Source organism: Danaus plexippus, chromosome 14 (genome assembly GCF_018135715.1).
Source record: "Danaus plexippus chromosome 14, MEX_DaPlex, whole genome shotgun sequence".
Taxonomy (NCBI): domain Eukaryota; kingdom Metazoa; phylum Arthropoda; class Insecta; order Lepidoptera; family Nymphalidae; genus Danaus; species Danaus plexippus.
Genome location: NC_083546.1, coordinates 4,660,874 through 4,732,962, shown reverse-complemented (window position 1 = coordinate 4,732,962; position 72,089 = coordinate 4,660,874). Strand labels below are relative to the sequence as shown.

Below are 72,089 nucleotides of genomic sequence, written 5' to 3'. Positions count from 1 at the left end.
ATGAATGGTTTTGAGTACCACAGACTTCGCTTGCATCAGTCTGCAAGGTACTATCATTATCACATAAAGAGAATGGAGCGAAATTAAATTATTTAATCTAACACTATGGAACTATCGAAAACAAATTACACACTAACTTAAATAGTTTCACTTATACAATTTTAAGAAAATCTAATATTTTTACTTTTCATAAAATTAATTTTGTTATTTCAATATATTTAGCGACATAAATAATAGTTACAATAAAGAAGCATTAAATTGAACGTCGGATTAATATTTCATGTGTTTAAAAAAAAACAAATTTCAATGATCTGTTTGAAGTTATCTTTAGAACTTATGAGCTTTGATAAAACTCTGTTTAAATGGTCCCAAAAAGTATTAAAACTGAGCGAATCCGTTAATCTAATTAAGAAAAATTGGCAACCGTTTCATTCTAACGTAACAAACTTTGAGATATCCAACTGACCGGGCTAACTCGATCTGACTCTATAATATTGAATAAGTTTTAATTAAAAAGCCCTCGTTGCCTAAAAGTTTGGACAAAATTAACGCGATTTACTTTGAATAACGAAATTTTGTTGCAATTGACGCTCATACGTACTACAATTTACATGTCTCTTTGCTTCAAAATGACTACAGGAGATCTAAGTTAGGATAACTATTGATATTATATGCAGGAGTTTATTTACTTGGTTAAAATAATATTTATTGGATTGTGGCTTACCTCTGAAAAAATATAAAAATACAAAAAACGATAATTTCCTTAAAAATTACGTAAATATTATATATACATTAAAAATTATAGGTATACGATAAAAAAAATATCCCAGTAAGATTTTAACATACAAATTTTGTGTATTCAAGTTGTTGTATCAAAAATATAATATCTATCCTGATTAGGATTCATTAAAACATTAAAAGAGTGTAGAATAATATGCAACTGAATTATGTAATAACTTTAAAATTAAGTCAGTAACAAGGCTTACCTAACTCACAAATATTTCACCTGTTTTGTGTGAAATAAAATATTTAAAAAATATATCATTGCGATAATGCTTAAGATTGTTGGGATTGAAATGTCTTTGAGCCGTAGAAAAGTTTACCATTTCTCTTGAGAAGTCAAGCTTCAATACTATAAAGATATATTACTCTCTTAAAATTATTGCAGTAAAAAGAGGGATCTCATATATACATCTAAGATTTCGTTCTCCGGTGATAGCGGTGGCTGAAAAGTAATCGAGACGTAGTAAAATAATAAAATACGGAAGTAAAATCCTAACACCATAGGTTTATAATTTACGATTTAATATAAATATAAATAATGGTAAACTTTTTTCATAGTAGTATAATATTAACCACAACTCATAAATAATAGATTTAATATAATTATCATAAACATATATTTCATAAAGAATAAAGGTATCATAAAAGGTCATTATAAAAGTCCTCTAAGATAGCATGCCGCGCACGCACGCGACAAAATAACTATTAAAGTACGTGATGGCTGAACACTTCGGCTGGCGCCAGAACCTTACCTTTTATGAGATTTTTCGATATACTCAGAAAACAAATAGCTTCTTATAATCTGTACCTTAATTAAATACTTACTCTTAGATATTTCACATCCATATTATTTCTATCCAATAAATTCAAGAAACATAAAACACAACAAAATGCTTTTTGAAGCTTATATCGTTGATTATAAATTATGTATAATGTCTTACAAAAAATAATGTATAATGCGCAGCTTGGATACTTTTAAATTCGAAATCAAGCTTTTAACCCTAAAGCTAAGGTTCGTACATGTTATTATTTAACTTAAAACCAAAGTTTTGCACTTCATGGCTGGAGGGAGGATCGTGACTCATTAGTAGACAGGCTAAAATTACAGAAACACTGTGCGTCGAAATCACCATAATGGGGTTCCGTACGATTAACTGGTTGTTTATGAAAGTAAAAAAAATATGTATTACATCAATGTTTGTATTTTTTTTTTTGAAAAATCTAAGCACATTTTAAAGAATATATTCATTCATTATATGTGTAATAAAAATTATACTGAGGCATTAAATACGATAGAGTTTGCAAGGCTATTACTAAACTTGTATACAATTTACTTCCAAAATATTTTCGGTTTTACGTACTTTATATTTGGATGTACATATATACTCTGAATAATACCGATTAATATTTATTATATATATATTTGATAATAGCACGAACTAGTTAACACGAAACGCGGCTTGTTAATACAATATTAATTAATTAAGCCCATAAATGGGGCTAGGTAACACGAGGTGTTAACTTTTGTTACACGCCCCCTACATCCTAACTAGCAGTTTGCATCGCTTTCATATTATAATTAACTACAGTTTAAGTATCCATTTATATCATGTAAATATGTTTAAATAGATATAAATTTAACTATTAATACAATCCTGTTATAAAATCCTGAGATTTATCCCAAAATGTTGATCCATAAACGTTATTTTAAATAAAGGCGAAATTTGTAAAAATACCAAACAAAAAACGACTATTTTATAGTATGTTCTATAAATAGAGGTGTTATTTCATTTTAAAATTGAATTAAAATGTTCATTTTGCATGAAGTAAACGAAACCAAGCACGTCTATATTAAGGCTTTGAAAATTTAGATCACCGCTAATTACTGCTTTCAAGTTATTTAAATACTGACATGCTTCACCTGTGTGTCTGAGAATGCAAAAATACACTTGTCAGATATAAAATAGATTACATGGTATATAATAATATTATTTTTTTGTATTTTTAATATAACATTTATGAATATATTATTTTAACTCATAACTGTTCAAATGTTAATTTCATATATATAATACAGAAATACGTAATTCATATTTATAAAATACGTTATGAATTAAATTATTCTTTATGACATAAATGAATTTAAAGCTTAAAATTATTACTGGATTTTTCTTTACAACATAAAAGATTTAAGCGCACGAACATAATTAACCATTCAATTCTGAAATAAAATATCGGTATTTGCCTTAATATTTCAATATATTAAATTTATGGTTAAAAATCGCTTACCATCTATCATAAAGGTTCATAATTAACTTAGTTCCTATGTTTTTTTGTACATCCGATAATAAATTACTATTCTTGCACTACAATACGTCATTTAGTTTTGCATTCCGAAGTTATATGGGATGTATGTTAGTTCGTTTTTCGTAATCACGAAGGTCTGTAATTGATCACCTTTAGCTAATGACGAGAATCGTTTGTTCACGTCGTAGGGTTTTGAAATTAACTCAAAAACATTATTTATTGTTAGGACGATTCCTACAATATCATATGTTATTGTATAAAACATTTTACTTTAATAGAATTTGAATTAATTTTTATTAGAGTAAATCATATAAAATAAAAATATTTTATTAATATAAAATAAAGAGCATATAAATTATTTAATGAAAACAAGAAGTAAGAAACAAAGTTCCATTTGAAAATTAATAAAACATCAATCTTTCACCTTGTTTTTTAAACATCTTATTGTTTTGTAGAATAAATTAGACCCAATCAACTCCGGTGGGATGTTTAATTTTTCTTCCGAACAACCAACTTTTAATTGGAACTTAATACAATTATGAATTTTTCTTTCTTCGGCAACAGAAACGGAACTTTTTCTCAACCCGTGGAATAAGTGTAAAAACTTAAACACTATATTTAAAGTTATTATTTCTCGCTTAACTTTTTCTCTCGAGAGTCTAAGTTGAAAATGAAATTTATTAAAATTTATATATAACAGTACTCAAAAGTTGTTAAAATAGTAAAAAGCATACAATTTAATTGCCATATAATAAAATAACGGATAATATCCAGTATTCATGATTATAAATGTTCTTATTATATAATAAATACTAAAATGGTTTATATGTAGCATCTCTAATATATTTCGCACATCTATGCTTGCAAGAGCGCATTGCATACCAGGTATAGAGATCGAGCCGACGTAGACGAAAGTCGACGGTGTGGAAACCCATAAACCACAATAGTACGTTGATGAAGACGCTCAAGTCAAATTGGGTAACAAGGGGAAATTAATAAATGCTTTGAGGTTACAATATAAGCATGGTGATTATTCTATCTTTTGAAGTAGCATCATTTTGTATTTTAATTAAGAGTTAAGAATGATTTAATATATATCTGATTTTTTTTATGTTATACCACCCAACCGCAATACTGTATACAAAATACATTTCATTCTTGTATTTTGTTTAAATTATTTTTCAATTTGTCACATGTAAAATATATTTTAGCTCTATTGTCAACGAAGCTATAACAGAAAAAAATAATTATTTAAAATATTGTTTTTTTTATTTCATATGAATTAGAAATATAATCTAAAGTTAATAATAAAAACATCATACTTCACGTAAATAATGGCTTCAACCAGTTGGTCAACAAATCATGCAATTTAATCAACGAATGTTCATCGTAGGACGGTTATCACGGACAAAGTGATACTTTCAAATCACGTGCAGGGCGTCTCTCTAATGAAACAATTAGGTACCCCGCCTTGTTTATGGCACAAAGATGGCTACAGATTACATAATGAGACGAGCACGGTGTAAACACAATATTTTCACTTTTTTAATTTAGAAATAATTGATACGGAAACATAGGGAATTTCTTATTCCTTTTTTAAAGCCAAAATATGCAAATATGTTATATGCCCTCTATTAAGTCTGTGAAGAATTTTATTTCGTGAAGATTGATAAAACAAAATACTATTTGTACGACCAAAAGGACTGTCATCTTTTTTTAATAAATTTCATTAATATTTATTAACAAACTAACTAATTATACAGTTAAGCAAAAAAAAATTATGGTCAAAAGAATTCAAGATTATTTATGAAATCACTGCGGGCCATTACCCTATCAAGAATGGTTTCTTTAAACTAAACCTATTTTGTGGTTTCTTTGTGACTTATCCGGAAAATTTCTTGCAAGCACAAAGGCTTTTGAAGCAATATGCATTATAAATGCAATTTCTAGAGTAATACAAAGCCTAGAATTTCTCGTGCAGCCACAAAATTTTAGTATGGCGTAGTCGACATTCTGGTCAAGGACTTTATTTGATTTTAAGGTTTTAAGCGTTCAAACATCTTTTATTATTTATTACAGCTTTTGGACACTTTAGTCGGTTGACGAATTATATTTTGACGAAAAACATTTTGTACACGAAAAGTAAATTTTAAAAAAATTCTCGTTCAATAAGCTCATCCAAACATTTTCCATTTGTGTATAGTGTACAACTAAACTAGTTAAACCCAAGTTATTAGGGTACATGAAAATTGCATTTTAATAGCACCCTTACCGTGTGGCGCACTTCGCGGGTCATGACTGGAAAGACTATGCGGTAAGCATATACAGAGGGTTATTAGAGATTAGATATACTTTTTAATATTAGATTAAATACTAAGTTAAGGAAAAAATATACTGAAATTAATAAATAAAGTTTCCTCTAGTATCTTTTCATATTTTGTAGATTGATATAGCTATCTGCATACACATATCATACATGATAAACAATCTTTAGTTTGATTATATATATGAAATTTACCTGGATGTTATTTAAAAATCGTTTGATATTTTTAAAAATAATATATTAAAAATCAATAACCATTCGGTATGAAAAATGTCGATAATGACTGTTATGTTACATATGAGATACACTTCTATCGATTATTAGATCTATAAATGGGGTAATAATGAAATGTCTGTAAGGAAGGTGTCTTATGAATACTGACTACCACCCCATGTAGCGATTTAACTTGTCAGAGGAGTAACAAATGAAGAGACCGAGTTTCAAGATAATCCTTCCTTCAACATTTAATTATGATATTCGTCAATTTGAGGGATGATTTGCAGATCAAAATAATAACAAGCATAATATTTATCCCTACAGGATTAATGTTATTAATAATGAAGACAATGTTATACAAATAAGAAGGAACTTACCTTGCAAGAAACATTTTACCGTTAAGAATTGTTTTAATATTTTAATTTATATATGTATCACACAAATTAAATCCTAAACAATATTACTTCTGTTGGTTCTTTAAATAAGTTTTTTATTACAAGAAACTATAGTGTAATAAAAACACTAATAGCAGAAAAAAATTATTTTAATCATTCTTGATTCAAATTAACTCAGAAACAATTTAGTATTCTTTCAGCCAATAAAATAAATATTTAAGAAGTTATTTCAGAAAATTAAAATAAACACTAAACACATTCAGTTTATCACTTCTGCATACCCTTTTGCATGAACGAGAGACCGTTTTAACAAATTGTCATGTTAATTTGTTGAATTTCAATTCAGTGCGCAATTTATCCAGGATTAAACCCCAGTCTAGTGCTTAATTAAGTCCCGGACTAATTTCGACATTGCTATCATTTTGTTTAGTGCTAATACTATTCGTACGACCTAGAATAGGAAGTTAAAATACACATAAATAAGATAAAAAAATGTATGAATATTTATTATGTTTTGAAACAAACTTTTTTCCAATTAAATGTTATATTAAACGAATGTTTTTTGTTTATTACAATAAAAACAGATAAACAAAACCGAGAAATACCATGACAAAAACATCAACAGCAAACATTGTCTGAAAAACGTTAAAAATGGAAGACTTCAAAGAGATGCAATCTAACCTTTTTTTTAGATTTAAAAAATACAGCACTATGCCATGAGCTATACACACTTCGCAAATTTACAACAAAAAATCTAGCTGCAATTTTTTAATTTTCAATAGCCTGGAGGCGCAAACAGTAGCTGTTGAGATGTACACGATTTAAACTTTTTAAATTCTTGTAAAAGAGGTATAGAGTCTATAGAGATTTTTTCATATTGTTATTAAGATTATAGAGTTCATTATATTCAAATATTCATATCCCATAAAATTTATAAGGATCAATTCCAAAAGCCTTAACCGTATTGTTTGTATGAATTGCCACTATGATTGTCACACAGACCATAGTCTGTCTCTAAACGAATAAACGAATTTTATGAAATTATACCATAAGTGACTATAACTCTTATTATAATAAAAAAGTAATGTTTTTTTTATTGAAGCATATCTGAGGCAACATTTTTTTTTAAAACGGTATCACTTTATATTCTTTTTACAAACAGACATTAAATTTAATGCAAATTGTTCTAGCTCCATGGTTTGAGCCTTAGGGCCTGAAATAAGCTTCCCATGTCGCGTCTTCCTATCAATTAAGCCGAACGTAAAGAATAAAACAAAATTCGTAACAATATTTTACCATCCAAAACCGCTGACTTTATTTGAACATTTTTTAAGATTTCTTCTTTTTATAAGCTGGGCACCTGATCGCCGTGGGCAATAGCCTTTGTGTTACGCTAGGTGAAGTGGCAAATCAGGGTTTACCGAAGCATCATAACGTACATTGGGGTAGTAATTTTTAATTATAGCTTTTATGCCCATATTTTTATAGAAAATATTTATTATATTTAAAGACAAAACAATACAATTCCTTATTGGTTTGCAATTTTTAATAAATCGTGGCTTAAACATAACGGTTACCCGTTATAACTAAATGTTATAATATAAAAACGTCTTTAATAATAATGTCTGTGTTCTATTGATGGATAATATTATTACAATGACAACAATCAAATGTGAAGATAAAAAAAAATATATAGGGTGTGGATATTAGATAAAACGTTCTTTCCTAACTGATAATAACATCTACAGTTTTTATACGAACATTTAATTATTTTATTTAAAAATGTATTTTTCTACATTTACTTATAAAAATTTATTTACTTATTATATTTAAAAATGAAAAAAGTAAAAAAAGTAACCTTAATTGATTTTGTTCTTGATGCTTACTTTTTTTTTTGCTAAATTACACATGAAACTTTTTAGAACATTAGTTTTTCTATTGTCTAACATACTCTTTCTTAAATCTACAATTTCAATAATTCTTTTTTTGATTTTAATTTCTAAACCTCCATAGTATTTCCCCGAATACTAACTAATTACTTTTAACGTTTCGGGATATGAAGTGCGGGATTAATTTTTAATAAAAACAGCTGAACCTTCTGATTTAATTAAAAAGAAAATATACACCTGTTTGTTGTACACAAAAATTGCCATTAAAACCTATGATAAAATTATTCTAATACATTTTTGCTGTATTAATAATAAAAATCAACATTGTACATATTTATAGACTTGTTAGTTAAAATAAAACGATTGTTGTAATAATATTTGCCAAAGTACAATTTGTCTCACATTTCAAACATAGTTTATCACTAGTACAAATTTCAATTTATTTTATTAAATTCTTCATATTCATTACATTTCCTTAAGTAAGCACTCGTAAGTAAAGAGGCCATTATTGGCATTTCTATTGTTCACTCGCGAAATTTAATAACCCGGGTAGTTTTTTAAAATATTTTGATTTTATAAATCTTGATTTTTGATGCCGTATAAAAGACCATTTAATAATATTATCCCTTTTATCACAAGTGATATTTTATTGTGATCATATTGAGTAGTTTCCCACTAACCGTTTGTATAAAATCGCATTTTCCCTTTAACAGCGATTGCATGTGAGTTGGCAATTCATAACGTTGCCGAGAGCCCTTAATAGACCGACGACAGTCAAATGTCACCAGGCCTTTATTTACCTACATTTGTGGTGTTCTTACGTTACTTTTTTATTCATGTTTATTGTTTTTGTTTTTTAACGTACAGGAGGAAAAATCTAGAACATTTATTAACATTTTAATTAAGTGACTAAGTTATAAGTTTTGATTTAACTACATCGAAAATCCAAAACAAATTAAAATCGCACTCCTCTGAATTTATAAACTTTTAGTTGACTAAAGAATTTTCCAACAATAAGTTTCTAGTGGCACGTCAAAAGTTACGGAGGAACTAGTATCGTTACAAGCATTCGCTTAGTATTTTATAGGCAAGTGAAAAGTATGAAGACCCGATTCAACTATATATAAGGTAACTCGTAAAGTCGCGTGCTAATATTTAATCCAGTTTAACCTATAAAATATACCAACCCGCTCTTTGTTAAGCCAATTAAGGTGATCTACGAGCCGGGTTGATATTAAGTATTTATAGCCCATTGTTTAATAAAACCCAAGTGTTTGATAATGAAGTGTACTACATAATCAAATTATTTCAATTCTGATTATTAAAAGTTTTAGCTGTTATTTATAATAATAAATTTAATTTTATTTCAACAAAATTAGTAAACTATTGACTACAAAATTCAAATTTAAATATAAACTACATAATAACACCTATTTTTACTGATTTCAGAAATGCGTTTATAATAATTACATTACTATTGAGTAATACATCCACGTTCAACTCAACTATCTAAATCCTAATACTCTAATAGATTTTGGTTATATCGGAATAAATAAACAAAGCTATAAATTTTATCTCATAATAAAGCGCGTTAAACCTAGTAAGTATTAAGATTTTATTGATTCAGTAAGTATCAAGATTTCCGGTCAATGTTGTTTCTGTAGGCGCCAGGCAGCCAAGTATGCTTTCATAGTAAAATATACATTCACTAATACTACAGTGTTATTTCGATGAAATCGGTTAAGCCATTATCACCCTAAGTCCTTTGATGTTAGAATTAATGTGGCATGTATAATTTTAGACAAATGCAGTAATCCAAATGACATGTCCTCTGCTTTCTGTTTGGCGTAAGTTACTAACGGAAGTCATTTGTCTAGGAAAAAATAAATTTTTACAAACCATTTTAATAAAGATGGAGCACATTTTATACAGACATTTGTTGTATGTATAATTTTTGAAGGTCATTTAATCTAGACATTCTCCTCTAAAATATCAAATGTCAGTAGAAAACTTAAAATAAGAAAACGTTTACAGGATTTGTAGGGACAAAAACATTTAATTGTCAATTAATACACTTTATCGTTATTTATTCGTTCAATAATATAATCTTTTGGTTTAAAACTTTCTTTTTGCCAGAAAAAAGTAAAAATAATCCTAAAAAATATGATTTTTATATAACGAAGAACTCCAAAGAGGGGTAGGTTTTTATCCGACCTATGAAAACGCTTAAAGTTTTTTGTTTGAGCCAAAAAAATGTTGTCCCCAAATTAATGTCAATCACGTCTATTGGCGGATACGAAAAACAGTGGCAAGTTGGGACACGTCAAACTATAAATTAACTCTTAAAACTGATTGTGATCAAAATCTGACCCCAAGATAGCTTTCAATGTATCGAAGTATTTTTGGCTTAATTAAAATATTTCTAAACATTCCTAGTTCGTTTGAGATATTTGAGGAAGTTATTAATTTCTTTAATTATGCTTTAGTCTTCGTGAAGTTTCTTTAATGTTGAGTTATTGGATCACTTTCTAATATTGTTACTTCAAACAAGGAACGTCACATCCATATAAAAAGCCTTTCTTATGGAATTTAAACGTTTAAAGTTACTTTTTATTTTAAATTGAAAACAAATGTTATTTGAAACAATAAAGGCATATATTGAAAGGATTGAATTCCTTGCACCTTTTCTAACATCTTCTATAATAAGACCCGACAAATTTCATATGTGGATCGTAAATAATTTAAAATCGTATCTGGGCAAGGACAAGACGTTACCATCGCGTAAATCAAGATTAAGTACGAACATACGGGTCGTACCTCAGAATGTGTCGACTATAAATCACTGGTAAATAAGAAATTCGCCTCAACTAATTCAATATGACTTCAAAGTGATATTAAGGGGAAAGCTTTTTAAATTTTTACTTCAGTATTTACTTTCCTGATGCTAGTTATATTTTTTACCGCATTGTTTTTCACAGGGGATTTTATTGAGATCAAAATGTTTGCGGAACGTCTCACTATAAAAATCATAAGACTATAAAATATTTTTTTTATTTGCACAGAGGAATGAATTATTAAAAGGTAAGTAATATTTGCCGGAGCGAGTTTAAAGTTTCTTTATCAAATAGAAACTTTGTGAGTATTAAAGTTGGAGATAGTGGTATTCATGAAACAAGTCTGAGGATAGAGCAGTTTTCTTACTTCCAGTCAGCTTTAATGTGGAATTTGTTTCTTTTCCAGTTGAGTTGGTGACTGTATTTAGTTATTCAATGATAGCAACAACTGAAGTTAAAACGATTCTTATATCAAGATTTTTAAGTATTTGTAAACGTTTATCTGGTTTAAGCGAGTATTTACATTTAAGCTGTTCTAGCTTCAGCAGTTTAACTATTGAGTTCTAAAAGTAAATTGCTTTAGTTTTCAAGCTGCTATACTCTTTTATTCTATAACATAAAGATGGATATTTATTATAATTTTAATTTTTATAAGACAATAAGAGACTATATTACACTGTAGATAATAAGAGACTGTAAATTTTAACATCTAATACAAACAAATTCACCTATGAACGTTTTATATTATCCTTATTTCCAGCTCCCGCGAGAATTTCAAAAATTATTTTCCTGCCCGTCCTTTGGTTGGAATTGTTCTGCATTGATCGTCTAAAAAAAGAAACTTTAAATCTCTGTTTCAACCGTATACCAAAGTTGGTTGTGAAAAACTGAAAAATAAAGTTCTTCCTACAAAAGTATGGATTGGTGTAAACTGTTTTATAACAATAAATGTTGAAATTTTCATTTCTTGTTGTTCTCTCATTGTTTGGTTTGTAAGATTAAAGTAAATAGAATCATACATTTATATATAATATAATATACGAACGTTCAAAAATCAGTTAAAGTATTACTGTTCAGAAAAATAATATAATGTTACATTTTATGCCTTCATTATAATTATGAAATTCTAATGCAATGAAACAACTTAAAATAAATTAATAGAATTAAAAGTTGCAAAAAGCAACACCATTGGCAAGCTAAAGAGGTTTTTATTATAGTCAAATAAAATAATAATTTGGTGATTTGATCAAGATTAACTATGACCCCGTTTGGCAAAAAGACTAGAATGCCATATATCCGATCACCAGTTCGAAGCCTGTAAGTATGTGAATGTTTTTAATTTCGATATCTATTTATATATTAACGTAAATCAGTATTTTATATAACATAAAAAATGTTCAAGAGATAAATATACACGAAGATTTTTAAGAAGCAATATCGAAAAGTAAAAAAAATAACGGTATTAATATTTCTAAATTTCATAAACTCGAAAACAAAATAGGGGAATATTTTTTGTTAATTATTTACATAACTTAACCCCTAAGATACGCTTCGCATAAGTTTAAGCCATTATTTTAATAGGCAATCAATATATTCCCCGTAGTTCCCCAATATTTCGCATTGAAGATAAACTAATTAAGTCAGTACGAATATTTGCTTTGTAAATTGTTAACATGGATCATTAAGGCGGCTTACTGAAATTTTCCCACATACTCGTGACGAATATTCATTTAGTAAATTTACTTGAAAATATCTAAATAAATAAGTAATCAACTTCAGTTTATTATATTTTGTATAGTTATATTTTAATATTATTACACAAATATATAATTGGTTCAACTGTAACAATACTTTATATGATTTCATATTATATGATATAACGATTTTGTAAATAGAAAGTATGCTTATTTGTTAAATACCTAAAGTTACGATGTATTAGAAAATAATTTTCTTAAGTTAAAATGAAACTCTTAAAACAATAGAAAAAATATTAAATTTATCTTATTCATATTATAGAAGCAAAAAAAAAAAAAAATAAGCCAAATCGGTATCATTTCTATCCACCGAGACACAGATGTCCTAAACATTTTAAGTTTTCTAATAACACAAATGGACTTTCCCACTCAAACGCCCCAGTGATAATATTATTTTATCCTCCCTGAATTGAATCATCTCTCTGTCAACTAGCAGAAGTTTGACGTGAAACATTTTATACCTTTTTTTTCCGCTATGATAATAAATGGTCTCAAAAACTCACAGCATTTATGTATCTATAAAACAATACCATCTTATTCATATCCACAGTATGCAGTACATGCAACGTATAAAATATCTTTGATATAAATAATTAAGACGTAAACTTAAATAATGGCCAATAAATATGAATTAGATAACCTAAAATCAAAGATCATTCGTATCACATAACTTTAAAATATTTGTTTTAAATAACAACCGAAAATTTGTATGTATAATACATACATTAAGTCTTTGACCAGTATGAATGCTAAGAATTGGGTAGAATTTTATCTTTGAAATCGTACATCACTGCATGTGCATACATTGCGTTACGCTCTACTAAAACTCTAGTACACGTAATTTTAAAACACAGTTCAGATTAAGTTAACAACAAAGAACTTTAAACATAGGAAAGTAAGAGCTGTATTTCAATAAACAAAGCAATTGAGCTACCAATGTCCAGCATATGAGAGAAAAAAATAAGATTCCACCATGTCTGACCATTTCCGACGGCTATTATTCTGTCTCCCTCTATATCCGTTTCCGCCTGTCGCAAAAACAAAATACTGCAACGAAAAAGAAGAACTTTTGCGCAATTTAAGGTACCTACGGATTCATTAAAAACAGCATCCCACAGCTGAACAATAAGAAGATTATGGTTTTTTAAGTGGCTATTGAATTTTTTCTTCATCTTGCACGAAATGATTTTATAATAAAATATTTTTGTTTTCGTCTGGACTTAGTCATTTTTGACAATAAAGCCAATGAGGAAATGAATACTTTATTTATGCCCTTACGAGCTCTTTTAAAAATCTGAATATTATTTAATACTGCTCATTTATGGTTGTTCACAAAACAAAATATAATTTGGGTTGCAGTTTCATAGAACTAAGAGTTTTTTGAAATATATATATTCGTTTCAATTACAACATTGTTTTGTTTGCTTAAGTAAGTAGTAATTAAAATGGTCGCATCTTATTTTCTAAAAGACTTTTAATGGAAGTTAATAAAATTACTTCAAGTACCATATATTCCAAGATAAAATCGAGCCCAACAGAAAATTTCCAATTTATATATGGCAGCAAAAAAGCTAAGTGAAAAGTTCGAGTTTTTAACAGTTTAGGTAAAAAGCAGAAAGTGTTTACATATAATTTCATTTATTTTGTGTACGATGTTGAAAGGTTGCTTGTTGAAAATTAGGAGTGTTGCCGTAAATCACTTATTATTTAATAAATACGAGACAATTTATTGCTGTTACTTATTGTCAAGATTCCCCCTCTGTATTTAAAATACGCACATTGTATATTGGCTCTGAAAATGTGTGCTAAGTGCTTAAATTTTGAATAATTTAAAATGTTTTTATATAAAATACACATAAGTGAATATATAAAAAATGACTATAACTATTTAAAAATGCCACATTAATTTTAAACTTAATGTGTATGAAATACTTAATAATATTCCACATTTTCCTCGTTTTCATCATAGTAACGAAAAGTCAAAGGAACAGAACTCCTTAATTGCCACATAAAACAGTCCTCACCCTTTTAATCATATCGAAAGAGCAATCTTCCGGCCGAGTGAACGACGAACGACAGTCCAAAACTAGTTTTCTATCTCAAAGCTTCTGTTACAACGGAATAAAGGCGATTATTCATTGCTAAAAAGTCAATCTGTTATCGGAGAGCAATTCAAAACTCCGAGAATAACGACGCTCTATCATATTACAAATTCGTTTTTGATTTGTGAAAATCTAATTTGGAGGTTTAAATTTATCATGTTTACTTTACTGTCGTTTTGGGTTTCTCCTGTTAATGAACTTTGATGTTCATCAAAAATAAAGTAAATTATATTTTTGGTTCCATTGTTATTTATTTCAAGTACTTTTTATTATTATGATACTTATCTTTATTTCCTGAACCATTGATGAAAATGTATATATACACTCACAAAACCACATCATGAACAAAATATTGTAAATGTACTGACGCGGATAAGCAGTAAAATGTATTACCTCCTATAAGTTGTATTATATCAATATTATTATTGTTTTTTCAAATTACAAATTCAAAAATATTGATCCTTAAAAAAATTTGTTACAATTAATGTCTTTAACTTAATTTACGTAACTTCTGACTAAAGTAGGTAATTATGAAAACTGCTGTTATGAATACTCCATAATGTTGAAGTTAAAATATATAATTAATATGTTTTTCAATATTTACTGACTATTTGTAGTGTTTTGACACAATGAGGTGATGAGTGGTTTAGACAATGGTAATAAATTTAAAACGAAGGATATATTGATAAAACTGTGAGAAAAGTTGAAACATTTCTGAAATAATTTACGCTTTATTCATAATCAGAACATAATCAGAGTATATCTAAGTACAGAAGGCTAACACGGTTTAATATATTCTACGATGAAGACAGACTTTTATCTTCTTCACTAAATAAAAGATCATTAAATTTCAAAATAAAACTTCATACGCAAAGAACTTAATGTTTGTTTATGGCATCACAAAGTTAACTTAAAATTCTATCTTGGAGCTACTACAATGTACCACGAGACATTCATATATTAATAAACATTAATTTTATGAGGTCTAAAAGGTGGAAACAAACAGGAGGCGAGTGAATATTTATTGCCTGACGTGCTTCCGAAGTATAATGTAGGCAATGATGAATGTCTAGGAATATAATAATTTTATACTGTATACAATCTTTTGTGACACTTCTAATTTAGTGAGGCACCATATTGAATTTTTTAATTAACTGTTATGGGAAGTGAAAATAAGTTGCTTTTTGTTTTTATTTTGCTATATTCTAATGGATGTCATAATAAAAACAATATATTTGTTTCGTTCATCTGCTTATTAAAAAAATATTTAAGTATCTAATCTACTCTATAAAGATCTTTGGACTAATTATTTATGAATTTTTTTTTCAGGCCCGTCATATAGGAAACTGTTTAAGGTTCGGGGATAAAAAAAAATCAATTGCAGAAAATAAAAATTTCATAATAAAACATAAAATGGGAACATAAAAATCAAAGTTTAGAACTTCCTGTAAAATTGAAGAATATCCTTGAATCATCAAAGAACAAAAGCTAACACAAGAAAGGTTACAGTTTATTTTCAAAGAACTTTTCGTACAATTATGGTAATAGAAATTAAAAGACGGATAACAATATTGTTTTGTAAAATAAAAATTATACAACTCCAAAGTATGCAAGCCTTGTAAAAATTTAATTTTATATTTTATTACCTGTTGATATAACATTTTTTGTGAGTTTTAATAGAGGCAAATAGGTCTTAATGAATGCATCCATAAATGCAATTATTTAACCATTAGCGAAATATAAAGTTTTTTAGTTTATTATGAAAAAAAAAAATCCTTTCAAAGATTATATTGCGTTATCAAATACTGAATAATAATTATTTCCTCATTAATTTTATAAATGTTTAAAAGGAATCACCTCTTTTAACGTGGATTGTGCCAAATTAATACTAATTTATTTCAACAGATTTACTTAGAATTTTCTGTAACTATTAATTTTACAATCCTTAACAATACTAAAATTTTTACTTTTATTATTCATTTATTTAATTTTCTAAAAAGGAAATGACCCTTAACAGTGATTTAAAATGTGTTTATGTAATAAACAACAGCAATACTAACTGTAAGAAAATTAACATTTCAAGCTTTTACAATAAAGCCGTCTTCAAGCGAACAAAAAGATGTTAAATTGTACATTTAATGTTCGTCAACGTGACAAGTTATAGCGTGAAAGCGTCAAAAGATATGCAGATGTATCTTGTAATTTTACTTTTATTTTTCTTTAAGGCAAATTTTGCCCAGAGTGCTGACGTTTTTATGCTAAAATATGGAGATAGAGTCATTAGCAATTTTTACTTTAATGAGAAGATGTCGCTTGGATTCAAATGGGCGCCCTTTGCCCCGGGCCATGGTCAGCAAATTATTATCATACAAATTTCTTCATTTACTATTTAAGAATTTGACTCTTCCTAGGGGCCATTACTTAACTGTTATTGTGATAAACAAATTATTTAAACTGATATAAAAAATATAAAATTGTTACCTACTCTTAGTAAGAACGGTATATAGGTATACCTACATATTATAAGTATGTTCGATATGTGGTTTTTTTTATGAAATAGTAATTAAATACAAAATTAGAAAAAAATAATTACATAGTCTATATAGTTTGAATTTAATTTTTTTTTATATTTTCTTGAGTTTGCTTTCTACGAATATTACACTTTTTTGTAAAATAGAAGTTAAAAACAGATGTGAAGTGGTCCTATAACCACCGACAGTGTGTAAAAGATCGAGATAGCATTAAAAATCCGAGATTTCAAGACCAAATTTCTTCTGTCTTTGTCTATATGTTGCGTCAAACTGAGAAAACACTCATCGAATTAGAACTATAATGAACTAGATTAGTTAAATATAATCATATTGAAAATAGTGAAATTATTATATATTTCATACCTACCGTCAAAGATTACAGTGGCTTAAGTAAATCAGTGCATGATAGCCACATGTTTCTCTAAAAAGCAAGGGACGTATTTAGTACTACTGATTTCTCACACGCCACAGCGACAATTCATATTATTTTTGTTTCTGTCACTTATCTCTGTAGTATTTTTGGCCGCTCATTGTTATTGTAGTATCCTCGACGGATGACAGCGTCCTCTTAATTTCAAGTAATCGAGGTACTCTTCAGCGATGGCCTGCAACTGAATAAACATTGATGGCGGTATTATTAAGGACACGTGAAGCAACGCGACAGATATATAAGAAATTGTGATAAATTAACAGTTTTATTGTTGTAAAGTAATCATCATAGAGATTTATATTTCGATATTATAAAAACTTCAATTCTTATATGAAATAGTTCAGTAAAATATTTGAGTAGAGATTGGAATTGGTTTATTGTAATATCGTTTAATCTTCAACAATCAACATTGACTCACATTTATATATTATACTAAAGTCTAAAATTCTATCGGACACCTCATTGAACAATCCCTTTGATATATCAGAAGTATTTGCTCGCCTAATGTGATATGGAGTGAAGATGATGGTTTATATTAAATCTATATTACAATTTATGAGCAAGCTATAATTAAGGCAAAATGTTTAAAGTAAACATAGTTAAAAAGCAATTATATAAATATCTTATCTGTTTAATAACCAGTATTAATAATTTTGATTGGATATCGATATTTTTTTTTATAAAATTATTTGTCATAATTAGATGTAAGAATCCGTTCATTCATTTGTGATGCTGCTACTAAATAAAAAGATACAGTTTTGTCTATTGAATTGTATATACATTCTGGGAAAAGAAATATAACTGATATCTAATCTTTGACCATTAGGATGGAATTGTTAGTGTTATTTGATAGAATAACGACAGAATACATTATTGTAAACAACGTCTTAATCTAAATTACACATTTGCCTTCCATTGTTATGAGTCAACTATTTGTTCTGATTACTGATTGAACTTGGGTTGCCCATTACAAAAATAAATCATTGTAGTATAGGCAATATTTTTAATATGTTATACAGTGAAAGAAATGGGGCGTAGTGCAATTCATCTTATATGAGATGAAGCCCGACTTTATTATTAATTAAGCCCGATTATAAAAAACCACAGCCAACTAAAGCCACTTTCTCGCAGTATCATGATCCTGTGGTGAGTAAGATATCCGATGGTTCACCCGGGTATGCTGATAGCTGGGGGACTAGCTTTAATAGTACCATGGCCATTGGTAGGTGTAGACGAGAAGTGTGACCGTGACGATCGGGGAGACCTGAAGAATCGCTAGCTGTGCACCTAATAGTTGGGTTTCTGAAGCAAAAAAAAACATAATCTCCACCCTGGGGACCTCATCCTCACCTGGCGCATAATCCTTAGAGTTGTAGTTGTGCCAAAGTTGGAGTTTAGTTATGACACGACTGCTACAACAAAAGAGGACCGAGGGCCCGTCTGTACCCGACGCCGACATGCCTTAGAACCTTTTTTTTTTTTTTTTTTTTTTTTTTTTTTTTTTTTTTTTTTTTTTTTTTTTTTTTTTTTTGATGACGCAGGGAAACTCTTTTTACGAGCCGTCTAACCGGCCTTGGTGGGACCGGAGAGGATGTGTGAGAGTCGGCCTGGGCAGGCCCCTACTCACTAAAACCACTGCGAAAGCCATCGGCCGCTATGTTGGTGCACCCCGGATTTGTCAGCAACAGGGCACACCAGCGACTGGCCGGTCCTGGCAAAGACCGGACTTACTCCCTCGGACAAAGGGAGCGATCTCGGCAATTAGGATCGCCCCGACGACGCCGGGCTTTCACAGGGGCCGGGTTACCAGCCCGACCCCAGCCCGGAGTGCAGGGGCGCTATTGGAGGCGTTGCAAATATCGCCTCCGGCGCACCCCCGTCCGTCGTCTGCGGAGGGAGGGTGCATCAGCCGCATCCTCCCTTTCCCGCTCAGATGCCTCCTTCGTGGACATGACCGTCTCACAGAAGGAGGACACCGCCAGCCAGGACCTGTCACTCTCGAGCATCTTCTCCGCGATACTCGAAAGCGACAAGTCCACTCCGCTGAGAGCCGCCACAAGATCTTGGCGCTGCGCAGCCCATCTCGGGCACACCTCGAGGGTGTGCTGGGCCGAGTCCACCGCAGCGCCGCACTCATGACAGCCTCTTCCCGGCTCTCTCCTGGCCGTCCGACACAAGTAATCACCAAAGCACCCGTGCCCGGTGAAGACCTGCGTCAGACGGAAAGTGAGAGGTTTGCGTTTCCGCCTCATCCAACGCTCTAGGACCGGACGGAGCGCTGCCGTTGTACGTTTACCGTACGGCTGCCCCGCCAGGTCCTCCTCCCACTCCCGCATAAGACGTGACTCCCCCTGCCGGCGAACCGCCCGGATCTCTTCTGATGAAGGGTTCTCTCCGAGAGCCCTCCTACCCGAGACGTAGGAGAACACCTCGGCGAGAACCGACGCCACAAGATCCCAAGGCGGATCGCCGGCAAGAGTCGTCGCTGCGGCCCAGGAGACCGTACGATACCCCCTAACCACCCTCACCGCGGGTGCCCTTTGCGCCGAGCGCAGTAGGGCCTTGACCCCGCGGCTCATCGGGCGATCAGCCCAAACGGGAGCACCGTACGTGGCTATACTCCGACAGACCCCAGAGTATAGCCGCCTGCAAGCTGCGCTGGGTCCTCCGAGGTTCGGGAGGAATTTTCCCAGAGCACCTGCCATCCTCATGACCTTCGGCCCCAACTCCCTGAAATGGGGCACGAAGGTCCACCCTCCGTCAAGGGTGAGCCCCAGGTATTTCATGGTCGGGCTCACCCTGACCCTCCCTCCTCCTATGAGGAGGGTGGCACCCGGCAGGGGTCCTTTCCGCCCAGTCCCGCGGAAGAGGAGGGCTTCGGTTTTGTCGATTCTGACCCGAAGCCCCAACCTCTCTATGCGGCTGATCACGAGGTCAGTTCCGACCTCGGCCAGCCGCGCCGCCTCCTTGTAGCTCCGGCCCCGGGATAAGACGAGGGTGTCATCTGCATAGCAAATGACACCCATCCCGGGGAGGAGGCGACTCCGCAGGACCCAGTCGTATCCAACATTCCACAGGACAGGTCCCAAGACCGAACCCTGTGGAACGCCGTTTTCGACTGTCCACCACTCTATGAACCCCCTCCGGTTCTCGACTGCCACCCTCCTCTGGGAGAGGTAGTCGCCTATCAGCCTCCTCAGATACAGGGGCACTCCGAAGTACTCGAGTGCCACCTGTATCGCGCTGTGTGGGAGGCTGTTGAAGGCGTTGGCGATGTCCAACGACACCGCCAACACTACCTCTCCTCTGCGTTCCGCCTGTTCCGTCACCACCTTCAGGCGTTTGAGGGCATCCACGGTCGACCGGCGGGCTCGGAACCCGAACTGGGACTCTGACAGTCCCGGGCCCGAGCCTTCCTCCAGATGCCGAACGAGACGGGTGGCCATTATCTTCTCCAGGGCCTTCCCCGCCTCGTTCAGCACAACCACCGGTCGCACCGCCGAAGCCGAGTCCGGTGGCCGGCTGCCTTTTGGGAGTAGGCAAAGCCGGCCTTCCTTCCAGGCCCTCGGGAACTGCCCGGACCTCAGACAGAGGTCGAACAGCTCCCTGAGGGCTCCCCCGAGGTGCACCAGGGAGAGAGCGAGAACTCTCCCGTGCACCCCGTCCGGACCCGGTGCGCTCTTCTTACTCTGGAGGCGAGCCAGAATCGCCTCCATTTCAGACTCCGTGACGGGCGGTGGAACGCGGTCGCCCTCTTCCAGCGTCGGCCGGGCCATTCTGGGGGGAGTGAATCCCGCAGGAGCGTCGGGGAAGAGTTCCCCGACGATCCCCCTCAGAGCAGCCGGCTGGAGCACCTCCGTGATGGGGGCCAACTGGGCGCAGATTTTATTCCGCGCCCGCTTGTATGGTCGGCCCCAAGGGTCTCGGTCGAGACCCTCCACCAGCTCCAGCCAGGCTGCCTCCTTGGCCCGGCAGATGGCCTGCTGCAGGATCAACTTTTTCGCCACGTAGATCCTGTACAGCCGGCCATCTCGCTCCTCGTCCTGGGGGCGGCGACGCCTGCTCCGGGTGTATGCCCTCCTGGCCCCGTTGCAGGCGACCCGGAGGTCGGAGATGTTGTCCGACCACCAGTACACCGCTCCCCGAGGGGGGGGACGCCCTACGGGGGGCATCGCCGCTCTGCAGACGTTTTGGAGAACGTCTCCAAAGCGACTAGCCCCTTCATCCACCCCCAACTCCGCACTCTCCGGGAGGCTTCAGCGGCCGACAACGGCCGCTTCTTCAGCAAGTTCCCGGTTGAGCTTTGACAGCGCCCAACGCGGGAACCTACTTCTCTCCCGGGGCGACGAGGAATTCGACGCTGGACTCCGGCGACCGGCAGGAGAAGTAGACACTTCGAACCGTATGTAGCGGTGGTCCGAAAGCGTCTCCACTCCTGCCTCAACCCTCCATCCCTCCACTCTGCGTGCGAAGGTCGGAGTGGCGAACGAGACGTCCACCACTGAACCTCCCAACCGTCGCACGCACGTCTGGACTGTCCCCGTGTTGAGTAGGGACAGCCCGGCAGTTAGCGCCCATTCCTCCAGTTCCCTTCCTCTGGGTGTTGTGAGGGGGTTTCCCCACGCCGTGGACTTGGCGTTGAGGTCCTCCATCACAACCACCTGGAGAGGCGCTAACTGCCCTACTACCGGCCCGAGAGAGTCGAGAAATCTCTCGAAGGCCGGCAGGTCGCGGTTCGGGGAGAAATATACCCCGACTATGGCAATCTCCCCGCGAACCGCAGCCACATACCCGTGGCCCCTCGCTTTGACTGCGAGGGGGGGCACCGCGCCCGGCCGCGTGACGATCACGACGGAACCGTCCATGTCTCCCGCCCAATGAGGTTGGGCAGGGACACAGTACGGCTCCGACATGACCGCCACGTCAACGGCCCACTCCACCATGGACTGCAGGAAGAGATCCTGAGCCCCGGCGGAGTGGTTGCCGTTGGCCTGCAGGAACCTGAGATGTCCGGCCATTACTCGGACATCTCAGCTCCTGACGCCTGCCTCCAGGAATGCCTCTCTGTGTGTTCTACTGCCTGTAAAAAGTTATTTGATATATATGATATAACTAAAATTTTTATTATATATTTCCTAATTCAAAATTTAAATATTATCTCAGATTCCTTAAAAGTTAAAAACATAGTAATTGCAGGAAAATTAAGGAATATGACTAATAATTCGGGACAATATTGTAAGAATGAGCTCCAGATCTACATAGGTTAAGAATATTAAATCTCATGAAAAATTATTGCTATTAGAAGCTAAAGACTTTGATATCTTGACGAATTATATTTTATTAGCAGATGACAATTTAGTAATAATTTTGAAATTTTTTAGTAGACAGTAATTTGAAAACAAACATTTTGTCTAAGTTTTAAATTTATATATTTACCCTAACAGGAATTTATGTCTTTTCTGTTTAGTTGGGATAATTAAGTTCCCGGTGTTGTGGTTTTCTCTTCAAACTTTGCCCGCAGCTTCGCTTGCCTTATTTTAGGAAACGTGTCTCGAATTTAATGAAGAATAGCCTATGTCTATATAATTTCTTGGGCTTGCAGCTTACAAAGACTTCGCAAGATTCCAAATCGATATAAAATGAGATTGACGCTTTTTATTTTAGGGACCACAATGATAATTCTTCTTATTTACTATAGTGTTAGGGTTTAAAATGAAGAATTATTTGCCATAGAATTTTTGAGACAACCCTGTCAGATAGAACAAGGACATTATCAAAGAGCACCAACAATTAAAGTAATGACTGGTTTCATTTATTTAAAAACCCGCTTTAATATTCTACAAAAATATTAAAAATTCCAATTTTTGTTGCTATTTAGTTAATTGGAAGTCAGATTATATGATCCTTTATTTTAGTACAAAACGCTAGAATTAACACTCATTAAAAATTGTTACTAAAAGTTAAAGAATTTATATTAAAGATAAATAATTTTATTCCAATATTACAACTGAATCACATCCATCTATAATTTTATATGATATATTGTTTTTTTAACCTTATGCTTAGCAAACATAGTTACTTGGGAAATATGTAACTATAACTACATATTTAATTAAACGCAACAAATCAGTAGAGTAAGGAATGGAATAGATTTTTCCTTTCAGACGTTAATTGAATGAGGAACAATTAGAAATAAGATATATATATGTAACTGTAAATTCTGCAATATTGATGTTTAAATGACAGCTGTAGAATATCAGTGACTGACCATTGTTTACTTTCATATTAAACCGAAATTTAAATTTGCGTTACATAAGGTACACATTTTTATACTTTCCATTATTGAAATAGAAACAAAGGAACTTAATAAAAATCTCCAAGCGGACGTATCAAATCTCCTAAAGCTATATTGGCATTAATATCCGGTACAGGTTTAAACAAAGGGATTTAAATAAACCAGTTAATTCTCGGTAGAACAAACTCATAAGAGCTTCATCGCTGTGTTGTACGAAACATAAATATTTTAACATTTATTGGTACGATACAATTAAGCTAAATTGCAAATTTTATGAGAGTAAACAAATTTTATGATATTTTTAAATCAGGTCAGTATGTTAGGAACTTATATATCTTAAGGTTACTATTTTCTATACTAAATATTTTATGTAGCATTTTTAAATCAATATTGAGTATAAAATAGGCATTTTTACTTGTAACTTCCAAAAACAATTAATTATAGAACTAATATATCCATTTCCCTTAAAAAATAATAGGTTAAAATTTATATTACTTGTTTGATCTATTCTTTTTTTTTATTATTTATGGTTACGGATTAATATGTTAGAGCATTTTATCCCCTGGAGCCTTAACAAGGGAATTATGGGTCATTTCGTATAAAGTTCAAGAGCCCACCTACGGGAATGATGAATCAAATTGCCGGCCACCCGTGATTTTAAAGTTCAAATAGAATCAAAGGCTTTTTGGTACGATCGGCTCTTAAAATTTTACAGTAATGTACTTAGTGTACTTACACTTATTATTATAAGTTGAAACTTCAGTTGTTAATGATTAGACTGCATTAACTACGTCTTAAAAATATTTGTAAATATTTTTTACACTTTATCATAATGACTTCATAAAACGCTTTACCTGTTATCTTATTAATTTTTCAAAAAATTTATGATTATTTAATGGCGAGATTATACTTTATGATTTATAAATGTTATATTTCTTTATTACTGAAAGTCACGCTCGTATGAAGCAATAAAAATGTAATGAATTTATGGTCAGAAATATTCTATAAAACATTCATCGTTAATGACTTGCTTTAAAAGGCTGTTCGATGAAATATAGAAAACGAGTTCAACATGATCTAAAGCCTGTTTAAAAGCTTTGTGAGTTGAAAGTATAGTTTTCAGGCTTTAGCTATTTTTATAAAGTTAGCACTGAACTAGATTATAAATTATAATCAATGACCTAAAGATCATTTTTATAATGATAATTGAAAATCCCAACGATCTGATCAGGATTTGAACCTGGAAATCTTGAGATGTCATCTCACGCAATCTATGGAAGTCTATGGATTTTTCTCTGTATATTACGTAACTTCATTTTGATTCAACTATCTAGTTAAACGTTTCTTTAAAATTAGAAACGAATATATAGGTACCTGAATATCGATTTCGTTTTTATTGATGTGATATATAAAATATTAAAATTTTCCAACATGTATAATAAGGAACACAGAAAAGGCGTGATGTCCCTCATTTACGGTACCTACTAATGATATTTATTTAAAAATAAGATTGTTAATCTATATTATATATTGCGTATATATCAAAATATTCCCATTTAAATGCAGATGATTATAAGTATTACTTATATTCGCTAAAAGATATTATTACTTTATCCATGGCAAAGAAGGTCGTGACGTAACTAATATCAAGTTGGAAAGCAAGTTTGAAAGTTTTGATGTGGCGTATTAGCTTGCAAATATAGAGCCCATACAAAACATTTATTGATCGAATGTTATACTGCAACTTGCAAAGTGGAATTTATGTGCAAGTAAGAGTTCTTTGAAAGCGGTTACTTCACTCCAGTCGCGTTGTTTATTGCTTAGCTTCATCTAAGAAACATCTTATGAATATTGATAACGGTGCAGGTCGAAGTTTTTAAAACAATGCATTACTGCATACGAAAGGTTATATGCAGTCCTTTAAGGAAAGTTCAGCGTAGTTTATGGCTTGAACCAAAAACTTTGTAATATATTTTTCCGTGTTTTTTATAAAACATTTTTCTTTGATATGATCGGAAAAATAATAAACTTTTAAGGAAATGACAGAACAAAAAACATTTAAATCGTTTACTTCTCTTTATTTATTGCTCGTCTGAAAATTTTGTTACAAGTCGTTATCGTTGTAATTTCATACCTTCTTTAACTTCAAAAGTACAAATACGCCTGAACTGTTAATACTTTGTTTAAAATAAATAAAAAACTTGTACATAAAAAGTCAATATATATAAAACAAATAAGGTTCGCTTTGTAATGTAGTGATTTACATGGAATAACTGTTACACTACCGATCTATTGATCTTGTTTATAATATAATATTCTGTTACAAGCACCCTTGTTAAACTTAGTGGATATCTGACTCCCTCTTGATGTATCCCATAGCTATTTCATTTGATCCTCTTGGCCTCATCAAATATTTAGGCCGTTTAAACTTGAGTGAGACTGTACGAATAGAAGTTGGTTGCATTGACTTTCAAACGTGACCTGATCTTGCTTGCTAGGTTTTATTTATTTATTTTCATTTCATTACGACGATGTACCACTTTTTTATTGAAATACACGGATTTCAGCGATATTTTATACACAAAAAATCATAATACTGATTACACCATTATACAATTTCTCAAGTATTATTTGTCTAAAATTACACGTTGTAGGGAAGGAGATCAAACCCTCAACCCATATGGTAACCCACATCCTAATAAAACAAACAGAACAAATAACCTACATTTACATCTCTAGTTGTACACCTAACTTTTCAAAGATCTATTGCTTATGGATCTCAGATTACATAATAAAAAACTAAAGGAAGTTTTTCCTTTTAATTTTGTATTAAACTGAGTATAAACCTATTTAAAACGATCAGTATATTATACAAAAATAACAGAAAAATATATTCGGTACCCTTTTAAGTAACGAAATCATGCGAGTAATCAAATAATAAAACACATAACTTTAATTTCGTCCTCATTTCCGCTTAAGGGTTTATCAAATAAATAACCGAATCTCTGACCTGGACAAATCCCTCCCAAAGTATTGTATTCTGATCCCGTCAAGTTATTATCTTCATTACAACGTTTGCATAGTGATGTGTGAGGCCCAATTTCTACCTCATCTAGGACTCAATTACGGTTTAAAACAAATATGTACTGGGTACGATTTGCCTCAGGGGTTATTAAACCTGTTGTAAACTCAATTTTGTAAGTTTTTCAAGCTGTCTGTAAACTTTTACAACGATATAAAAACAATCGCCAATCAATTTTCATAATACTCGAGAATTTATGAAAGGGTTTTTATTAGAAAAGATTTATCTCCAAAGCAATCAAATAAGTCTGGGTTGTTTTTGAATATTCTAGTTTATAAAAAACTCCTAAGTGTAAGGTGAACGCCACAAAAATATACTTCAATGGTATTTGAAGTACATCAGGGTAGTTTTCTCATAAATACCATATCTGTTTTGTTGAAAGCTATATTTTTTATTTATTCTTTTATACAACTAGACCCTTTTTTATAATTAAATATCTAATTATTATTTAATTTAAATTATTCAAATTATTACACATATAAAAATGAATCAGAATAATTGTAGGATATGTGTGGTATTTCATATCCCTTAATTATAAAAGTTCACATAAATTGGGCTTCTGATAAAACAAGCGGGCACTTTGCGCAATTTACCAAAAAGCTTTAAAATTTAATAAAGGCGCAGTACTATTCAACTGCCTCATTAAAAATATCACACTGGGAATAAAAATGAGGCTGCTCCATATAAATAACTACTACCTGTATATAAATCTTGGTTTACAGACGTTAGGGGTGTCACATGAATCCTTGAAATTTCGTATTGTGTTTTGGAAAATATAAATATTTTATTTTTGTATAAATTTTAATATTTAACCCATAAAAATAACTTATTTTTTTACGAATGAAATAGGTAAGCTAGATCAATCATTTTAATACTTTTGTTTGAGACAAAGATATCTTCATTAAAACTATTACAAGTTTGAACATGAAACTGCTCATCCCTGAGCAAGCGGCTGCCCGCAATGAATACTCGAGTTTTCTGCCTTACTGTAGGGTAGAAATTTACTGCAATATGGGAAATCCTGGATTTAATCTTCGCACAAGTCGCCATTTAATCTTACTGTAGATATGGGTATAAATAATAAATACTTAATAAGCAATCACGTAAAATTGCATTGTAGGGGAGTGGACTCCATTTCCAACTATCCGGCTCGTTTTCTCCAATCTCAACCGGTTTGAGATTATTGTATAATCATTGTGATGTATTTAGTTTAGGAACCAACTTTTTTAAAATTATAAATGTAATGTTTTCTATTGTATACACGTAAGTTCTTAGTTCAACGCTTAAAAAAACTTAAATTAGCAAATCAAAGCAGAAAAAAATAATTGGGTAACTTTATTCTCTTAACAATATTGATCAGAAAAACATTTGAACTTTGTAAACATTCTTTACGCCCTTATTGCCTGTTACTTAAGATTTTGCTTCTATTCATTAGACAGTAAAGCTTATTAAGACAAGTTAATAAGTATTCCTTAGACGTCTTTATGTCGAGGGAAGTCTTAAGCAAACCTATTAGACAGTAAGCCAACAAAAAACAGGATCGGAAAAGAGATAATTGCAAGGAACTGCGGGTCCAAGTAAAGTAAAGGAATTTACTTGATATAAAAGAAAATAAAATCGGTAGTTCTTTGTAAGATCATAGATATTGTTCCTTCAATTCTCTCTAAAAGAGCTTCTATCATTTTTATACAAAGAACATTTTTGATTTATGTAAATTATTTAAAAACGAGATCAAACAATCCGAAAATAAGTTATATTGTTATATAATTCTTAGCCACCATGTAATACACCCACGTTGTTTAAAACAATACTCTATTTACCACCTACTGTTTGACATTCATGTTATTTTGTGGAAATACTACTCTTGTCAATGACAGTTGAGAAATAAGTTATCTAAAGATAGACAACACTATGGTTTCATTTATAATTAATAACATAGCAATTGTGACATTGTTTCACTGGAACGAAAAAACTTATTATGTTTAATCCAAATTTATTTATTCGTAGTTCGTGTTAAAACAATGTTTTGAAAACTAATAGTGATGTTTTAAAACTTAAAATTCATCCTTTCCCGATACCAAATAAAAATAAAAGTAAAACGGATTTATCTTGCGTCGCCGTCAGATAAGGTGTGCGGTACACGATTTTAAAAGCATTGCATTAAAAAACAAAACCAAAATTAAGGATCACATTACAAAAATCCATTAGAGCGGTCAATAAAAATAGATCCCAACTTTTAAAGCTGCGCACCCAAATTCAGTCATTCGAATACACCAATAAAACTTCCTACGTTGATTGTAGAGATAGTCAGGTAGTAGGTACGTATAAAAAACTGTTATTAGGTTACCACAGCGATAAAACGAATCTAAAACTGTATTTGAGTAGATCACGCTTGTCTCAAAAAAATAAAGATATAATTATTTAGCAAAAATTATACACAAACATATAATAAAATTGGATTACCAGTAAAATATATCACTTTTAACAAGTTGCTTCGGTTTAAGTTGTTATACAAGTGATTTTGTTTCTTATAAGGAAAACAATGACATTTTCTTTAAATTACATCAAGAATAAGAGTCGTACATACATATATAGATGTGGGCATATTCTGGGATGGAACATAAATAAAATAATGCCTTTTTTATATGTAAACAAGATTGATGTAACATTTAAAATTTATTTTATTTTTCTACACAGCAAACACAAAATATTACGGCTTATAAATAAAAATGGAAAAGATGTACTTCTCGTTGGGATAAATTACAAAATTAATTATTTATTTTACGTATTATATCCTTAAAATATGTTATATACATATTTATTTTGCTAAAACCCAATTATAATTAATACAATAAGCCGTGGGTCCATCACTCGGAATAAGCACTATATATTTAGAATACGAAGTTAAATCATTAAATGGAATGATGATGTCTTAAGAATCAATAGCAACGCCTACGTCCAATGTAAATAGCTGTACGTGTTTCAAACTCGTGATGGGTACTAAATTAACCACGAAGACTTTTACGGCCAGTCATCTGTGATCGTTGACAGTGACAACGAAAGATGCGGACAACGCACATGTTTAACTCACAGTTTGTCTGATTATCAATGAAATATGAGGAAATCAATATTTTCATTGACAATTTTATCTCAATTTATTTTGTTGAATCTTATTTTGGTCTAAGGAATGAGACAGTATATAGATTTTATCTTAATGTTTGTACTTCTGGGTAAAAATGTCTATCGGCTTATACAAACTATGCTGAATAATTTAAGAAAACAATGCGGGCATCATTTATTTTATTTAGCACATTTTTGGATTAAATCGTAAATTTATTGTTTACATGAATTAATTAAAAAATTTGTTAAATATTTCACAATTTAAATCTTGTCAGATTTCTACAAAAAGTTACAATTGTTTCTAAGGAAATTCAGGAGGTTTTGACAACGCGGTTTGTAATCAAAAGAGCCCACAAGATTTATGTCTGATCATTATTTTTGATTATCACCATCCAACAATGTCGTTTGGAAGTAATAAGCTACTTAAGTTAATTCAATTAGATATATAAGAAACAAGGGAATTGTCATGTGGTCGATCATTGAAATCAAATGAGTGAAATACTAATCAGTATGTTACCATCATAAGTATGTCACATGTTTTTTTCATCAATACATAATTATAGTTTAAAATATGCTATTAATATTATGCTATATATATATTATTGATGTTACCGTCGTATCCCAGATTATTTTCTAACAATTTAAACAAAGTCGGTCAACTGTTAAATTTAATGTTGATTGCCTCAAGTAAGGGCAACAAATAATCGAAAATAACGATGCTTCTCACTTAAAATCGTTTGATGTAAGCGCATTCGCGCGTAAAAATTAAGGATGATTTGATAGAGAATGCTTTGTGTTTCCAATATTCATTATACCAATTAAGGAATACAATATCATTATAAAATTATTTCTTCAGAGTAAAAAAGTTTTGGTTAGCTTTAACCCAAATATTTTAAATATATATCTTATATGGTAAGACATTGATTACCTAACACAAATACATACACAGTACACACTTATATTATCCAGTTTTTCGTTAATTAGTTTTCCTATCTAATGTACCTTTTTCTACCTAAAAAATCCATTATTTATACTTACAATAAAATTCCTCTAATTAATGTAGACACGCCCTTATGCAATAAAAACGTTAAACTTGTTCTAGCGACAGATATTCTAACAATAAATATTCGATTAAGCTGCGCACACGCATCCAAAATGGCGCTCGCAAGTGGGCGGGTCACTGTCATGAATTGGCAGTTGCAAGTACACAATTAGCATTTATATTGTATTTTTAAAAAAATGTATAGGTAACTATATATGAGAACAGTTTTTATATTAACATTATTTCATTTTATTTAATGTCTGTTGTGGATCAATAAAGAAATAAATTATAGTTATATCGGCATTCTTGATGGACGTATATTTTGCTTCCCTTATTAGCATAGAAAACTTTAAGGACAGGAAACTTTTTGAGGATGAAAGATAATAAAACAAATATTTTTATTTTTCCCTACATTAAGTCGAAAGTTTTGAAAATTATTACTACAGTGTAATAAAATAATAAAATATATCTTATACAAAAAAGTAATTTTAAGTTAAATTTAATGAGTTCTATTGTAAACGTTACCTCGGAGGTCAACAAGCGATTATGTACAGATAAGTGATAAAATATACATATATGTATTTTAATGACGTGAATGTAAGACATAAAAACATTCATAAAATAGTTCTTAGAAAAATAATGTAATAAATGGATGTAAAATAAAATGAATCATATTGTAACATAAATTGCCAACCAAGTTCTAATGAAGTAGTTGTAATATTTCTATGAAAAAGTGTAAAAAGGTCGGTGGCCTAAAACACTGTTTACAAAACCAAAGTGTTAACAGGTTCAAAGTAAGACCTTTTATTTCTCGCCCTACATATTCAACCTAGTGTAAATAAATTTCAGTGGCATGACGCCTTCATGTTCGGAACTAAATGAATTTATTAATTAAATATTTCTAAACACGTGCACGTTGCTTTTCTTAAGCAAAACACATTGTATACTGACTTTAAGTCTAAGCCCATTAGATATTATTTAATATAAACGTATCTAGTTTGGTGATCAAACATACCAAGGTCAATGTAATTTACGGGTTGATGTCCGACTCATTTACATTTTACATCAACCTAGAATGTACTTTAAACAATTGAGATTAATATCATAATGGTGCAACAAACAGCGATAATATCATAGCTGATAGGCTTGTTATAGCTTTCCAAAAAACATGGTCCAAACCCTCGGGCAAAATTGATAATTTACTCGTTCGAAAGGCTATCATTAAGAACGTTGTAAGAAAAATGATTGCTAGTTTTGGATGTGTGTTTTGTGTTCTGAGTACGCCGGTGACTTTGGTAGAACAAACATATAACTTGCCTCGTTAAAGGAACAAAATTACCGTTCCTTATTATGGGTTTCCGTGTTTTTTTTTTTTATGTAACGCCAATGAGTTTTGAGAGTTCGCAAAAACTTAACGATGTTTATTGTGTTTTGTGTATATATTGATCTAGTTTACGATCTTTATTTTGTAAAAATATTTTGTCAATAAAAATAGCCCATCAGTTAAGATGATTGGGAAAAAAAAATATTTTGCGATATTTGGCGGGACTGATATATTTTCTTGTTTTATAAAAAAAGAGAAATAACTTTATATTCGGTTTAGTTAAAAAGTTTTATTTTTATTCAATATTAAATTACATTTTAAATGCAATATTTGTATTTACAATTAGACTTTCTAATCGCTGGAACTTTAAGACCGTGTTGTTTTTCGTGACCCCTGATTACAAACCGTAATAACAGTAATTTAAAAATAAAATGCAACCCTATTCTTGGAACCATCCTATTTCCCTTTGTAACAGTGTATGATGATTGTTTTTACATTCCGATTCCGGTTTAAGTATAATTATTTTAAACAAGCAGACAGAAATACGATATTTTTATTATAGAAGTTAGTTTAAGTTTATACAATTTGCTTCTTTAACTACCTACAAACATGTGTATTTATTCGAATGTAACATACGTGTGTGGGGAAATGTAAATATATTAACTATTATTTTACTGGTAAAGAGTTTGCACAGATTCCGACAAATTAAAGTAAGTTAGATATTTTCTAACTTTACGGTTTGCGTATTAGGAAAATAACTTTTAAGCTGGTTTAGAGTTGCCTTGACTGAATTTATGCTCCTTTTATTTAAAGGATTTGATTTTAACTTGATATTATAATTAAAAGGTAAGGCATGATTAAAATGGTTCCTTATCAATTCATCCGATAACATAAACTTCAAATAAAGTGACTTCTTTAAAGATCATTTCAGAAGTTCGTTACTCCGCTACTTTATGCAAACAACATGTACCCTTTAACACGAACATTACAAAACGCTCTTGAATGTAAACTAAAGTCCAAACCTGTAAAAGTTTAATAAATAGCAAATCGCGTGAGCAAAATCCTTGGAATCCAGCTAGTAGGAACAGTTCCAATAGTAACAAAAGAATCTTGAGTGACAGGGAACAAATTTTTAAACTGATACAATTCATTCCGTGTGACATATTTTTTTCTAGCAATAATGTTTCTTCCAAATCTGGAATCCTCTATCTCCTTTATGTTAGGGGTGAAAATAAAAATTAAATATATTTTTATAGTGCAGTATTATAGAACCGCGGGTTTCCTGTAAGTTGAAACTGTAATCGGCCCTGTGGGTGGCTCAAAATATATCAAGTTCCTGATCGTTGTCTTTTTATCCTCAATTCAATAAATGTAAGTGCGTAATTTTTACACAAATACGATATTAGAAATTTATGTGTGATATATATATATATATATATATATGTTTATTTATAGTTTATAAAAAATAAAAAAGAACTAAAGATTAAAGTAACCAAAAACAATATATACATTTGTGATAACATTTGCGACACACATAAATAATAAATACCTAATACATACTCATCATTTAGAACATTGAGTAGCATTAATTGATTTCTCCTTTCATAGTCGTATAACTAATACGTGTGTGTTGCATAAGACTCCAGTCGCAGTAGCACAAAAGCTTCGCGAAATCTAATATTATTCTGTATTGTAACAATCGCCAATCGCAAGAACTTGTTCTGTTAGTGTCGCCTATTGTTCGATTTCTAAGCTGAATATAATAACCACAGCTAAATGTAACAATTGAGTAACTTCACTCGTGTATCGTAAATTGAATTTTATTACAAAGTATTACGGTATGCTTTAATGGTGAACATATTTAAAGTTGATTTGGTGAGCATTCGACGATCGGTTGAACCGTGGTCGGAAGTAGACCTTCTATTATGAATTCGGTTTTCTGTGCAGCTGGTCGCATTTTGAATAATCGCTTTAATCACTCATTTATATTGAGAATAATATAATATTTAAAGTTTTGGCTAAGTTATTAATATCAGTATTTCTTTTACCTAAATCATCATTATACCTACTTATTATGTTCTATCTCCCAAAGGATAATATGATAAGTATATTTTAATTATATTTAAGCTAAATACCTTTTATATGGAAGTCTCTATACGTGTCAATAATATATCTTTACTATATAGTAAACTAAAAGTATAAAACAATCATTACAAAGCTTACACAAAGTAAGATGCATGTTCAATAACAGTGTCAGTCATTCATGACAGTTTACTCGCTTATGTAAACGGAAGTTGACTATACACTGTTATCTATTAACCTTTGTTCCTTTATGGGACTTCCTTTGTAAAACATAAATAAATTTGTGTTAAGTAGTTTTAGTCATATTAGTAAGACAAACAAAACATTAGTAGACCTGTAGTAAACATTAGTAGAGTATCAAGATTCATTTTTACGCTCATTTTAATACATCATAAAAACAAAACATAATTTTGGGTCGTTTGTATGTAATTAATTTATACTATTAAGAGAAGTTAATAATTTATCATAACAATTACTGAATAAAATTAATTACGTAAAAAGTCATTTTTCTATCAATCATGAAGGTACTTGTGTCCAATTATCGAACTCAATATTATAATACTTAAATAGATAATACAAAGTCATATACGGGTTCGTGTATTCATTTGATTTGAACAGAGATTGTAGTTCATCCATCAGGCCGAATGTCAAAACTAATACGAATGGCATCCCGTGAGAGATCCCGATCGTTGTTATAATTATGCGTTTGAGTGCAATGGCATCATCCGATTAAAATTGGCAGTCGATAGGGGAACGTGACGAACTTTATACTAAATAACAGAGAACACACATGATAAAATCAGTTAATACTGACTCCTTTTAAAGGGTTAGTGAAGGGACTGCTTACGTGAAGCAGCATCAACAATGATAAGGTAAATAAGAACTCATTTCAACAAGATGGGATGGTGAGATTTAAGACTTTCGCGAGTATTCATTCAAGATGGTATGATCTGCACGGTAGCTTTTACAATTCCAATCCGCTAATGTGGACATCAATTATAGCGTTCCGACTTAGAATTCTTGAGGTCGTATTTATTTAAATTATATATGCCATTGAAATTAAATAAGCAATTTGTCAGTGAAAAGGTAACAGACGAACCATCAGGTTAATACTGGTAGAGAATGCTATTTTAGCATAATACCAACTTTTTGTATATTTACTTATTTTTATATGCAATATATAGGTATGTGTAATAATGAGAATAAAATTGACGAACTGTTTTACTATCAGATTGATTTATAAAACTTGAAATGTTTAATTAATCATGTAAGAATCCGCTTATTTGGAAGTAAATAATTTTATTCTAAATTAGATTCATTGAATTATTATTGATAAACTCTAATAAGAATCGAATATCAGATGGCTACATGTGTGAAGAGATACGAGATGTACTCAGCTAATTCGTTAAAATCCGTATTTTTAATGTTGAAAGCGAGAATTTGAAGAACGAAGTAATGAAATAAAGAATAAGGGAATTGATACAACGAAAATCCTTTTTCTTTATTCTATTTATTTCATTATCAAGGATAAATATCCTTTACTAATAATAAATCCTTCGATCGTAGGTCAGGAACTACATTGAAACACTTGAACCATTTGCTCTTTTATTTATGCTGCAGGGACATAAAAAATGTAATTTTTTTATTACTTAGGGAATTTAAGTGTGCCAGATTGATGTCTTTATTAGTCCGTTAAAAGGATATCATATCTTATTATCACTAATCTACTATTCACTCTTTTAGCGTATTTTAATAAATCCATTTAGATAAAAGCATTAGTGTGTCATTGTTATCAACAACGGTGTGACAACCTATTTACCAAAAAAAAACAATTATTTCAAATTAATTACTTTATTTGAAAAAATACTAATTAGAAAACAAATATATCTAATAGGGGAAGTATAATAATTCTAAGTTGAATTTGTTCTAATTTAATTATATGAATAACTTAAAGCGATGGTATTATAATCATAATCTCATATATTTTTAGTTATTATCTATTTTGATGTCATATTACATAAAATGGTTTCAAATACATGTCATGTCATATTAAATAAAATGGTTTCAAATGAATTAAATACGTGAACAAATCCACGAGTACATTAACAAATCCATAGACTGGTAACTAAAACAAATTGATGAGTAAATTTAAACAATAGCATTGAATCAGGACACGATATTGCAATAACATTATGATTAACCTATGCAAATATTATTTTATGATCAGTCCTCTGTTGACGATTATTTATATGAACGCCAAAACAAGCTCTTATATTTAGTCTATTATGTTTCGTTCGTTTCAATAAATTGCTTTGAAACACTTAACTAACAGCCCTTTAGGTTTTATTACTTGCCTTTTGAAATAATTTCTTTGACGCAAGTTAGAAAATAAAAATAACAAAATTTTATCAAAACTTAAATAAAAAAATACATATATTGAAGTGGATCATTTTTTACAACCGTTGCGATTTCAATACATGTTTGACAAACAATTTGTTCATAGCAATAGAATTCGAAGGATATTAAATAGATTGAAGAGTACTCAATCTAAAAAAATACTATCAATACAAAATCGTATAAAAATACTGTCATAATACAAGAGTATAGAAATAGTGGTATAGTATAAATGTAAAAAAAAAATCCAATTTTTAAACGCTGTATATTACTTCTTTATATTATACGCAATAAAGTAAACAGTACCAAATGAAATAAGTACAGAAAAATGGATTTATAATATTTTCCTGTTTATCGTTCTATTATTAAATTTTTCCTTGATTGTTACTTTATAGCTTTAAAGGTATGTACACAGTATTATACTATAATTACATATCGTTAGTCTGTTTCTCTAGCATTTGTACTAATAAATTAATGTACCAATTAATAACTGTTAATTGTTAACCTCTCAGGCAAATGTATGATTAAATCAGCAACATTAGTGTTTAATTAATTACATGATCGTCCATGTTTAAGTTCATTACAAATATTAACATTAATTACATAATAATAAATTATTTTATTTACACCACATACCCAAGTATTGCCTATTAAAAATATTATTATTTAATATAAATTTTTAAGATATGACTCGATGTACAATGTTTTTTGTTAACTAACATAAGCTTCGATTCTAAATAGGAGAGACAAAAGGGACAAGAGTGACAAGAAAACTTTGTCTACATGTCCTTTACTTTTTAATTGAACTGGAAAGAGCAGATAATCATTTTTTATACTTGATGTTATCGCATAAGAACTGTTTGATGAACCGATTATACATGAAGACTCCTTATTTAATATAATATAATTATATTATTCAATAGTATGCTCCTCGCATGCGCTTAATAAAGGTGGACTGTAAGTATAAATATGGATGTAACGTACATATTTCACGTATACCTAGTAGATACCTAGTACACGCGGAAGTTATGGAGTCAGACTTATTTTGAGCGTTTCAAACTGTCTATGTTATTAAGACATATCTATACCCTTAAAAATATTTTGAGGATTCTATAGTTCAGTTCAGTAATGGATCTCCTGAAACATTACAAGTAACTACTTTAAGCAAGAAATTTGTTTACGTAATTAGGAATAAAAGAGAGAAAGTTTACATAATTTTTAGTTATATGTACCTATGTCTCACGAGACAAAGCAATTTTAATTGTCTCCGAAATGTTATAAGCAAGCAATAAGGCTTAACAGTTTATCTGGTTCTTTCATAAAGATCTCATATAGTTAATTAATGCAGAGATGCTAAGATCTCTAATAAAATTCTTAATTCGCCCTTGTTTTATAGTTCAGTTAAGTAAATGAACACTTGTTACGTTGTAATTAAAAATTATTGTTCTTAGCTTTATAGCTAGAAAACTTTACTTAATAGGAGATATATATGACTCATCCTGTTAATTAATAATTCTCTCATATAACAAAAATTGCAATAATTACCTTAAAATGTAAGTCATTTTTTTGTACGCCCTAACTTTCCATAACCGCCTCTGAATGTAAAAATTACTCCAATATTGATCAAATAGAACATTTTAAAATAATAGGTTTAATAAAGATTTCACCCATACTAACTTTTCATTTATAATAAACATTAAAACTTTTAGAATGTACATTTCAATTATAAATAGTGCTCCACTTTGGAAGTCGCTTTTTATCACGTTTGTAGTAACGCTTTATACATTTTTCACTTTGACAATTACTATAAACAAGTGTTCGTTCACTGCAAACCGAACGATATCGTACAATGATGCAGATATTTTCAATTTTTTTAAGTTCATTTTGTTTAAGTTAAGGTTATGAAATTTGATTTAGAAGAGGGACTATAAAGTTTGTTTAAATTGAATTTGTTTTTTGATCTTTACTTCTATCGAGAATAGTAAAAGCTTCTTTAATTGCTATATTCAAAAACTTCGATATAATTAGTTTATAGTTCAATTGTAATTGCAATGTTTTCTTAAGAATCCTTGTAATTTTAAATAACAGATACCTCTCAAAAACTGAATTTTATTATTAATCAATCGGTTTGTTCTTAGTTACGACTATAAAAAAGTGTGGTTTATAACCAACTTATTTAATTATTACTTAATATAAATAAATGATATAGAAAATATTTTTTATATATCATAATAGATCATGGAATTGAAAGATTTTGATAGTAGCCTTGATGGAAGGGGAGTTATTAATAAAATATATTAATCATTTAAACAAATCTCAAGATGCTATAAAATGTTTTTTCTCTGTGAGCTTGCCACGTATAACATTATCATTAAATTAAAAATATAAGAATCATGTTTATATTTTATTTAATGTTTTGAAGCATATAAATATTAATCGAATTTAATCTTAAATATTTTTTACAAAGTCCTATTGCTTTAGTAAAATTGTATTTTATGTAATTAATCTTAATTAGGCCCTGCTTTGACCGTCAAAAGTACAAATGAAAGACATAATGAGTATCAAAACGTCAGTATAATTTTATTATGGCTCCAAGATATCTTTGTACATTTTATACAAAACCATAATTTTTATTAAGACTAATAATTAATTACAATTCAAAAATTACATTTATTTGCAAATTCATAATTATTAAATCTAATATCACGATTTAGCTTAGTTATAATATAAGATTTAAGCAATAATTCTAAAGGATAACATCAAAAACATAGTTTTTATTATACATTTACAATAAAGCCTAAAATATATATGCTAATATTACATTGATAAAGTGTCAGTATACACAAACAATAATTTATACATATATGAAAAAAGAAACAAGTATTTATATAATTCAAGAAAAAAATACTTAAATAAAAAACTTATCACATATGAAGTACAATGACTAAAAACAATGAGCCTTTATTTTATCATAAAAGCATTTACATATAAATAATTGTAAATATGAATTTACAAACATTGTCTTACACTATTTGGTGTTGGTTTACAGTGACTGCAATGTGAAAATATTTCACACTAATAATATTTATAAATAGGTACATATAATATTGAAAAATGCTTTGTTCAGACTTAACATTTTCACATCAACTTTGTACAAAATATTTATTTCATCGATAATTACGTAATATAATTTATATAAAGGTCATTTTACGTATGTGCAATTGACCAAATTTACTTTCATAAGAGAATTTTATACAAATTAATTGTGATTTATAATCCAAATGTGCTAGTAAATGTAAGCGAGGAATTTAAAGGAACAATTTAAATGCAAGTATTTTAATCCGATATATATTATACAAAGTAAGTGCGACCTTTAGCTACGGTATTCGTATTTGATCGAGGTACGGTTGGAGATATATCCTCCACTCTGGAATAGACATGACCACTACTCGGGGAGAGCCTTAGGTCATAATTAAACCGGGGACATGTCCTATTATCAATCGACATGTAACTATTGTTCGAATTATTCCCTTCCCCATACGTGTTGTCGGAGGAGGGAGAACTTTCATTCTGTGATGTTGCCCCATCATTTCTTTTACAATACTGCAAAGAATTTGAAAAATTCTGCAATGTGCAACTATCATTTGTAACTGGCATCGTAGTATATCTTAATGTTGGCGTTTGCCGCAAGGATTTCTTGAATACACTTCTTCCAGAGCTCTTTACTGTGATAATAGTATCAGTAGAATTAAGAAGGGTGACAAATCTATCCCAGAACCGGGGGTCATTCCACGATAAATTTTTAAACTTATCTAGTACAAAACAGAGCTCATCATTTATTTGGTTATTATCAACTATTTTGATGAATAATACTTTATTTAAATCACTCCTATTTAATGATTTTAAAAAACTATAAAACATATTTTTGAAGTGAAAATCACATAGATCGTTACAAATAAAATTCGTTGTTAAAACAATTAGTAAACGTTTAGATAATTTTGAAGATTTCGAAAAACTATCTAAAGTCAAAATGTTCAGTGTGGATTCATTTATGGTCAGTTTTTTAGCTGACATCTTCCTAAATTCTATTTCAGACAATATATTGTTGTAAATGAATTGAGTATCTTTGGTATTGCATATCACATAGTAGTCATGCATGTGATTTGGATTTCCATCTATTACATGTTCAACATTAGGACATGACTGTTCTTTAAATAAAGGAATGCCAAAATTTGTGTACAACCAATCACTAACTTCAAATCTAAAAGCGTAAAATACAGCACCTATAAGACAAATAACTACTATAATTATAATAGAACCGCACACAATAGCGAAATAATTGTCAGGTAAAAACAATGACTTAGAAACGATTTCGTTTTTGGAGACAGTCGGATCATTTATAGAACCAAGATATTCTTTGCAGTGACTTAAGAGAGATGCAATTGTGATTTTCGTTGGCTTTCCTTTGTTATCAGTACATAACATTTTTTCTGGATCTCCAGGGTCCTTTCTTAACCAAGTATCTAACTCAGCAATACTTTTACAATCACAAGAATATTGATTACCCTCTATTGAAACATGGGCTAAACTTTTTGAAGACGAAGCTAGCAATTTCCATGGAAAGAAGTTAACAAGTTTATTATCGTCAATTCGAAGGACTGATAAAGATTTTAATGAAGAAAAAGTATTATTTGCTACGTGTACTATGGCATTATGGTCCAAGTACAATTCGTTAAGATTATTCAGATGCAAAAATTCATCCCCTTTAAGTTCTACTAATTTATTGTTTTCTAAATGCAGTACCCTCAGCGAATCTACTCCCTTAAATGTTTGATTATTAACTTCTTTCAATTTTGTATTATTTAAATATAATACTTGCAACTTCTTTTTGCCAATAAAAATGTGATTTCCCAAATTGCTTATGTCATTGCCATCTAAATATATTTCAGTTGCATCCATAGGTATTCTATCTGGCACTTGTGTGTAACCAGCATTCGAACAATCAACAACATTAGCGTTCCACGTTATATCATGATAACATTTACAGTTATTTGGACAAATCATTTCACAATCACAAGCAAAGAAATCACAACAGTGACAAAGAGCAAAGCAATGGCTTTCATATGGGCATAGAAAATCGGAAGGGGACATATCTATAATCATTTTTTTTTCTTTAGCTCGCGAATGAACCAAAGTACAGAACGTTTTATCAAGGTCTAACACACGCGGGTATTGTCGACTATGACTTAAATAATTGATCCGTTGAATCCATTCCATTGAACAGTCACAAACAAAAGGATTTCCGCTTATGAAAAATTCAGGCAAGTCACTATCTTCATTTATCTGATCTAGCCTTAAAGCATTCATGTCAAGTTGTACTATTTTATTATTATTTAATGAAACGGTAGACAATCTTTTCAATTTAGAAAAGGTTCCGACTTGTATGTACGCAATGTTATTATTATTCAAGTATAATTTTTCAATCGAAGTAGGTAAAGAAGTCACAATCAATTGCGATATATTATTATAGCTTAAGTCCAGCAATTTAATATTCAATTTTGTGTTTATGTCCTTGTTATAAACGTTATTTATATAATTCATATGTAGATCTAACCATTCCAAGGATTTAGGGAAACTTTCAAAGTCGAAAGTAGAAATTTTATTAGCAGACATATTTAGCCATACTAAACTATTTAACGAAGAAAATATTCCGTCAAAGTTTGTTATTTCATTTCCATCCATACGTAATAACTTCAAATTCACGTTTTTACGAAAACATCCAGCAGCGACAAGTTTTATTTTATTAGAAGCTAAGTTAAGAACCTGTAACTGAGGCAAATGTTCAAAAGTGTTCTCATTTAAATAGGTAACTTTATTATCTACAAGACGCAAACCAAAAAGTTCCGAAAGACCGCGAAAGTTTTCCCGACTCAAATGGGTTATATTATTATTTCCTATGTCCAACGATCTTAGGGATCGTAATTTGCGAATCGAAAGAGGTATTGATGATAAGGCATTGTCATTCAAACTAAGGTCTTCTATTGTAGTCATATTGTCAAATGCGTTCTCATCAATATGCTTGATTTGATTATTATCTAAAAATAACTCGTGCAATACGTGTAACTCGGAAAATATATGGGTGTGAATATGTGTTATTTTATTATTTGAAAGAGTAAGAGAGTGCAAATTTCTTAATTCTTCAAAAGCACGTTCTTCGATGGATGTAATGTCATTATATTCTAAATTTAACTTTTGTAAACTATACAGGTCTTGAAACATATAGCGATCAATTCTAGTTAGTTTGTTATACGAAATATTTAATATTACCATTCGAACTAAACCTATAAATGTCTCCTTATTTATCCACTGACTAGTCAATTCGTTGTGGGAAAAATCAAATATTTGAAGTTGGTCTAATCCGCGGAATAGTCCCGGCGGTAAAACTTTTATAGTATTATTACTCAAAAATATTTCTTTTAAAAATTTTGTGTCAGAAAAAATATCCTGTGGTATATTGTTGATAAAATTACTCGATAGATTCAATATTTGCAAACTAATAAGACCTTCAAAAGCACCGTCTTCGAGAGTGGATATTGCATTATTTTGCAAAAACAATTTCGTCAAAGACCGTAGCTTTGATAAACTATTTTCTGTGATAACTATTAAATCATTGTACGACATATCAAGAACTTCTAAAGCTAAATTACAGCTTTTCACACTTAAATTTTGCTCTCGTGAGGAATCAGCAAAACCTATTGTCTTAATATTTTGTAAATGATTATTTGTTATATTTAATTTTTTTAAACTATACAATGAACAGAAAGTATCAGTTTTCGTACTCCAAATGTTATTGTCACTTAAATCTAATTCAATTAACTCACTTAAACCCATGAAAGCGAGTTCATGTAAGTCCATAGTCATTGCAGACCATTCACTATTATGCGTTGTCACGTGGAGAGATTTAAGATCTTTGAAATTTTCAAAGGCCCGAGGTGGAATCTGCCGTATCTTGCATTTATCAATGACAAGGTCTTTGAGCTTGCCTAGATTTGAAAGTTTTCGTGAGGTCTCTTGTGTCTGAGCTGCAAGTGTACTCTCAAAGAACAGAATTTCACTGCATTGGACATGCAAGGAAATTACATCGTCAAAGTGTGTTCGGCTGATGTTCTGTAGTAGATTATCTAAACTACTTATTGTTCTGATTTTGCAAAATAATACTGTATCTTCTGATGACTCCGATTGAGACGTTCTGTAGGCGCACTCATGCGGCATATCGCTTGCGGTGCTACTTTGCACTGCATAATAGTAAAGAAGCACATACACTAAAAAATTATAAATATTTCGAGGAAGTCTATTCACAAAAGTTTTTTTTATTACCATTTTATCGTATCCGAAATGCGGTGAGACATTGAGTTTGGTGCCATTTATAATTTTACAAATCTGATCACGTCATAAATATTCACGCGGTAGAATCGACATCGCGAGTCGCGTGGCATGTTAACGATTGCCAAAACAGCCACATGCATGTATCGCGAACGGCAGCTGCCCACCGACTGAGCGGCGCTCAGTTGCTCCGCCCCACGACGCCCGACGCCCCGCCACCCGTACGGCGTCTAAAGAAACTTCATCTCATAGAAAACACAATTATATACATTACTAAAGGTCCATAAACCTTTGAATCGTTCCTTCATTGTTCATAGTTTGATTATTTATCCGACCTGTGCATGATATAAGAATTTTAACCATCTATTATTAAGGACACAAAATTTATTTAATTTCATATTAAAGGTTTTTTTCTGAAAAGTTTTTTCTTAGTTCTGATAGAAGTTATAAATCAGTGTATGATATTACAAACAGGTTCTTATTCAATTTTACTCACTATTGGAATAAAATAAGTATTACGAGTTTTATATAAGATTTGGTGTAGGTACCTATATTTGCCTCCGTAATGTGAAAAATATTCAAGACGAAGTTTTTCTCTTAAAGACATAATTCTCGCAGTTTTTAAGGGCCTAATATTGGTATATTTCGAACACCTGTTGTGCTAAGAAACTTCGCGAAACTTTCTACTTCGTGTGAAAATGAGATAAAAGCCTCGGAAAATAGTTTTCTGGGACACCACATGCTTCTCAAGCTAACACGTTCAGTTTAGGAATATGTTGAAAATTGTAGAAGTATTTTAAGTACAAGATATTGAGCTTTATGACTTGAGAATTTACATAATAGTTAAGCATAATTTTGATTTTATATCACAATTGAAGGCAATTTTATTACTAAATTATATTAAAAAGAACAACAATTTTAGACTTAGCCGACAAAGTCATAAGATTAGGTATAAATATATATAAAAAAAAAACCAATAACTCAATATTCAAAATGACAATAAATTTTAACAAAAACACAACACTCCATTTTCCTCCTTGGTATTCTGATATAAGATAAATTGAGTTGTCACTAACAAACATTACATCAAAATGTTTCGATACACATTTTATTCTCATCATATTTATTCAGATGTTTTGCTTTAAGTTTGTTTTGGAAGTAAAATAATACATAAACAAAAATTCACAATCACATATTTATAATTTAAACAAATTTAAAGAATTTAATATGGCTCGACTACGTACCTATATTATCTTTATTTAAAGTAAGAGTGAGCACAAAACAAGTAAAATTTCGATGAATATCAAAATGAATACTAGAATAACAGAAATAGTGTGAAATATAAAGATATTTTTACAACAGAGTTATAAAGTCATTTTTTGTTTTTCATCTCTCATTCAATAACAACTATATCGATGAAAAGTACAAAAAACTTAAAAAAACTTTGTCTGTTGCAATAAATGAAGAGGCAAAAAAATAAATATCTAGTTATTAAATTATAAAATAAATACAGAAGAATTTAATTATTCCTTTTTTGAGGTTATTTGACAACTAAGTATTTAAGCTTCTGAAGAACAGGGCAAAAAGAGACTATACTGGAAAAAATTTTAAGGTATCTAAATGTGATGGATCCGACTCCCGCACGATAAATCCATGGAATGATGTGAAGTTAATTTCGTCTCTGAGATGATAAACTAATACTGATGCAATATATGGTTTTGATTAGAAATATTGTATCTGTGATAGTTTAATGAGTATACAAAGCTCGTTGTCTCTGTTAGTGTGACGAGTATATCCCTCCTGAGGCTTGGAACTTTGTGTACCTAAAATACAAATTGCTGTATCATATACCTAAGATAGATATTATTATGACTATCTAATAGCTTATAATAAATTATCCAACGTACTTTTATTAACTCATCCTCACCTTAATTGTCATTAGAAAAAAGCTAATTAAAATATTTGAGTAATAAATTTAATCACTATCTTCTTATATAAAGTTTATCAACCATTTTATATAATAGAAAATTTATTTATTTCAGCACGGCTTTAAATATATACCATAAAGTTCAAAAAGACGATCGATGAATATTATCTTGTCATTAACTTTGTTGTAACTTTTCCACAAGCAATGTTCTAACTATGCTAACACTAAGAATAACAAGCGCCATGAGACATAAAGCGTTTGCTCAACATAATTCACAGTCTCACATAAAAGTTTCACATTGTCATTGCAGCGTCAAAAATTAGGTCAGTCATTCACCTGAGTACGTAAGAAATCCGTATTTTTATGATAATGCAGTGAGGCGTTATAATATACATATGTTATTGATGACATGTACTGAAGAATCTGCAAATTATATGAGAGCATACATTTTTATCAACGGTATAAGCCGCAACAGCCTTAAATTTCGCTTCTACGGCTCGTGTCACACCCTACTCAAGATGTTCACAAACAATATGCATTTTTAAATAGAACGTCGTTTTACGCTACACAAGAAATGTGCTTTCTTTCTCTTTAAAAAGGGAAAAGTTCTTTCTTTTACATTATCTTTACATGATTTTATGATAGAATTTTTTGTGCCTTTATAAAGGTAAACGCTAAAACTTTGGATTTCATATTCTGTGTTTATTAATTCAGTTCTTGTACCAAACATAAAAATTTTGACGAAGTTGTTCATTTTGTCTCTACATATTCTTTACGAAAAATGAATAATATATTTACGAATTTAATTTTTTTAAAACACATAAATTGTAAAACATATTTGTAATTCAATTCAAACGTGTCATAGAAATTAACGACATGATATGTTTGGGGAGATCGTAAATAATTTCAGTGGGAACTAAGACATTCCCTTTGTTTACACAATCATTTCATCAGAGTGAAAAATTAAATCGTCTGTCAGAAACGTAGCCGAGACGACAGTATTACGTACGAGCATCTATTCTTATGCCAATGGATCGGTGCTGCTTACTACGTATACACGAGTCCCTAATGACCATAGTATAAAGCTCGTTTTTGCAAAGCTTTTACTTTTAAACGTAAAGGTATAAAGTTATTCATAGTAAAATAAACATATTGTAAATTAGTGTTAGAAGCATTGAGTACGATTAACATATAGAAGAGAGACGGGTGGGATCCGACAAGTCATTAGTCATGTTCATGCGATAATCTTCGAATAACAACATATGTTATTCCTGTATAGTTTGTCTTACATGAGATGTGTGTTATTTTAAATTTTGAAGCCCCTCAATGTCATATAGTTTTCATTTTTAATTGTTATGTTAATCTAAAGTAAATGAAAACATCTTCCGAAATCACTTTCTAAAGGAAAAGCCAATATTATAAGTTCATATAAACTAATTTAACAATCTATTTTCATTGCTAATTTAACATATACTTAAGATTATTTTTAAAAACATCAATTTCAAAATTATTATAGTAAACGGATGTTATGTCTTACACGATAGACATTTTTAGCACTGAAATTTCACTTGTATTAAAAATATTTTTCACAAACTATCGAAACAAATTTCTCTAAATTATTCAAACATGCTTTTAAAAAAAAATCCAGCTTGTTTGTTAATTTAACTGGTACACGGATTTTAGGTATAGGAAAGTACTTTTATCATTTCTGTCATTTATTTGTACAAGTTTAGTTATCTTTTGTACCTATGTGTTCTAACCGCGCAAAATTTTGAGATATATAGTTTTGAAACTTCAATTTTATAAAACTAACAGTGTTGAGAATTAAGAGCTCAAAATGTTATTCTAATTACCTATTATGATCAATTATGAGACAAATTTTATAATTCAGCGGTAGAACATTATAATAACTTTCAAAGTGAACAGTTATTCGTTTTTTTGCTTATACCTTGCAATAAATCAAAGAGGTTTTCAAATTCCACGCAAATTTTACATAGAATTTCAGAATCACAACAGCAAGTTGCAGGCAGACCAAATAAATGTTGAGAATTCGTAATACATTTATTTAAATAAATTTCAGACGAACGAACTGCTGAAAATCACTGATGTAAAAATATCAAAAGATTTTAACCAACTTGATATGTATTTTACTAGTAAAATTATTCTGCTTTTAACTAGTAAAAAATTTAAGGAGCTTAGGGGAGCGTAAATAGTTCCGTATGCTGGTTACGATAAAAGTTGCTATTGACAAACGAGGACCTAAGATGCAATAGGGAAGCCACAAAACTCCGGATAAGCCCCTAGTGGAGCTGTGACACAATTTATCTAGGCTCTGCTCGAAATGTATCAACGAGTTTAAGAAGATCTTAACAATTTTTAATCAGAAAATGCTGTGTTAAAAAATATACTCAGTGAAATTAACATGAACTTTCATAATTTGACTCTATTCGAAAGTAAAGGTGTTTACATATTGCACATGTACTTCACCGTAGTATTTTTAAATGATTTCAAAAATAAAAGAGATTGTCTATTCGAATATATATATCGGCGCAAGCAGCTTCAACGACGGATGCAACATGAAAATAACTGGCACCAATTATTATAACACCTTATTGGTCGTCGTTGCTATTGTTAAAAGTAAAACGAAATCAAAGAGAATAGAACTATGTTTGAATTCTGGTTTAAATATGACGTCTGGACGCACGACGGGGACTGCAGAGTTCAGCGAGTGCGGATCATAAAGAATGTGATTATGAAGAACCTTCGAGAAATACAAGAACATTTAGAAGACTTGAAGTTTCATTTTAAAATATCTGGAACGTACTGGAACGTACTGAAACAAGTGACATTAGAGACGCCAGCGAGGCTGGCGTCCTGTCTTTATAATAATGAATTTATAATAAAATCCGATATCAGAAGTGGGATCGCTCCTGTGATCAGTTACTGCCGGTCTTAGTGTATTTGTAAATTCTGATCCAGCTCAAGAAAATAATCATCCGAACAACTTGTGTAATGAAGAACGCTCCTCAGTCTTTCATGCAAAGGATGTCAATATTGCAGAGCGTGACCGAACGTTTGCTACTAAAAAAACAAGGGATACGATTAAAATTACTAACAAGATCATATTAATTTTATCATCTTTTGACCCCGGTGATAGTGTGTGTGTTCGGGATTGATTCAAACGCATCTTGACGGCTGTAAATACGTACCAAATCAGTAACTACGACATTCGAATTAAAGTCTTTTAAAGGAGTGAGCTAGAAAGTGTGCAGACGATTGGTTAGTTGCAACATCTACACAAGAGACATTACGTGAGACCATAGCTAACATTTGTTATTATCCTTTGAGCTAACCTCGTGTCCATGATGTATTCTCAAGAGAACCATGAGATTCTGTAGGGAAGGCTTGTGGTACCGTGACAAGACAATTATACACCACCGATCTGGAGAGCGTGACCTCTGAGCTAATCACGTGTTACCCTCGAGCTAACCACGGGTCCTTGATGTATCCATAAGAGAACCATGAGATTCCGTAGGGATGCCTTGTGGAGCCGTGAGAAGACAAGTCTACACCACAGATGTGGAAAGCGTACCTCTGAACTAATCGCGTGTTACTCTTGAGCTAACCACAGGTCCTTGCTGTATCCTTAAGAATACCATGAGATGACGTAGGGAGGCCTTGGGAAGACTTGAGTATAAAGGTACACACTCGATCTATAAGAACTTGCATGATTTTAATATCAAACTACTGAGACCATTGCTTTATTTAAATACGACAATAGACATACTCTTCACGGTAATATTTGCAACATGTCTGGTTAACACACGGCAGTGCCTCTACAAAAACGATGCTGTAATTCAAACGAAAGCATACTCGACTCCAAAATCCTGATCAAATACATCTATTGCGAATATAACTAATTTCTGTTCCTTTTCTGCTAACCGTGGTCATGCGTTTGAATCGTTTCCGACGGGAATAAGGAGATCACGCCGAATTTTAATTTAATACCAACTGGTAAATGTACTCTTAAATAAAATGCAAGATCGCAGTGGTGCGTTATACAAGAATCAATTGCAAATGAAATCTCTGGGTGTAGAAAACAAATCGTAAACTATTTGCGTGGATTGAGATCGGACCTTACTATTTCAATGAATAGTTAAATAGTTATTAATGTAGAAATAATTTTCTATAGTTCCAGGTTTTGAAACGACTACTGATATATTAACCGGAGCAGATTTATTACGTGATAAGAATACATGTGGAAAATTTAGTATCCTTGCCGATGTTTTGAACATACGAACAAGTCAATTATGCTTTGACAGTTTAGATTACAATTCAACAATCAGTCCGTTTAAATCGAAGTAATGCACCAACACATTCAAAACAGGATGGTCGAGGCGGAGAGAAGATACAAAGCTAGGTTTTTGAGAGGTCGAGCTACGATTAAAAGATTCCAGAAGGGAGATATTGTAATAATAAAAATATAACCCCAGAAATCGGATATCCCTATATTTAAAATTTTGTGAACTATACAAAATCCAGAAAATAATTGAGAATGAATAATATAAAGTGATTTTAGACCGTGGATGACTTCGAAATGTGGCACATGACCAGCTACGAATGTGGCACATGACCAGCTACGATGAGACTTCACAGCATCTGAGGGACGACACAGAATTACTAAGCAAGCAGTTAGGTGGACGGTTTGCCTACCTAATAGTTATCCGGTGAGCGTATTTCATTTTGTTCAAATTGCTTCATTCAAACGCATTACCATTGTAATAATGTGTATCAAAATATGTAATTAGCGAATGGTAGCGCCATCTCTTATCATTTTGTAGAAACTGTGTGTTGGTCTATGACAAAAAAAAAAAAAAAAAAAAAAGGTTAGTCTGTTGCGAATAACGTGTTTCACTATAACCATTAATCATTGCTAGCAATGTGATTGTCTAACACTTAGTTTGAGATATATTACTATAAAAGATGCATTTGGCGTGCGGATCCGAACCATAACAAAAAAAAAAAAAAAAAAAAAAAAAAAAAAAAAAAAAAAAAAAAAATTAATAAAAAATAATATTGTAGACGGGTGGAGACGTCTTACGAAAAAAAAAAAAAAAAAAAAAAAAAAAAATATATATTGTACATGGGTGGAGACGTCTTACGCCAAACGAAAAAAAAAAAAAAAAAGAAAAAAAAAAAATTATAAAAAATAATATTGTACACGGGTGGAGACGTCTTACGCCAAACAAATAAAAAAAAAAAAAATAAATAAAAAAAAATATATAAAAAATAATATTGTACACGGGTGGAGACGTCTTACGCCAAACAAATAAAAAAAAAAAAAAAAAAAAAAAAAAAAAAAAAAAAAAATAAAAAAAATATATAAAAAATAATATTGTACACGGGTGGAGACGTCTTACGCCAAACAAATAAAAAAAAAAAAAAAAAAAAAAAAAAAAAAAAAGAAAAAAAAAAAAAGAAAAAATTGTAGACGGGTGGACACGTCTTACGACAAACAAATAAAAAAAAAAAAAAAAAAAAAAAATGTGTTGTAGGCGGATGGAGACGTCCTATGACATATGTTATGAATGTTCGTGTGATGCCCCAAAGCCATAAGTAGATTAAGTAATTGGACCTGATATTATGATTTCGTCTCACGATGAGTCGTAATAAACAACGTAACCCATACGACCACAACAAATTTGTTAACCATAACTATAACAATATAAAGTTATCTAGGTTTACTGTGGAAGTACCTAGACTACATAAGTATCTCTCTGTTATCACAGAAAACAATGCAGAGCACGCATCAGTATAACCGTATCGGCATGACTTCGGATGATGAAGCATCAATTCTTGAACCTGGCCCATCTACTCTACGAGACCTGCAACGGGTACGAGAACATTACGAAAGCTAAGCAAGAGAGAACACATCACCAGGCAGGTGCAGAGCACGCACCGCCTGCCAGAATGGCCGTATCGGCGCAAGCAGCTTCAACGACGGATGCAACATGAAAATAACTGGCACCAATTATTATAACACCTTATTGGTCGTCGTTGCTATTGTTAAAAGTAAAACGAAATCAAAGAGAATAGAACTATGTTTGAATTCTGGTTTAAATATGACGTCTGGACGCACGACGGGGACTGCAGAGTTCAGCGAGTGCGGATCATAAAGAATGTGATTATGAAGAACCTTCGAGAAATACAAGAACATTTAGAAGACTTGAAGTTTCATTTTAAAATATCTGGAACGTACTGGAACGTACTGAAACAAGTGACATTAGAGACGCCAGCGAGGCTGGCGTCCTGTCTTTATAATAATGAATTTATAATAAAATCCGATATATATATATTTACACAACTGTTGGTTATGAAAAAAAAATGATAATTGTTATGCATTTTGAAACAGCATTTAAATAACAATAAATTTTAAACAATAATTTCATGACAAAGAAATATTATTAAACCAATATCTTACTTAATTTTTTATCAACTTTGTCCTTTATTTTCAAAACTAACTGGTTTAGGAGCAACGTTTTTCTATATTTAAAAATTATGTCTAACTAAACAGTATATAAAAACTCGATATCGATATTTGATATAAAAATATTACCACGAAGTTAAGGTGAGAATTGGTTTGATAAACATTTTATAGCCACAATATTTCTATTTCCGTTGACATGTAACTTCGTTAATTTTTAACTTGAAATCAAACACCTTTTAATAACGCCATAAAATTGAGCATTAAATTAAAAAAAATCTTAACCATTCCTTATGAGCTTCCATATTGTTGCGTTATCTGATCATTCAGTTTTATTTTTATGGGTTTATAAAACCCTGTCTGCATCTAAATAGCGGTAAGCTATAAAAAAGCCATTCAGTTTATTTAAAATCCATAAACACTATTTATCCAAGATTATGAAGACACGATTATAAGGTGTAGAGAAACCTTGTTTCTTAAAGACATTTTGATACGTACCATAATATAAGAAATATGCAGATATTTTATTTATCTACAACAATTGGTGGTAGAAAAGAATAATAAAATTTAATTTAGTATTCATTGCTTCACCTGAACTGCTTTTAATTAAGATTAATAATGTAAAATAAAGTCAAAAATGATGAATTAATTTTTGAAGTAGGAATTGGGTAGTTGGAAGGGTTCTTTTAAATTACATTGTATGAGTCTTCTCTAAGGTAGTGCAAATTCCTGGCGAGTCCTCTAACCGGCAATGCATGGCAATTCTTATGTCCCCTTTCCGACTGGCAATATTGAACCTCGATAATGCTTAGACGTTTACATGTACATATTTGTTCTATTGTATTAATTTTATGTATAAGGATATCTTTATGGGAAAGCAGCATTGAAGACAATTTTGTTGATAAGTTTGTGATCTCAAAAAGACGACCGTATAAACTGAATATTACATAACATTTTAATAAAATGTATAGCCCAAGTAATGCATTTATTTTAATTAAAAATAATTAAACGTTTATTTTAAAATCAAATTCTGTCTTTGAAAAATAATATCCTAAAATTATTAAAACCTTTATCTTGTAATAAAATGAAATTATAAATTTTGGAGGTAAATGAGATTTTCATTGTGAAAAGATCTATGAATTTATTTTTGCTTTAAGAAAATATTTTATTGGCGGCTGAGTTGATTTCAATTTTGACTTCTGATACAGACGCACACAGATGGTATAAAATGTATTATAGTATTTCATGCTTAAAGCCAATCAAAGTGGTCAGTCATTCGTTTCAAAAGCCTCTCGAGGTCAAACGAGGTCAATATTGCGGTATTTTTAATAGTTGTGTGGAGAACACAGGTCGTATGGACCTAGAGCGTATACGATTCAATTTGTATAGGGTTCAGTGAAAGATGGAAAAGCTTTTAGTTTTATGGTATTTTTATTTGTAGAAAATTTGATGAACATATTTATTTATATTTTTAAATATATACCTAGTGAAATTCCGTAAAAGGTAATTATTATGCTCATTTTTATATTTTATTATAGTTTAAAAACATTCAGTCATTCCCTTCTATGGAGGGAATGACTGAATGTATTTATTATAATTTTCATATACTGTATGATCGTCTGGAACAAATTGTAAGATAGTTTATTGTTCGTATAATTAATATATGAATAATTAATCCATGCCCAAATGATGAAGTTTAAACTCTTAACTAATGGTATACCTATTCAAATATCAGAATCCCTTCAAAGGTCCTTTATCTTTAGTTTGTAACAAATCCTACTAATAAACCATATTCACCCCAATTACACCTCACAACGCAATGTTCGAGGATTATATTATTGTTGGATAAAACTCTTTACAGCTAAAGTAATAAGAATTAAATTTCTGTCCCTACATTATGTAGTAATTATAACGTAAGCGCCTTCTCACCATCAGAGCAGGCCCAAGGCGTTTTAAACCGCGACTCAATATTATTATGTAGATATTCGTACGTCGGTCCATTGTTTTGAATCTATAGTTTTGTTTTTATAGTAGTTATACTAAAAATAAATACAATAGAACATTCCAGTTTTAAGCATTAAGACAGACGCTATTACTAAAATCGATAAAACGATAAAGAATATAAATAAAACCAATTTCTTGAGATCTCTCAAAATTAATAAAAATCACATTAAAAAAATCCTAATCAACAAAATGTAAGCATAAAAACAACATATATTTCAGAGCACGTGTAAAAACAACACTAAAAGAAAATCTTCCCCCTGTAGAATGTCTTTTATACGTCTACCAAAAGCCGACTCACTTTTTATGGTTGCATCGGGAACCCTATCATGTTTTAAAGCAGTAAAAATTCCCGACCCCTGAGATCTTATAATATGACGTCAAAGGACCAAACGCTTTATTTTTGTATAAATTAATATAAAATTTTCGTATAAATCTCTAATGGTAAATGCAAAGCAATGAAATAAATGCTCCATGATTGTAATTCGTAAAATAAACAACAGAAAATATAAACGAAATGGAATCTACAGCTAGTTATATAAAGATGATTTAAAAAAATATTCATAATTTTTTGTTTTAACACTAATTGTTGTTTAAAATTCCAACAACATTATACAATCTGGACAGTTTACTGGAAATCATCAAAAAAATTCAAAACGCAAAGATCCAGACGAAATCAAATTTCTTGGCAACATTCAAGATATGATCGCCTTTTAATGCTTTGCGGATATGCAATTTGCACTGAACAAAAAAATAAGGGTGACAACGCTTGAGGCATTTTTAGGGTGACGCTCATTTCACGCTATACATCTGAATAGACGGATAAGTTTTCACAATAAAGGGGAATAATCATTACGTTAATTGCTTATGGTTATTGGAAGTAATTCATATATTTTTGTCCTGTCAGCTACAGGGATAATGTTTGGTTATGTAGATCAGATATATTACATGCTTGGTTTGCAAAGACACGCTCCATATCTGTGTAATTGTCGATATGTCTGCTTTTGATGTATTGGGCATTTGCTTTAACATAATAGATTAGAATTACTGAAAGGCTATAAATGAAAAAAAAAAACAAATGTAGTAAAAATTTAATTGATAAATATTTTAAGCATATATTTTAAATATTCAAATTTATCCAAATAAATAGAAATATAGGTTCAGTTAATACCATTTAAGTCGTCACCTTACAAAATTCTTTCGAAACAGATAGATAGATGTATATATGCATAATAGAAGATAGATTACACAAAATATTTTTGCAATAAGGATATATATATGTGTGTGTGTGTACTATATATCATTGAACAATGCTAGTAATAAATATCAATTTAAATTATTTCATCTAATTGTTTTTTTATATTAAATGTCAAAACAAAAGTCAATGAAATACAAAGAGATTAGTATACCAACTTATTTTTACAGTAAATTGGTACCATAAAACGAATATTTTTAAGACATTTACGTTTTAAAAGAAACACTTGTGTATATGCACATTTGCGGTACCAATTGGAGATAACGGAAACAAAGACTATGTTTACAATTAAATTGTGTCCCAAGGGATACCACTCTTTGAAACTACTTTGTTAATTTATCTAAAACAATTACAGAAGTGCGCCGCAGCACCGCGGGGAAAGGCAATTCTATTATTTTACGCTTAACTTAAACGCCTGCAAATAGAAAACGGCTATAATATACTACATATAAATGTTTGGTGCCCTTATTGGAATAAAAAATTTGTTATAATAATTTTAAGAAGGTAAATTAAAATCGTTTAATATAAGTTATTGTATTTTTAATATTAAATCTATATTGAATTAATACTTGAATAAAAATATAAATATTTACGGTATTTTGAACGTGTTATCCGAATCTAGTTTAGTAATAGTATCTCTTCGTAACGAAATATTTATTAATTTCCCGATTTCTTAATTTTTAGTGTAAAGTCTTTATTATTGCATTTAAAATTATATACAGTACTGAATGTACAAGCATACAGGTTACTAAGAGCTACGTTTAAAATATTCTATCAATTCTAGCCAGGCACTACTGACGCTACCGAAACAAAACTATACAAGCAAATGACTGATATATATTTATCATATATAGATTTTGGGCACAGATAAAATTAGCCACGTTATAATCCAAACATCAAAGTTACTAGGAAGTTTAGGCCTCTCAAATTGTTTGACTTATGAACTATGTGACTTGATGGATCCAAATAGTAAATATTTTGCCTACTATAACGTATTTACTTAGTTCTTTGTTTAATTAGGTTATTTAAATATGTACGACTACAGCAAATCTCTTACAGATAAATTTAAGTAGTTATTTTTTCTTTACTTTCTCTGAAATCGGTCCACTTTATCCTTTTCCTTCTTAAATGCTCGTGACTAGTTAGATGGCAACGCATCTGAAGTTAAATTAAATGTTTACTAGGCCAGTTTCCATTTCGTTATAAAACTTAATGAGAAGATGGACTGGAAAACTATTTTGGAGGATCCCAAAAACTATGAAATATACTTATATAATAAAGCTTCAGAGTTAGTTTGTTTGAACGGGCTAATCGCGGGGACTACTGATTTGTGAAATTATTTTAGTATTGGATAGTCCATTTATCGAGGAAGCTACATTTTAGTATCAATAAATTAAGAGATCCGTAAGAAAATTGCTACTTTGAAACCCAAAGTGTAAAATTGAAAACCTATTTTTGCGTGCGCCGCAAAACCATTGACAATACAAACAAATAATGTACTACGCGTTTGTAGATACCGTTTGGATCTAAAATATATCACCGAAAGCATATACGTAACTATCATAGTTTAGTCACGGCATCAAATTTTGTGTTCAAAAAGTTATTAAATTGTGAGAAGAAAGAAAGTACGTTCCATGTGTATCGTAATATTAATCTTTATCCAAATTAATTATGTTATCAGGGACATTTATTAGGAAGTAAAATACTCTTTGTTTCATCCCTATCTAGCTTTCATACCTTCATAGCGGTTTGAAGTTATCCCGAGTATAAGACGCTTAGAATTGATACCTAATAATTAATTATTTGCCAAAGAGTTTTATCAACATAATAGACCAAATATTAATCTTTAGTATTGCCTTGAAAACAAAATTGACATTGAAATCTACAAATCACTTAATTTTAATTAAGGTCCTGGTATAGTATACATACTAAATAATAATATTATATAATATGCAAAACTAACTCTGTCTGTCTGAAACGTTATCGTACCTAAAACTCGGAACCGATTATGATGAATTTTTATAGAGATAGATGGAACCCTGAAACAAGACATAGGCTACCTTCTATTGTGATCCCAAAACTACCATGGTGGAACCATGAAATGCAGTTCGGGTTCAGTGGCCGTAGTGTGATTTTTTTTAATATTCATCCCGACCCCGATCCCAAACCACACGGGTGGAATCATGAAGTGCAGTTCGATTTCATTGGACGCAGTGGCAGAGAAAAACTCTGATTTTCAAGCGGACCTAGTCGCGGGCAAAAACTAGTACAGATATGTTTTAATAAAATAAATAGTACTCCGTACTCCAAAATAGGTGAAGCATCGAAACTAATTTGCAGATCTAACCTCAGAGTTGAAACCCGGGAACAAAATTTAATGTCGTTAGGGAATTTTCTAATTACGTTTTCAAAGACACCTCGTTTGTTGAACATGTTATACAGTGACATCCAAGTGAAAAAGGTCACGTACCAAAATTGGAAATTGGACTAGGACTTGTAGAGTAAAGTACTTTCATATTTGTGATTTGATTTTCTTATCCCAATATCTGATTTTGTGTTTGTAAAATTTTATGGTCACAATCTGATTGCTTACAGTTTCATTCAGTACAGAACGTTGGTGATGATAAAATGTAAATTAATAAAAATTATGCAGGAATAATTTAAATCATGGAGAACAAGTGATATTCTTTTAATCCTATTATTACTGATTTATTCATAGCATCATAGCGAAGCCTGTATCAGGCCGACGCTTTAGATATTTTATTTACACGACACGACAATTTAATTATAAATTTCAGAACAAACTTTTGTCCCTCCGCATTTTCTTCGGTACCTAATTTGAGTTCAGCATCTGTGTAACCCTATTGCAAAATAATTATCCAAAAGTAAGTTATGCACCCTACAGACTATATTAAATTTCTGCAAATAAAGTCTTTTTAAAATAATATAATATATTAAAGAGGAGGAACCACATGGCGTAAAAGTAGTAATCATTGAAAGTATGATATTGCTAAGCGCTCTTAGCCCGAACAATAACTATTGAAGCTTAAGAATTTTTAATTATTCTATAGACAAACCAAATATCAATTTAAGAAAATTGTTTACGTATTATAAATCTGAGATGTTATTATTTAAATATTCGTGAATGTTCTTAAATGCCATATAAGTTTTTTTATCTTGTTGACGTTGATGTTCTTCCAACTACATATATGAATTTTACAAAATAAATAACAGGATTTCATTTCATTGCAATACTCGTAAAATAGTTTAAGCCAATTGCATCAACCGTCAACAAAAACACTCGAAGTGGCACGCGTCACTGCTATTGTCCAGCGGTAGTCAAACCAAGCGTTCATAACTGTACAAAAAAGTAAAGGATTTTGTCCTTTATTTGTGATCTATACAAGTATGATATTAGTATAATATAATTCAGATATATTCTCTTTTTGTTGCTCTGTGATAACTAGAGCCAGGGGATAAAAAGTAAAGAAATATTTTATTGAATGGTTGCAATCATGTCGAATAAAAATATTAGACCCCATTTTGAGAAAATAGCCTTTATATCTAATAATACGTTCGACAATTTAACTTTTACAAAGGTTATACATATGAACTTGGTCATTACAAATGATACTCGGATAAAAGTAATAAATAAATCTTTTTCTTTTAAAAGTAATAATGAACAATTGTTTCAAAAACTATTTAAAATTTCCTTCCATACATATTCGTATGAGTGTTAATTTAAACCAACCAATTACATTCCTTTTAGCCAAATTAACAAGCCGGTTGAGGCCGTTGAAATTCAATCTAACCAAATCTGTATGTAAATGTATTGTAATTGCCCAGCCAATATTCGTATTACAGTTCCTATGTTGATTAGGCGTGTAACAGTGAAATTTATGTTCGCTACTCGACTTGTTTCTATTGTATAATTTTGTTTATACACATTTTAAACTGTGCAAGCGTTAATATGCATATTGAGATGGTTAATTTACCCTGTTTTCAAAGTAAGCATATTCAAACACTGATAAAACAAGAAACAGATAATTATTATGTTAATAGTTTTTAAAAATAATTTTCATTGAATTAAAGCAATTTTTATAATGTAACGGAATTCAATATCATTGTTATAATCGCCGCTAGCACCATTAACTGTCACACTTGAACAAAATACGAGTATAGTCCCTCGCGCAATGTCACACCCTTTCTAACACCACTAATTGTACCAAAATGCACTTAAATTTTCTTTGTATGTAATTTTAAACATAGATGGGGTCAGCGGACCCTTCCTCAATTATGTACAGAACCTAAGTCTTAAATCCGAATTACGCAATTACGAGGAATATTTGACATTGTATTCAAATAAAATAGAAGGCTACGTCGTCGTCTTGGCTATAAACGAAACTAAAATACTTTACCATAATTGAATTTAAAACTATTTATAGACAAAATGTTTTGAAACTTTGATATAATTGTTACGGCAGTTCGTAATATAATATGCACCAATTTAATAACGAAACAGTTACCCTTAGACCCCCTCAGGTGAGGATTTAAATGTGAGTTTACTGTAGAACATCTCACTATTATAATATCATCGTCTCTTGTCTGGAATGCTTGACCTAGCTGCATAATATTTATTCATATTGTCCTGAAAATTATGCAGTCTTACTTTCCGCGCTACGTGTAATGTCCGTAGAATTTTCTTCTCATATATTTCTATGAAATGCTCTTAATTTAATACGTATCTTATTACATAGTAAGGAAGTAAAATTTTGCTAGCGTTAGCCGGTCTAGGCTGCACTTGTAATAACAGTGTTTCATATTTTTTGGTTTTAGTCCATAGTGCTAAAGCATAATGGCTGTCTTGGTGAAAAATGTGTTTTTTAAATTACATTCTTTTCAAAGCTACTGTACAGCAAAAATATTTAAGTAACTTGTTTGTAATGAAGTTTTTTTTTACTTCTTTTCCCTTAATTCAATTGTAAAAATATAATACTATTTGTTCAAATAATAGGCCTATAAGTTACTTTTATATTCCACTAATTAATCAGAAACATAACTAGGCACTACGGTCAATTAGTGCCAATTTATTGTAATGAGTCTCTAATTTATACTAATTATATATAATTATAATTTATAGAATAATATAACAAATTAGTTTATACATATCTGAGATAGATGGTACTCGCCTTCATATCGTTTATGGTAAACGTACATAGTTTCTTTATGTGTTTAATTTGAACACAAACGTCGCACGCATAATGGCGGCAGCATGTCGCCGCGGTTTGGCGAATGTGCGCTCTCATGGTTTTATGAAGACATAGCAAGTCTGGAATAACCCGGATATTTTAATGAAATATTACTTTTATTAACTCATAAATGATATTAAAACTGGGTTAGAATTAGAAGAATTGTTGTCGGTGAATCTTATTTTTTATGTTTGCGATATAGTGTTAAATAACTAATAAACTTTATGTACGTAAAAAAACTTTTTTCAAAAAATTTTAAAATTCAGATTTTTGTGCAATGTATATGTATTTAATTTATTATTTTTTGGTACTAAACGACTCGATAAATGAAAATACATATGTTAAATGAAGTTATTCGGAAAGTTTTTCGGATATTCTTTTAGGCACCATTATATCTATTTCTCTGTCCTTATCTATAATAATACGAACAAATAAACATTCATAACATTTTAAAGAATTTATGTATTTATGATATACTAAAACACTTTAAATGATTTTAATTTATGAAGATAAAATATGAAAAAAGTGATGATAAAATATTATTTATTATAAAAAGAACAAATGAGAAGTCACAAATATTTAAATTCTATAAAAAATACCAACAAACCTAACACCAGCAAATTAATTGCCCTATATGATGTAAAAAATAACTCACAAGATTAATTACAGCACATACGATAAATATTTATTTTTCTAAAAAGTGTATACTATGTATTTATTTAAAGGAAAAAGTTTAAAATTCATATAAACATTATTATAACGAGAGGCTCTTCTTGTAGTCTATATTAAGTTTGCTTATATTTCATATATGTATATAACAAAGTTGTCCGGCTGTTATTTCGCATTGTTATATTGGAGACTTAAATCAAATAAAATAATGGACTGAAAGAATATTACACTTTCAGATCGCAGCTGATAAAAGTAGATTATTGAGTAAAAATATTAAACATAATTTTTAATGTTTCCCTTACATTTAATTATTTACTTTTAAGGAATTATAAGTATAGTTTACTCTCTCGTATCGTGTTACTATTATGATCATAATGTTGATATATTTTTTTGTTGACAAATGTTGGAAATCCTCAATTTTGTAACTCTTGCTTCGATCGCGGCTAAGCTTACACACTGTGACTCAGTGGTCATAACATTTTTATTATAAATCGATTCCGTGTTGAACCGATACAAAATCGGCTTAATAAACTCTTATTGAATTCACTTCGATTTCAAATATAAACATTATTTAAGTTATTTTAAATCTCAAGAAATATTTGAATTGTTCAAATATTTAAAATATGAACAATTTTTATTTCTCGAAATTTAGTGATTTAACATTTGCAAAATTAAATGTATTTATAATTAAATGTATTTATAAATTGCTATTAATTTGACTAATGCAATTTTATCCAAGCAGTTCCCGGAGTCGTCAGAAAGATATTTTTAACGTCAATATTTTCTATCAATCCATTTAATTGTTAATATTGTTTTTGTCGAAAATCATTTCAACCTTTATTATCTTCTCACTTTCATAAATTTTGATTGTTGCGTCATTTATCGAATCAATCATTTTAATTGGTTTACAATATTCGTTCTTTAAAATGGAAGGGGAAGTAGGAAGATCCATCATTCAATTAAGTATATTATATTTAAAATAAAGATTAAAACAATTTTTCAAATAACATCTTTATATTTATATATACAGAAATGAAATCATATTATATATTTAAGGCTTCGATAAAAATGTTAACAAATTTATTTTCAGATTTATTTAAAAAACTTGCTATAAACATTCATGAGCCAAGTAAATTTAAAAATCCGTACCGTTATTATGACTTTTCAATTCAAAACCATTTTCAGATACGGTTTTTCGCAAAACATTTCAATAAAGAGGATTTAATTTAGGTTGAAACTGAGTTAACAAACGCAACCATTCCACGTATCGTCATAAAGGCTATTTTTATTGCTCACTGTTAACATAAAATCTATCTGGCTTCATCCCCCTACGGTTATAAATGCAATCCAAACGCGATAGCACTGGAAATTATGTCAGCATTTACTTTCAGTGCACTCAAGATATTTTCAAGAGAGTTGGAATATTTCTATATTATACTAGTTTCGCACTCTGCCTCGATTACGATGCCGGATGAAGACAGTCCCTCAGCTTAGTATTATTAGTTTCTGTGGTTCAAGTATCCGACGATTTTATTTATAATTTAACGCTTATTTTCAGTGCCGCGCAATTTCATCTCACTGTTCCGTAATATTTCTGTTGTACTTATTTGATTTACTATTTTTAAATACCAATAAAGTAAAAATTTAAATATAATTTAAAACTACAAGCCATACATTCCAGAGTTTTATAAAATATCTATACATCATTATTCTGAGACAAGTTTTTATTATAAATGTGTTATATATTTGTAGCAATAAGCTTAGATGAAAGAAAATTCGGAGTCTCATTTGAAGCTCAGCAATCTTACGACAACTCTTAAAGATAAGTAAAGAACGGTGCACAAAAACTTGTTAAAGCAGCCGTGGAAAAATATAATTTATATTCAGTAGTCGTATCTTAGACCATGTTCTTATTTCGGTATCAGACCCCACTAATTTTGTTTACTTATTCATTAAATTTAAAAGCTATGGACGAGCGTGATGGAACATTTTCTGTGTAACATTTTTATAGCATAGCCTTTTAAAGGCATAAGAAACTCTTTTACATTTATTGTTATTACTAATTTATTTTGTGCTTTTATATAATTACTATAAATAAATAAGCTATATAGTTAGTTTTACAAATTCGATAAATATTTCAAGTGCTACCTCAAAGATTATGTAAAAAGCAAAGTTTCAAAAATACCAAAACGTATTGAAATAGAAGATGAAAAAAATAAGATATTTCTCTTTGTGTATAATAAATGTTATATTTTTTCTATTAAAAATACAAATAGAATCCTGAAAACAACAATTATGTATACTGTAACAATGGGCAAGTTTTATTTTGGTGAGATAAAAATAAGTATGTGTAGGCTGCGTTAGGTTGTTTTAGTTTTATTTATTGCTATATTTTTTTTTTATATTTTTACACAGTTTTGAGGTTTGTCATGACATTTAATAATGAAAAAAAGCCCCAAAACAAAAAATGTTTATTAATTATACCAAACTGTTGTCAAGTATTGATTTACAGAAGATTTGAAAATCAAGTATGTTAGCCCAGTTTAGCTTATAAATACTTTTAATTTTAAAGCTGATACATAAATAAAATTATTGGATGAAGATAATATTAAAATATCCCCAAAATAGACTCGACAGAGATTTAAAAACTGTCCCTAAAATCTGTTGTCAAGCATGTCGGAGGCTATGTCGATAAAGCTACAAATATTCTGAATAATGATGACAAAAAATGAACTACTTTATATTAATTAATCGTATATAGTTGTTCACCAAGACAAGGTTTCATAATTTTTACGAAGTCAACTTTAATGTGTAGTTTTTTCCTTATATTGAAAAAAAGAATTTTTCACCACGTTTTGTATTGAGTTTCATATAAGTGAAAGATTACTATCTACCTACCACTAAGACGAAACAAAAAACAATAAAAATAAATTCATAAAAAAAACAGTAAAAATATAGTCAATTAAATTACCAATCTTATGGAAAAAATATTTAAATACTCTTTTATTGGGTTTGTAGACAAATGTAAATATATAATATATATAAATGTTAATGTACGATAAACCAGCTGAAATTCATATGGAGTATGAAGTAAAATTATTACGGTTTTACGTACAAGTTACAAAACAAAAAGAGAATTAGACAACAAAGGAAATAGGAATATGAAAGGATTTTGTCCGGTGGTACACTTAATTAAAATGTAATATATTATAAAACAGGAACACTTTAAAACGGCACCCAATTTACATTAATTAAATATATTAACAAACGTGAAATAATTGAAATAGTTTTAGGAATCAAACGTCAGACTGTCAATAAACGAAAGTCAAATCTTCGAAAATCAATTTGCGATTGATTTTTTAAAATAAAATTAATGAATATAATATTATCGTTAAACAATTAACCTATATATTTGAATCAAACAAGTATTTTAGAAAAATTATACAAGGAATCTTTATTTTATCGAAGGAAAACTAGCAAAAAATTTAAGTTTAGCTTTATTAAAACTTGGGAGAGTAAGCAATAGTTTTGATTTAAAATCTGATTTTATCTATAACATAAAATGGAACACGAAAATGTGTATGTAAACCAGAAAGAAGATGAAGAATATTGTTCATGAACGCGGCATACCAGATTCTTTAATATATTTGGATTTATATATTACATAGCCACAACATAAACACTATTTAGGTCCTTATTCTAATAGTTGTAGAGGTTATAATCAAACAAATGTAAGTTGTCTATAGTTCAAAATGCAGCTACCGGTCGGTTTGACTGACTGCCGAATCGCAACTTGAATTATTCATCTAGTTACTTCCAAAACTTTGCCCGATTCAGGCACCCCTTAGAATATTGCTTTGTTTTATAGTTAAGGTAATTTTACTTCACATACACTTGGCTCATATACTAGATTCAATACAAATTGTTTAAAGTTAAACTTAGCACAAAAATATATACATATATTTAATATTACTTTTGTTTATGTAAAAAAAAAATATTCAGGCAATTTATTTAAAAAAAATTCTATTGTATTCAATAATCCTGGTATCTCCCGTTGTTTACTGCCAATCAAACGTCTAATAAAATGGATGTAAGTCGCAGAAATACAGAGCAAAATGTTGTGGACGTGAGTGACTAATCCCTTTAATCTAATTCACTAATAGACTCCAATAGCGTTATAGCAGTCTGGTTACCAATAAGTCAGGTCGGACACGTGCCTTCTGCAACATCCGTTACCCATTCGCCGACGCACAAATCGGTTCGTTTGCGAAGACAAATGGGCCCGTCTACCCGCCTGCATATACATTCCATTTTCAAAAATCACTCCTAAAAGAGCTCAAATCCAATATCGGCGGCAAGCGTAAACGACTCGCTAAAGCTTTAATATTTTTTATTTCCGTTACTGGAATTCAGTATGGAATTTTGGAACGATTTTTAACTAACGCTTATGAGTGTATATAAACTGATTTGACAACGAATAACTTTCGTGCCTGCAGCGTGTTATCCTCAGAGCTTTTTTGTATAATGACAATAGAATTCTATAACTCGGCGGTGTATTGTAGCCATTGTTCGATTAGCGATCGGCACCCGAAGCGATTGGGAAGAATTTTGTTAGTAATATTTAACGCCGACAGTGGCATCACAAGGCGCTTCGTTAGAGCGTCGTTTTGAATCTAAATTACGTATTTAACTTTGTAATTAAGATAAATACCGATGATAAGAGTTTGAAACTACGTGGTAGCTGTGTCGTCCCATCGAAAACTTACTAATGATCAAAAAAGTAAACGGTCTCCCAGATGCTAACCGTCGTTTTATAATTCCATCTGTGGCGAAAGTTTTCAGTTTTTAATTACATCTCCTTTGTTATTTTTCTTTAAATCTTTAATGTATTCCTTTTTAAAAATTTAATGGTCTCCGCGATTTAAAAATTTGTAATTTATAAATATTTTTTAAAACATAGCGAATAAATTAATATCAAAATATTATATTTTTATCTCTTAGATTTCTGTGTGGTAAAGATTGAAAGTAGTAAAAATTTTAGTAAAAATTTTAAGCGCAACAACACGATGCCTTGGTTATTGTTCATTTACCTTTTTATATAGTGGATATTTGCGTTAACCTTTCATTTTTAATACTAATTTAGTAACTTTATAAAAAATTGTTAAAATGTAATGGCAAACAAGAACAAAATTAATGTAATTCATGTGCAATACTCATGATTAAAAAAATAGAGAATGTAAAGTATTGTCGTCTTATTAAGAGGCTTGGCCCCAGTTTGCATCGTAAATTTCATCGCAATCTTTGGTTTTTTACCCAAAATACTGTAACTGGGCAAAAAAAGTGGAATATTACTTATAGTAAAGAAATACTATTATGGTTTCTCGGTAATTTTATATCAAATTAATTTCACCGTAAACGATGGAATAAAACTTTTCTTATGTCAAATAGTTTGTTATGTTAACTCCAACTGATTTTTTTTAAAGGACGTTGTTTTAACTATTTATTTTTTATTTATTTATTTTTTACGTAGCATGTAAAATCTTAATTGAAGTATTTATTTTTTAAAGTCCCGGTACCTACCATAATTTCTTTTTATGATAAAATACAAAAGTAATTCTTGAAAACTGCTGTAACAAGTTAAACAAAGGAAACGTATAAAAATACAACATTTCCGTATATTTCCTTCCTAACCAAGACAATAGACGTAAATCTCAACTTTGCCAACGCATAAAATTGTTTTTCGTATATACATTTTGATAGCTATCTATATCAGTGGTGATTTGGTAAACGTTGATTTATATGTCTAGTGTAACATTCCGGTTTATTTTGAATGCTTGCTGTATTTTTATTTTAAAGTAAAATACTTTTAAGCAATTTTGGAATTTTTAGGGTGTAATGATTATGTAGTGACGTGTTTTAAACAAATTTAAATGCTTAACAATTTAACCATATTATGGCACAAAACTATGAATTCGAAGATTAAAATTTATGACTAGGTATAAAATTAAAATGCACAGTCGATACATAGACAATGATATTTAAATATGCGGGTCTTTATTGACAGCTATTATATGTCCAAATAACTATTAAACCCTTTTGATTCTGTAGTAAATCTTTGTTAACATGCCATAGTACGTTTTCTCAATAAAATTTATGTTGCATGCATTTCACGCTTCTACGTTTCAATTTGGTGTTTGAATTTAACAGCTTGACTTGGTTTTAGGTTTTATATAGTACTGTTAATAAAATAAATTGAACGACGAAATGGAATACTGATCAAATGAATATTCTTTCTTTTTAATAAATATTAAGATTTTTTTATTTTTAGTAAGTATTATTAAAAATGGGTATATAATTAAAATATAATTTTCAAAAATAAGTCAAACACGTTATTCTTATTTTGGTATGAATTAAGATAGAGACTGGCAAGATCACCTTCGTTAGATTGTAAACAACAAAACAATCCAAGGGACTTATCACCTATTCATTACAATTTCATTTGAACTCTCAACAAAGGGATACCAGAATAAATATTAGAAACGTAATAATATGTATTGTTTATCAAGTTTCGTGCGCACCAGTACCTGGCAGACTACCAACTGTGGTGTCGCACGCGCTCAGCCACTATTGATATTTATCTCCCTTATTTATTATAACGTACGTATCTAAAAGCTTTCAAACAATTTGTTTCATGTATTGTATTTTTAACTTAAAACTATTTATCCAAGATCTGATTTAGGATTGTGGCATTTTAGTCTGCAGGTTCAACTATTTCATTTTTGTACGGTTGATGCTGTTTTCAACGCATTTATATGCGTTATATGCGTTTTACTCGGTTATATGCGTTTTACTAGATGTTTTCGACTACTTTGCCATAGTCGTGATCAGGAGTAGATGAAATGTTCGTCAGTAAGTCTTTTTTTTACTCATCTGCTGACAACAATTTCTTAAATTTAACGAGTCCTGCTCTGAATGCTCCCAAAATGAGCCATATCTTTTTATCTGGTAGTGTTGTGTGTCAAAATAGTCTCATTTTTCCTCTTTATATTCACACAGTTGATTTTAACGTTTATTTTTAATGTCTTATTTTTTCCTTTAACTCTTCCTTTGTCTGATATATAACCTTATCATAGTTACAGTCAAAGTCAAATTTATACATATTTTACACCCGCTTTATGTCAATTCGTATGAAAATCGTTTAAATAATTAATAAAGTATTTTACTTGAGAGACATATGTACCTATTTTGTCAATAATTATAATGCGCTGATTTTTTAACTACTTAGAATATTATACTTCTTAAATAGTGAAAAATTTACATTTTGTTAAAAAAAAAAATCACTGAACAATTTATTCACGTCTCTGGTAAAAAGGGTTTATATAGTTTCAGTACCTAGAAATGTTTATTTAATTGTGTGTAAACAGAAAAAGTCAAAAATATAAAACAACTACAAACTCCCATACATTCGTTAAGAAAAATTGTAACTTGGTTACCATGATATTTATTTGTCCTCAAATATCTCATGTGTAAAATGACTTACAAGTCAGATGCGTCCCCTCGTTTCACCGCTCACATAACATAGGAGATGGTTAGCGAGAGGACTATACTTTCATTGTTTAAGAGAAGGATTTTTTAGTATTTTATTCAGTCGCATTCATTATGACCGTCTTGTTCTCCCGAACTGCACGGAGGACAGTAAGCTTATAAGTTTTGCAATTTTTTTTTCAGAGTTCTGAATTTCTCACAGAGATCTTTTTCTTAGCAACATACTCTAGAGGAAAATAGATAATACATTGCTTAGAACCCTTTCTTCCTTACTTAATTAGAAACATTATTTAAACATACCATTGATCGAGATTCTGCAAAAGGCCAGAATTTGGCACCATCACTATCAAAATTACCGTTCATTAATATTAACGCCCAGCAGTGTTTCTATTAAAAAAAATATAAAAATTCATATACTCAAAAAATGTACATCCACGAACACTCTGCAGTATTCGAAGCGTTTGTAAGGCGTTAATTTGATTAGTTCCTGCCAGTCTCAATATCCAAAAGTGACGAGTTCATTGGTCACTTTAAAATGCTTAATATACGACTTTTAAATTTGAATGATTTAAATTAAATTAATCTCATTGGTATGTGTGCGGGTCATGGTATAACAATAATTGTTTTTATAAAGTTCTAAAAGCTTTTGGTATTTATAATAACTATTATATAGATAGGATTATTCAATTATTAAGACAACGCTTAAATGCAAAACAAAAATAATGCATTTGTTACGTAGTCTTTCATGCAGGTAATGGGATGAAAACATGGAGGAAAATGCTGTAGCCACAGATGAGAGAAACACAAATAAATACAAGGGGTCCTTTATTTACAAGAGCTTCCAGCAAGGAACAAAACAACTACTCAATTTTAAGATAAATTAGATTTGATGCTTGTTATTCCTATTTTTTTATATATGTACTTCGTAATCATTTCTGTTCAGAACCTTTCATTGATAAACACTTCCGAAGTAAATAAAATAAAGGCTATATTAATACTACAAAAAAAATAAGGCCTATATTAGGACAGTGTGCCCATAAAAATTATAGCAATATATAAACATTCTTCATTACGTATCTGTATACGCATCGATACGCAACATTTATTATGGCCATACATCGCCAACGCATTACACACTTCGTATACAATAAAAAAATCTTAATATAACGGCATACGATTCAATATAAAGCATCCTTACTGTAGAAATAAGATTGTTTGCAAAAGTCTAGAGCGTTGCTATCACGTCAAAACAAGGATCGGGGAGAATGTATTGCAGTTGGCAATCTTAATGCCCTTTCCACAATATCTTGAGTGTGACGCCCTAGTATGAATAATGTGTCACACGATCTCGCCCTTTATCTATGTAAGTTGAAGATTTAAGGTGAGTGTATGAAAGAAACTCAAATAGATGAAAGTGATAAGCATTGCAATTTAGAGAGCAATTGAAATTGATAAATGTCCATTCAATAAAAACATTGACGTTATCGAGTTTTTAGAAACATCTCGCTTATATTAAGAACGACATATTTTTATTTTTATTTTTGCTAGAAATATAACGCTATCTTATCTACCTTGAGTTTAATGAATAAATATTTATTTATTCGTTAAACTTAAAACTATTGTTAATTATGGTTTTATCTCTAAGTTATTAAAAATAAACTCATTCGTTAAATTAATCTAATTATCTTTGAGTGAATTAGGAGTTAACAGCGATATGAGTTGATTATCTTCCCTGTTAGAATTGTTTATGGCCATGCCAACTGCCTTTTTATTTGGTAAATAAATTGGTAACCAATAACATCCGTTGAACACGAGACAAACAATTTCTATCTTTTATTTGTTCTCAAGATTAATCGCAGAATTGTTTTTTTATTATTTATGTAAGCGTATGTTTATCAGAATGAAATTAATACAAAAATAGAGCTGTTTTAAATATAGGATTGTGCGAAACGTATTAACAGAATCAGTCAGATTTTCTCCTGAAAACAATTTAAGACAATAGATTACTTGGCAATTGATACCTATTCGTATTTTCGTTTATAATTAATTTGACGCATAATATTTCATTCATACCTTAAATACAAATACAATTAAATTTATTTTCTGTAATTAGGAAATAAATAAAAACGCGACTGACAGTCCCCAATGAATAATAACTGTAATAGATCAGAGCTTACTTGCTTACTTCACGAATTACTTCAGATAATTAATAACAATAACTTTTAGTATTAGCCAACAATACAGGTAAATATTAAATTAGGAGTTAAAGAGGATTCATAATAAATTGATGTCCATAAAACATATTGATAACATATAGTATTAGCTGTAGTATATATTAGTAGTAGAGAGCATATTTTATGGTTTTAATTTAAAGGAGAACTTTTGTAAATATATTAAGAAAGACAGAGTGAGTCTCTCATAGTCTATCTTTCATTTTGGACGTATATATTTTTGTATTTATCTTAACTATTCGCTATGGATCGCATTTCGCAATATTTTATAAGTAGATTTGTAATAATAAGGATCTCTTTTTTGATTTATCAAAATGGCCAATACATTTTTGTAAAAACAGAATCTTACTGGTCAATTCGACAAATAATCAAATATGTTACCAATAAACTTCAAAAGATCGGGGATGTGAAAGACTAGAACATTTATTTACTTTTACCTATC

The 72,089-nt window shown here is 30.7% G+C and overlaps 1 protein-coding gene and 1 long non-coding RNA gene across 2 annotated transcripts; one reads left to right on the top strand and one right to left on the bottom strand.

Annotated features, from left to right (window-relative positions):
- Window positions 1-39,458: 39,458 nt before the first annotated feature.
- On the bottom strand, window positions 39,459-44,444 carry LOC116769597 (toll-like receptor 6). Its single transcript, XM_032660740.2, has one exon. The coding sequence runs from the start codon at window positions 44,281-44,283 to the stop codon at window positions 40,255-40,257; it is 4,029 nt and encodes a 1,342-aa protein (XP_032516631.2). The 5' UTR covers window positions 44,284-44,444; the 3' UTR covers window positions 39,459-40,254.
- A 4,309-nt stretch (window positions 44,445-48,753) lies between these two features.
- On the top strand, window positions 48,754-50,700 carry LOC133319181 (uncharacterized). The gene is made up of 2 exons (XR_009752863.1): window positions 48,754-49,913; window positions 50,406-50,700. It is a non-coding gene; the product is annotated as an uncharacterized LOC133319181 (long non-coding RNA).
- The last annotated feature ends 21,389 nt before the right edge of the window (window positions 50,701-72,089 follow it).

Coding starts and splice junctions, on each gene's coding strand:
- LOC116769597 (XM_032660740.2), bottom strand. CDS start 44,283: ATGGTAATAAAAAAAACTTTTGTGAATAGACTTCCTCGAAATATTTAT.